Source organism: Aplidium turbinatum, chromosome 8 (assembly GCF_918807975.1).
Source record: "Aplidium turbinatum chromosome 8, kaAplTurb1.1, whole genome shotgun sequence".
Taxonomy (NCBI): domain Eukaryota; kingdom Metazoa; phylum Chordata; class Ascidiacea; order Aplousobranchia; family Polyclinidae; genus Aplidium; species Aplidium turbinatum.
The window spans coordinates 30,538,876-30,610,964 of NC_137479.1; the positions used below are offsets into that span (position 1 = coordinate 30,538,876).

The 72,089-nt window shown below is 37.9% G+C and overlaps 3 protein-coding genes and 2 long non-coding RNA genes across 7 annotated transcripts; 4 read left to right on the plus strand and 1 right to left on the minus strand.

Moving 5' to 3' along the window:
* Positions 1-226: 226 nt before the first annotated feature.
* Positions 227-3,779, plus strand: LOC145775536 (uncharacterized). The gene is made up of 2 exons (XM_082586832.1): positions 227-3,326; positions 3,515-3,779. The coding sequence occupies exons 1-2, from the start codon at positions 410-412 to the stop codon at positions 3,637-3,639; spliced, it is 3,042 nt and encodes a 1,013-aa protein (XP_082442958.1). The 5' UTR covers positions 227-409; the 3' UTR covers positions 3,640-3,779.
* On the plus strand, positions 3,662-6,008 carry LOC145776267 (uncharacterized). Its single transcript, XM_082587669.1, has 2 exons — positions 3,662-3,810; positions 4,232-6,008. The coding sequence occupies exons 1-2, from the start codon at positions 3,662-3,664 to the stop codon at positions 6,006-6,008; spliced, it is 1,926 nt and encodes a 641-aa protein (XP_082443795.1).
* A 13,320-nt stretch (positions 6,009-19,328) lies between these two features.
* LOC145775951 (uncharacterized) lies at positions 19,329-25,249 on the plus strand. 2 transcript variants are annotated; one of them, XR_014290184.1, is made up of 3 exons: positions 19,329-19,463; positions 23,703-23,785; positions 24,707-25,249. It is a non-coding gene; the product is annotated as an uncharacterized LOC145775951 (long non-coding RNA). The 2 variants fall into 2 exon arrangements; XR_014290185.1 differs by lacking the exon at positions 19,329-19,463 and adding an exon at positions 21,599-21,765.
* A 3,869-nt stretch (positions 25,250-29,118) lies between these two features.
* LOC145775985 (uncharacterized) lies at positions 29,119-37,156 on the plus strand. Of its 2 annotated transcripts, none has more exons than XR_014290189.1 (3): positions 29,119-29,205; positions 34,983-35,065; positions 36,293-37,156. It is a non-coding gene; the product is annotated as an uncharacterized LOC145775985 (long non-coding RNA). The 2 variants fall into 2 exon arrangements; XR_014290190.1 differs by lacking the exon at positions 29,119-29,205 and adding an exon at positions 31,583-31,721.
* Positions 37,157-54,010: 16,854 nt separating this feature from the next.
* LOC145775974 (CD209 antigen-like protein C) lies at positions 54,011-58,965 on the minus strand. The gene is made up of 6 exons (XM_082587383.1): positions 58,797-58,965; positions 57,681-57,798; positions 56,097-56,200; positions 55,562-55,639; positions 55,254-55,410; positions 54,011-54,364 (listed from the first exon to the last, which is right to left on the minus strand). The coding sequence occupies exons 1-6, from the start codon at positions 58,882-58,884 to the stop codon at positions 54,121-54,123; spliced, it is 789 nt and encodes a 262-aa protein (XP_082443509.1). The 5' UTR covers positions 58,885-58,965; the 3' UTR covers positions 54,011-54,120.
* Between the last annotated feature and the right edge of the window lie 13,124 nt (positions 58,966-72,089).

Consider the following 72,089-nt stretch of genomic DNA (forward strand, 5'->3'; position numbering starts at 1 on the left):
AGGATTCATTTTTTGGTTTGTGCCTTTGAGCCTGCCATGCTGTAAAGTTTCTTTGAACTTTGTAACTAGTTGTTTGTTATCCTAGGGTAGTCTTTTCAGGTCTGCCAAGGATTCATTTTTTGGTTTGTGCCTTTGAGCCCGCCACGTTGTAAACTTGGTTTAAATTTTGTAAATAGATCTTCACTTTGGGCAGTCTTGTCAGGTCTGCCAAAGATTGAAGCTTCTAAGCCTGTACTCTGTCAGGCCATTGTTCTAGTCAGGTAGAACTGGTTACCGTTAAACCCTGTAATTTTAGTAGGTTGCTTACTGACATTCTCCGTAACATCGTGAAGGTCAATTGTCACCTCACCAAAGGTAAGTACCATACAGATTTTGTTTTTTGTAGCTTGTATATTGCTGTGTGTTAATTATGGCTCGTAAAAAGCCCAAGCAAACTCCAAGACGGAGTAAGCCAAATGGTTATGCTAGTGGCTCAACAGAGCAGCATGAGGCCGCCTCTAATATTAGTGGTCAACATGACAGTAGCGAAGAGCTGCCAGGTCTTGTTGTGTTAGAACAAGAGCTGGTTGAAATCGAGCTTGGCATAACTTCCATCGACATGGAGCTATGCTCAAGTGATGATTTCCTGAGCTCTTCTGAAGTTTTGGAGGTAAAGAAAAGATGCCTTGAACTTCAAAGGAAGCTCTCCCTTAAACGTTTAGATTTACTCAAATGCAAACCACAGCAATCAGGCTCAATAGAATCTAGGATGAACCGTATGGGGGAAAGCATTTATGGTTTGCTTGAAGCATGCTCTACCCTCATTCGAAGCTGTCGAGAGCAATCCAAGCGAGTGTCACATCAAACATCATCGGTAGTTATGGATGCAGGCAGTGACACAGGCAAAGCTGCTGAGTCTAGCAGTCACGTGACACCCCGTGAGAGTGGTGTAAAGATACCACCTGTAAAAGCAGAACAGGGTATCCTTCAGGGCAGCAGTAGTGCTAGTAATATTCTTAATCCTTACACATCTCCCTTTCGCACTGAAGCTAATAATAGTAGTGAATTTCCCATCGTCGTGCCTCAACCCCAGCTCAGTGCAGGGTTTCAAAATGTTCATGGTCCTCGGTTATCGCTTGAGAAGTTTGACGGCAATGTGTTAAAGTTCTTTAACTTTAAAAGGCGTTTTGAGCGATACATTGAGTCAAATTATCTAAGTTTTGAAGATCGCATCGCCTTTTTGGAGGACAATTGTGTAGGCCAGGCCTTGGAAGTAATATCTGGCCTGAGTTGCTTGCAAAATAGTGAAAGAGCATATGGAATGGCATGGGATAGATTGAGAAAAAGGTTTGGCAACCCTGGAAAACTCATGGCCAAAGTGAAGGAAGATTTGCTGCAAGGACCCCCTATTTCAGAGTGGGATGCGCCAGGCCTCACAAAGCTCTGCGACAAGATGTATAAGTGTGAAGTCAGTTTCGATGGCTGGGGTAAGTCTCACCTTTTAAACAGTGACGAGGTGCTTCAACGGCTGTTCCTGCGACTTCCTTATAAGTTAAAGGAGCAGTTTGTTCATGTTAATCACTTAGGATCGGACTGTGCCACGTTTGGTGATTTAAGAGTCTTGGTCGAGGATGCAGCCTCTCGAGCCGACAGCCAATATGGCCATCTTATGCAACCAGGCAAAGATGTTAAGAGAGCTCCACAACCATCGCTGGCTCGATCTAATCCGCAAGGTGGCTACAAGCGTGCTTCGGTTTGCACAACCCAAGAGCAGATTTCCCAATCTGCTAACCATAAGCAAGAGTCCTGTTGTTTGTGTGCAGAGTCGCATGCCCTATGGAAGTGTGAGATGTTTAAACAAAAGCCTGTTGCAGAAAGAAGAACCCTGGTGCAAAAGCATAGACTGTGTTTTTGTTGCTTGAGAGCAGGCCACAGAGTGGTTGATTGCAGATTTAAGAAATCTTGTGCAACGTGTGGATCGAGGCATAATTCACTTCTGCATGTAAACCGTGTGGAAGAGGAAAGCCCCTCTGCTCTGAAGAAGGGCATCTCAGCAACAACGTCCGCAACTGTGCCAGCAACATCTGGGACAACAATTTTTAAGGTTTTGCCAGTTAAGGTATGGGCTGGGGACCCCTCCAACTATACTTATGCTTTTATCGATGAAGGTTCTAGCGTCAGTCTATGCTCCTCAAGCCTCGTATCTCGCTTAGGGGTTGCTGCGACAAAAAGCAATGTGGAGTTGCTGACCACCAATGCTGTCTCCTTTCATGACAAGAAAATTGATTTTTTGGCTGTGCAGGGAATGGAAGAGCAGGCTGTGTTTTCCGTTGCAGATGCTCTGGTGATGGACCAGATTGTGGATGTCAGCCACAGTATTCCCACCGAAGCACTTAGTAGTGCATATAGTCATTTGGAGGACTTAAAGTTCCCTGAACTAAAAGATAGGAAGGTTGAGTTGTTATTGGGCAGCGATCTTCACCAGGCTTATCTTTTGCAGGAAGTTCGTACTGGCGCACCAGGAGAACCATGTGGACTGCACACTCTTCTGGGTTGGACCATTTATGGGAAAGATGGTGGCGATAGGCAACTCAACTCACCAGTAATGGTAAACTTTCTTAGCGTAAAGGAGTCTTGCGATAGAATGTTAAATGTATTGTTGCAGGATTTTAATGACATCGATGAGCCACAGGCCCCCTGTCCTTCAATTGAGGATAAACGTGCGCTGCAGATCATGCAGGACACGGTGAAGAAGGTGGATGGACACTATTCTGTAGGGCTGTTGTGGAAGGATGAAGACCCGGACTTGTGCAATAATCGCTCTATGGCACTCAAGCGCCTAGAGGGAATGAAGCGCCGATTTATTACTGACCCGGTGTTATTCAATAAGTATCGTGATAAAATGCAGGAATATGTTAAATGTGGCTATGCTGTGCCACTTGAAACTGGTGTGGTAGACACACCAGGGAAGACGTGCTATGTGCCCCATCACTGCACGACCAATGCGGCCAAGTTTAGAGTCGTTTTCGACTGCAGCGCGAAGTTTAAAGGCGTGTCATTAAATGACAAGCTGCTTCATGGCCCAGATCTCACCAATAACCTTGTAGGAACATTGTTTCGCTTCAGGCAACATCCGATCGCTGTTGTGGGCGATATTAAGGCCATGTTTTCCCAAGTACGCGTAGACGAAGGGGACAGGGATGCCTTTCGATTCTTATGGTATCCGGACGACGATCTCAAGCGGGAACCTATCGACTACCGCATGCAAACACATGTGTTTGGAGCAAAGTCGTCGCCATGCTGTGCTGCCTTCGCGCTTCGGATGACTGCCAAAGACAATGAAACAGGTGCCGATCAAAACACTGTTAACTCAGTTTTAAAAAATGTTTATGTTGACGATATTTGTCATTCATGTGAATCGCCGGACCAGGCTATCGAACTAATACAACAACTGCGTGAACTATTACAAAGTGGCGGCTTCCATTTAACTAAATTCCTGTCTAACAGTGCAGAGGTCTTGAGTTCTGTGTTGCAGGAAGACTTGGCGTCGAAGGTCGATTTGCCTCAGTGCCAGCTTCCAACGCAGAAAACCCTTGGTGTTGTGTGGAATGCTGCGAGCGATTGCATGGAGGTGAGGGTGAGTATCCAACAAAAGCCTAACACCCGGAGAGGCGTTCTCTCCATGATTTCGCAAACATACGACCCACTAGGTCTAATACAACCCTTCATTTTACCTGCTAGGCAACTCCTGCAGCAGGCATGTGACGCTCAACTTGATTGGGATGAACCCCTTAATGGCCTTGGGCCAGTAAACATTAATTGGGAAGCTTGGTTAAAGGCCCTTCCAGAGCTTGAATGTGTTTCCATCGCTAGAAGCCTGACTCTTTTTGGTAAATGTGCTATCCGCTTTGAATTGCATGGTTTTTGTGATGCCAGTACCAGTGGCTATGGGGTCGTGTTTTATGTTAAAGTGTTTTATGATGATTCTGTAGTAATTTGTAATTTTCTATTTGGCAAGTCTCGAGTGGCTCCATTAAAGCCTGTTAGCGTACCTCGCCTGGAGCTCACTGCTGCTGTGCTCGCTGCCAAAGTCTGCAATTTTATCCTGACGGAGTGTGATTTTAAATTCAATTGTGTTGTCTTATGGACAGACTCAACTGTTGTGCTGCGTTACATTAATAATACTTCGACTCGTTTCCACACCTTTGTGGCTAATAGGCTGAGCACTATTCACATGCTTATTGCTTACCAGTGTCAATCAATGGCATTATGTACCGACTACCTTAAACCCCGCTGACCTCGCGTCTCGGGGAGTTTGGCCTGATAAAGTTAATACCGCTAAGCTTTGGTTTAATGGTCCTAAGTTTTTGCATGATGTCACGAGCAATTGGCCAAACCAGCCCGACTTTGTTGGCGGAATTTCGTCAGACGATCCAGAGGTTAAAAGCATTGAACATTGCTCAGCTCAGCAACACGCGATTACGGACTCAGACTCTCTCTGTCGGTTGTTTACCCGCTACTCGCATTTTCACGATCTGCAAAGAACGGTTGCATGGTTGCTTCGCTTCAAATTGTACCTGAAAAGGAAATGCCGGGATGACTCCTTGACTGTTAAGACAGATTCGCTCAGTGTCGAGGAGATGGACGAAGCTGAACTTGCCATTGTCACAGCCGCCCAGCATCAAGCATACCCGACGGTGTTCGCAGTTCTCCATAACCACCCAGGATTTGACGCCCCGGTGGAACTCGTGTCCGACCTGCAGTTGAAGAAGCATGTGGCTTTGAAGGAGCTACAGTCCCTAAACCCCTATGTTGTTAACGAAACGTTAAGAGTTGGTGGGCGATTGCAACAATCTTCTCTGTCAAGCGGAAGAAGGCATCCGATCATTCTCCCATATCAGCACCCAATCACCGATCTAGTGATCATGAGGTATCACGAACGAGAAGGACACATGGGATGCTCACAAGTCCTTACCGCCATTGCTTCCCGTTATTGGATTGTCAAAGGGCGATCAGCTGTCAAAAGGGTCTTGCATTCCTGTATGAACTGTCGTTTTTGGAAAGCTACTCCCGGAAAACAGCAGATGGGCAACCTACCTGCTCCACGCGTAAACAAATCCATTCCTTTTCAAGCTGCTGGCACCGACCTTCTTGGTCCACTGATGGTAAAGAGCGGACGCAGCAGTGTTAAGCGATATGTTTGTATTTTTAATTGTTTGGCGACCCGTGCTGTGCACTTTGAGGTCGTGCAATCCCTGGAGGCAAGTGCATTCATTCAAGCCTACCGAAGATTCTGCAGCCGTAGAAACGTTTGTCCTACTGATCTGTACAGTGACAACGGAGGAAACTTTGTTGCTGCAGACCGCGAACTTCGGCAAGGACTCAACAACCTCCATCAAAAGAAAGTCACCGATGCCTTACTTCGGCATGAAACGAACTGGCACTTCAACCCTCCGCGTGCTTCACATCAAGGCGGCTTCTACGAAACATTTTTTCGTTTATTAAGAAAATTGATGCGGTCGCTGGTAGGAAACGCTACGTTGGATGAGTTCGACCTTCTAACGCTGGTAGCAGAGATTGAAAGAATTTTAAACGATCGTCCCATCACTTCGCTCCCATCGTCGCCAGATGATCTGCAAGCCCTGACTCCAAGTATGATACTCACCGGATCAGCTTGTGACACCCTACCGCCAGATGTTTTTATGAAGGCTGACGGTTATCGACGCTCTTGGAGAAAGACCCAATACCTCACAAACAAGTTTTGGGAACAATGGCTGTTGCAATATCTCCCTCTGTTGCAGCCCCGACAAAAGTGGTTTGGCACATCTCCAAGCTTGAAACCAGGCGATTTGGTACTGGTAACGGACGAGGCAACTAAACGTGGGCACTGGCCCAAGGCTATTGTAAAGGAAGTTATGCCGGACACTAATAAACTTGTCAGACGCGTGCGAGTAAAGGTTGCTGACGGTACAGAGTTTGTTCGCGACATCAGAAAGATCTGCCTGCTAGAGGGCAGTATGGACTTTTAAAATGACAATTTTGTTTTCTAGGCTGGCTGGTTGGCACGATTGCACAACTGACATTGCTCATGCTGCTTAGGTTTCATATTTGAATTGTATTGCGTGTTTGTGTTTATTTTACTATTATTATTCTTGTGCTCCTCACTACCGCAGCTAACGCGGTGTCGTCGATGCATTTGCATCCAGCAGTTCTGCCATAACTGTGTTATTGACTCCCATTAATAGTGTTGTTTCTATTTGCATCCTGCAGTTATTTACACTGTAGCAGTCTAGCTCTGTTTTTGGTCTGACTATTTCACACACCTGTCTCACTACTAATGCTTTTGCTATGTGCGATATTATTTTTTGTGTTTTGTCAATTCATTGTTTAATTATCACGACTCGACTTAACAGTCGCGTGTTTTTTCTGGTAGCCTACTTTTTCTCTGACGTTAATGTCACTTGCGCTGGTCATAGCATTGTGCAGTATTAGGTTGTATGTGTGCTTTTGTTTATGCCATATCCCCACTTCTGCCACTGGTACCATGTATGCTATCATTTGTTTTTCGTGTATCCGTTTATGCTGACTTCCAGTTGTCGGTAGACTTATGTTTTTGTGCTTAATTTTAGCAATCGCTAAGCATGTTGGTCAAAAGGGTTTTTTAACTCCTCTTGGGCGTGTCTTCGATGTCCTTCTGTAGGCTACTGTTATGCATGTTCTATTAAGTTTGTGTGTAATGCAAGCCAGCCTTTGTGTTGCAATTGTGATCCTTGCTAACCGCGAATATTTTTGATTCTGGTCGATATTTGCATAATTCATGTTCATTGTCGTTTATTTGGCCACCTTGTGGCAATTAGTTGGTTTGTATTTTGCTTCGTTGTAATCGTTTTACAGTGGTAAAACCCTCATTTGTTAAACTCTGGTTTTGGGGGTGGGTATGTTAGAAACGATTCCCCGCCCATTTAATATTATTGTTGTATCTCTGCTCCATTCTATTTTCATGCTTGAGTGACCCGGCCATGCATTAACAATTTTTGCTAGTTGATCTTTCTTTTTACGTTTTGGCATGGACTGGAGTGGTCATTGTTTTATAAATCTGGAGAACTGGAGATTTGGAGTGACTAGGGAATATGTAAGAATTCGGTAAGCAACTGTTTGTTTCGTTTTATTATTGTCGTTTTCAATACACCATTTCTTCTAATAAGTAAGGCCTGCACTTTATCCAGTCTAGGCAAAAAACGTTTTAGACAATAACTCCTCACCATGTACTTTAGCCTACTAGCTTTCATAGTCATGCCTTTGCCCTTTTCACAGCGTTGATATAACGTTACTTCGCCAATAAACGTTCAGGTGCGGATGCAATATTTAATTCGTTAAGCTTCTATACGCAGGAGGCAAACTTATCCAGCTTTTTGTACAAATTGCTTGCAGTTGTAATATTTAGGCCTAAGTGTTCGTTTTTGTAGTGTAGGCCTAACTGAATATTTGAGAATGAACATTCATGACGAATTAAACATTTAGACAACTATTATTCCATGTCTAACACAGGATTTTGGTCCTGCAACGTTAAAATTAAGATTGTTCATGACTTCTAAACATTAATGGATGTATGATCACGACATAGGCGAAGCACAATTTGACAGATTTTTATTTTTGATTTGTTTTGGAAATGCTCTCAGAGCGCACCAACTTGGAAGTGCTTTTCAAACATTTTTGGGAGAGGCCCCCAGACCCCCCCCCCCGCTGGAAGTGTTGCCTTCGGCAACACGCCTTCGGGCTTCGCCCGACGGTTACGCCCTTCGTGCCTACTACCTTGCTGCAGCATATTTCCAAGTTGCTTTCCCAACGGTTTAAGCCACCGAACGTCACTGAACGTTGAAGAGACGAAAAACTACATAGCCTATATGTGATTGAAACTGCCGGTTGCAAGAATGCTTTAGCTTATTGGCATGCGATTTCTTGAGAGGCACGCAAGTTCCTAATCACGCCTCAGAATCCTTAAGCACAACTGCAAAATTACTTGAATTCCTGGGTAGCGTTACATATATGCAAAAGAACGACAATTTCACGACGGTAACAAACGTTGAAAAGACCTAAGCAGAAACGCAGGGCGCTGCACTTGACACTTCATTAATTCTGCCTATTAGGTAGTAACCTAAAGGAGGGATGAAAAGTTCCAGAATCAGCTGAGAAGTGCGTCATAAAAGATTGGGAGTAGTTGAGTTCATCATCATGTGCCCTCGAGACGAAAGTTGACTTGTCAATTGCTTCCACATGTCACGTTCTTCGGCTGCTTTATGGTTGGGTTGTTAAATGTTTTCAATACCTTTTTGGGCGATGTTGATAAGACGCACGTTTCAGATAAACTTTGCGGAAACTGATTCTTGATTATCTAACCAGACGATTAGCTTAATCCGCCACTTAAAAATCCGCAGTTGGTGCACACCGCTCTTTGTTTTGCTGTGACAGTAGCAACAAACAGCTTCTCTAATCTATTCCTTACACCAAATTCCCACAGTTCGCACGCCTGCCGACACATCTTCCCTATCAAAATATGTCTTTCCTTCATTGACAGTGCAAAAGGAACTGGTTTTTGTTAGCTGTGATATTTGCTTACGGAAACTCTTAAACCATCATTCATAAGGTTGCCAGGTTTGGCCTTTTTAAGGCCAAATTCTTGGAATTTGGCTTTTTTAGAGTCTGTTGGCCTTATTGTTTTGGCTTTAAGATCTTTTCATAGTCTGGCAACCCTGATCATTCATAAATTTGAGCTGAGCGACATGGGACGTAGACAAGTGTGATATCACAGCATGGGCGTCGATCGCTCTTTAACCCTTTGCTTTTCAACCTTTTTTTGGAAGTTAACTGCTCAAGGGGGGGCCGTTTTTGGATCAAATTCAATCAGTTGTTACGTGTTATCCGCTGGTGCTATTTCAACAGAAGTTGCACTGGTATGAAAAAAAATCATTTGTCTATAGGGGAAGGTGTAGTTAGTTAAGCCAGAAATCGATTTTTCTGCAATAAAAATTTAACGACAAACTTTACCAAAAATCCGAATCCATCATGATAAATTTCAGTCTTATGCGGTTCTTGTGAACATGTTTGTGTTTGCGACTGACCCCGATTTATATCATTTATCGGCATTTTAAAATTGAAATTTAGCCGGCTCAAATGATACCCTAAATTTCACGGTTGAGCCACCCGTTGTTCACGGTTGATCCACCATTATTTCACTTCCAAAAGATATCCCAAAACAGAGCTCAATCTGCATCAAACACAATAAACTCTTCTCTTGAACATCTTGCAAATAAACAATCAAAAAAACTTTACACTGTGTATTGTGTCTAGTGTCTTAAAATGAAAGAACAGTGAACACTGAACGAACAGAAATTTATATTTCTGAAAACACTGAGAATCATTGAATAGGAAACTTTGCACGAAGGTGTTTTTACCTTTCTGAAACGATTTCGCGAGGTTTGTGAAGAAAACGAACATTAGCAACCAGTGGCGTTGCAATCGAGAAAAATATAAGGGAGGTAGTGCTAAAAAAAATACCCTCAAACTGGCGCATTACAAAAAAAACTACTCTTATGGAAGTTTAAGGGGGGCAGTGGACCGCCCCCGGCTAGGACACCAGTTTTACGCATCAATTACAGTACGGTAGCCTACAACAAAATTAGGGCAGTACGTAAGGACCATCGGCTCATAAACTACATTCCTTATGATAAAGGCACGGCTCAACCGTGAACATTGCAAGTGGCTCAACTGTTAACATCGCCGCCATTTTCAAAATTCATGAAAAATTGCCAAGAACCAACTGGCTAATCAAGCAACGAGAACTACTAAAACAAAGAGTAAGTTACCCTCACCTATCCCAGTATTTCCATTAAGACAACGATGAAACATCGTAGGAAAAAATAACACATTTCTTATTTTCTTCAAAACTACTTTTACCTACCATTTTACATTTAACTGCTTCACAATTTTTCTGCTTGTAGAAAATCCCTAAAACTACATGTGCTGATGGACTTCAAGTTTTTCCATATTTTTGGTATGAAACGGTTGACTAATCATGCACGACGTTGCGATAAAACCGGATGGATCAACCGTTACCCGGCTCAACTAACCAAACCTTCCCCTAAGTTTGAAAAATTTTATTTCAAAATTTTATATGTTAAACTTGATATTTCAATTTTTGCAAAGGTACCCAAAAACGACAATTTTGATTTATCTTGCCGCTGCTTAATTACCATGCTAATCCGATTTCATGCAAAGTTCTGAATAACAAAGAGCTCGATCAACCGCACGAAGTGTGTGTGCGGTGTGCCGAATCATTGCATTGATAAAGATTTACGCCTTGCAAGCAAATCTTATTGTAGGTTACTCATTGATTCTAAAATAGTTACAATCAGAGTAATATTGTTACACGAATTTGAAAAAAAAAACTGCGTTTGTTCTTTTACATTTTTGTCCTAAACTAATGCTTTCCAAAACTCATGGCTAGCTTCTAGTTTTAGGGAACAAAACTTCTCATAAGTAACACCTTAGCCTGCTTGAATAGCTGTTTACATCTTCGTTTGTGTATTTTAGGTCTACAATTGAGTTTGTGGTATAAATATTTTTAGTAGAGTGAAGACAATTGAACAAGTTGTTGAAATTATCTGAAATTTCTAAGTTCCAATTAGGTGCTTTTGAAATTGTGGATTTGTGTCAAGTCGCATCACAAATATCATGAGGCTGCATCATAAGTCATTTCGCTTACGGTTGTTTATAAACATGACTCATAAATTACATCCACAAAAAATACAGCATTTACATCAACAAAGCTAAGTTCGAAGCTCACTTTTTATTGAAGATTCTGTCAATCAATTTGAAAATACATTTTTAGTCCGCCAGCGTCGAAACAATGCAACAGCGAATTGAGGATCATGCATAAACAAAAGAAAAGTGAAATAACCCACAGTCAGCAAATCTACATAAATTTAACGTTTACAAATGTTGAATCAATGTAAAAGGACTGGATTGCTGAGTGACTGGGTCCTTATTGTTTGAAGCACAAAAAATACGCATAAAGCCGACAACATCAGCAAGGCAGCGAATATGTTTCTGGCCAAAAAAAAATTAACTTTTGACTTCAAAGATAAAAATGATTATAACGAAGCTTCAAAGTTTGTCGTAAAAAATATTGCAGAGATACAATAAACATAATCATTTTGTGCCAGATTGTGAGAAGACTTCCTAAATTCTTTCCAAACATTTGCATGATTGCAAATTATTTTCTATAACTTTATATTTCCAAAAAATGGCTTCTTTGTTGAAACAACGTGGCTACAATTCTATAAAAAATTCATAGGCCTACTCATGGCCACCTAAAGATACGGCCTGATTTGTCACATTTTGCAGAAATTTCCAGGTTTTTCTAACTTTGGGCGAACGTTTAAATAAATTTTTGTAAAAATTAGATTTTTACGCTTTCTTTATTCTTTTCCCCAGATGACACAATAGGTTTTAACATCCTCACATGTTGAAAAACAAAGAAAATTTGATTTTGAAGATTTTAGTCAGACTGTTAATTTTCAATAACAGTCTGATTTTGCGTTTTTCAACTTACTTTTTCTCATTTGCTACTGCTTCCCCAAGGCAACAAAAAAGTTTTATGTCATTAGAAAACCGCAAAAAGTAAAAACATCTCAAAAAATGTCAGTTAAGCACTAGCAGTAGCTGTAATCAAAATCTGCAAAATGTGACAAATCAGGCCGCATCTCCAGGAGGCCATGGCCTACTACATTGAAGTAATGAAATGTTTCATAGTGATTTTGCTGATGACGTTTTACAACATCCGAGAAGTAAAAATAATAATAATGAATTATTTTACAAAACCGTGGTTTGCAAGCGCTTCACAAAAATTGTTGGGGAAAACTTACTATTAGACGTAAAACGTTTGTAAAACAAAATTGTCGGTCTATGTGTTTATAATGTTTATTACGCTGTTATCGAATTATAAACTGCCTGTATTGTCTACCTTTGTAGTTACCGGCCAGCTTAGAGCAGCATGCCAACTACGCGTTTATGGTATTTGCATCGTGTTATGATTCTCGACAATTTCCCACAAGGTCTTTATTTTTATCGTGATATTTTTGTGCTTTTTCTGTCCTAAACTTGAAGTCATTGTGCAGCACAATCCACATTTGTTTTTAGACTCAGTCTTCATTGAAAATCTTTTGTGTGGTGCATCATTTCAAGTAGTGTCTTCCCCTAAACTGTTACACAAACCGCCCAGAACCAGGTTGATTATGTATCTTACAGCCGTTGAGAGCCCGTTATTGTATGTGTGGAATTATTAGATGTCTGACTAAATTCATGCCAAAGTCGAGCAAATTCTGCTTTCGGGTCCTTGCCGTTATTTACTGTATTTTTTGTTGATAAGTTTAGGCAGCATTTTTCCAAGATAAATGAAGACATCGGTATTGTTCGTCACTTAGATTTAGTTTTCTCAGCATTATTTATTCATTCTTTGATCCACTAGTTTGTCTCACTTTTGGTATAATCGGATCGTTTATAAATGGCGGGTCTTCACAATAGCCGGCCTCTTATACATTGGCGTAACGTATTCAGATGTTGAATCAATGATCAAGAAAGCTGATTCGTTGTTTGTCTTATGTGACGCCTAGCTTTATGCCTCGTCTACATTACAAAATATTTTGTAATGTACATTATGTACATTGTACATTTTGTTTGTACATTACAAAATATTTTGTAATGTAGACAAGGCATTATCATCTTTATTTTGCGCTCTTTGGAACAACACACAGTGCACTGTGAAACAAAAATGCAAGACATAACTACAAGTAGGCAACATAAAGCAGGGAAGGGACATGTAGCCATCGAGTTAGCTGCTACGTGTAGCCTAAATGGAGCCTATCTCATAATTTTGAGTGTATCTCACAATTACTGTTTGCGAAAACGCTATTTCTCCGGCTTCTCCCAAAAGCATTTACAGTGATACATTTCCTCAATTGCAAGTTTTGCCAATGAGAGCATTTCCATAGAACGTTTATTTCGAAACCAGGTTTTTCGTGTCTTTACCAAAGGGAAGATTTCTTATTGTAACGTTTTTTATTCGTCAATGAATATTATCTGCTTGAAACAACTCTTTTGAATAGTTTGTGGCCTACATAGCCTACTATTTTGATCATGGATTGCTATTGTTCGTAGAGCTGATAACGCAAAAAAACGTTTGCTATTATTGTTTCTAATTAACAGCTTTGTGATCACTGGCTTTTCTTTTGTGGCATAAGAAATAACGCGTTTTGTATTATTGAGGTCAAACCAAACAAAGGAAAACAAGAGGATGTTTCTCTCTGCTCGCGCATATCGATGCACGAAGCAATTATGAGCTTATGGCTTGTCATCGCAATGTAATCCATTTCATGCTTTGCTGGAAGTTAGCTAGAAATAGCAAAAATTCACCAAAATCTTGAATTTACAAGAAAACTACACAACTTTTAGCATCAAATTTAATATCATCAGATCCGCCTGGCAATTTTAGGAAAAGTCAAGAAAAACCAAGTGCATGGCGTTACTGTGCTTCAAGCAATCAAAGGAAATATGAGGAGGGGGCCAAATCTGGCCTCCCTTTGAGGAGCAAAGTGTTAAGATTGGTGGGGACATTTACTAGGAAAAGTAGGAAAGAAAGGGGAGACGAGCGAAGCGAGCTGAAAGATCATGGTCTATTCAACAAACAAACAAATACAGTAGATACAAGTCCAATGCGATGTATTTTAATTGTCAGTGTCAGCCTTGGACAGCAGATGTCCAAACTCGGCAACGAGTCTCCGGCGAATTAAAAACGAAGTCCTTGGAGAGGTAATGGAGGTTGATCGAATTCGAAACTTTGTTGTGCACATGGCAGACCATTGCATGATTTGGCCGTTTCTTTGTCATGGTAGATCGTAACCAAGTTTAGACACGTTGCAAAGTTGAAAATTACCATTCAGCTGAACACGAGCTGGCTGGTGAAATGAGTAAAAGTTCCACAGAAAACATTTTCCGAACAGCGGATGGCATCTTCTTGAATATCATTCAAAAATCTTGTGCAAGGGACTGTGTGTCAAAGAACTCAGGATAATCGTCTACCACATTTGATTGTAGCTTTCCACTAAAGAGTGTTCTTGTAGCATTTTGTAGTGCTCAAGATCGGACTTGAAATAGTCAGTAAGATTTTGCTGCGCGCTGTCAATGACTACAAAATACTCTTACCGATCGATCGTCTATGGTGTTTGAACTTTAGGAGGTGGACCATGGCCATGTCCATACTGAAGACGATTTGGAACGTGACATGTATTTTAAAAATTGGGCAGGGTAAGAGTTTTTTCAATTGAAAAAAAACTGCCTGCCAGCCTTCCAACTGCTGATTTGGCTTATATACGATGTTTTGCCAAACCGGCAAAGACGTTTCAGCAGCTCTTAACCTCAATGTAATAATAACTGAAAAAATAGCTTTTTTCTTATAAGAAACATACAAAAGTAACACAAGCTAAACCTACTGTACTACATGCATGTACGACTCAGAAGTAATTTTAAAACTCTGCACTGTCTGGCCCTGGCGTAACCAAAACAAATACAATTTGCGAGTTGCACCAGGGTTTCTCTGCCTAACAAAACATTTCTATCAAGGTTGGGGCTTCCTCGCATAAAACAAAAATGTTGTCCCTTCCTTTCAATATATTTTAAACGTCTGACTGATAAAATTGTGACATTCGGTTAATATTTTCCCTTTTACGTTACAAAAATAATGTAAAAAGATGGTGGGTACATGTCCCCGCTGTCCAATAGGGATCGGCGCCCTTGTATCATAGTAGTCTACATCTCCGGCGCTATTCATGACTAATTTTTGAAAAGAATAATGTGGTTTCAACATTGTGCTCACGACATCTCTTGAGTCAATGAAACAAAAACAGGAAAACCACGTCAGCTTTTTATAAAATTATTTTCTTTTGTAAAAACAATAAGTTTTCTTTTCCTCTGCAGTTTGCTTTTTGGTTCCGTATACGTAAGAAAAAGTCTCTGAAACTTTACAATAAAATAGATGTGAGTTTTCACAAATGCACGGTCAAGTGGAAAATCGCGACACCCGTGTGAAGATGATAGAACACACGCACACCTTCCTCGTCAGACTGGAGATGGGTCAGAGATGAAGAAACGAAACCAAGTTTCCTTTCTACTTTGCGTTCATGGTCCGCCCAACTAGCTTCGGTGATGTTTCGTTTGTCACTTTAATGTTATTGAAATTTAAGCGATCAGCACGAAGGAGTGTTGCGTTTTCAGTCAAAGAGAGTGCTCGTATGGAAGTGCATAGGCTAAACTTTAGAGTGGAGAGTAAGATTTTGCCCTAGTACACTGCCGAAGTAGCCTAAATACTGACATGTCATAGGTTCCGTTTGTCTATGTGATAGGCTACTTACAGTAAGTTTGTTTCCAGTAAAGACAAATTTAAATAGAACAAGAAAGATATCACAAAATTACTTCTTTTGCTTTGTGTTACACATATTTCAATGACTTGTCAACAAAGAAACTATTTATATTCAATGATTTCAAAGGGTTTAAATGGCCTGAACCATCCCTGTCGAGACTCGAACTCGGAACCTCTGGATTAGAAGTCCATTGCGCCACAGAGACACACAACAAACGAATTTTGAATAGTTTAAATGTGTTGTATAAATATTTTCATATTTTTTTCTTATTTTGTGCACAGATTCAGGTTTTCTGGACTCCTGCTTCACTCAGACACCGATGTTGGCGAATCCAAATCCACTCCTACTCCAAATGTTTCAGGAATATTGACTCCAATCCGACTCCGAATGCAAAACATAAACTAAAATCCAGATATTTTATAGCCTTCTATCAATAATACCTATAATCTTATGCCTGTCATGAAAAGAAAGGCATATTCTTCAATGAAAAACTAGTGCTTGAAAAATAAAACCATAGAAGTAGTCTATACACAAAAATAATAACTACGCCAAGTACACAGATAAATATTTGCGTGTTAAAATTATCAATTGGTAAAAAAATTAGACTTCGGCTACTATCCGGCTCCTGTTTAGCAAAGAACTTCAGACTCCGCCGAAAACCGAGACTTTGGCTCCTCTACACCTGTAAGGAAAATGAAATGCCAGTTAGAATATGCGTTATTCCAGCATATTAGTGAATAGAAAATTGATAAAACCTGTTTAAAACTTGTACAAAAGTTTGTTATTTCAATAGAAGATTGCAAGCGGTTTTTGAGCAGGTTTCTGTGTTTGGGATAAATATGTGTTCTGGCGCTACTTTTTATTTAACAACCGAGATAAAATGCATCTGTCTGGGATTAATTAACTTTGAAAGGTTATTAAGGAACAAAGAAGATTGAAAAGGCATCTCTATCATAAGACATGTTCTAGTCTAGGCTACAAGCTGGAGTGTACGGTCTCGGCTAAACCGTTCCAAAAATCCACTCGGCTGAAACAGATAGAAATAAAATATTATTTTTCTAAAAGCAATAACTTCGTTTAATAAATACAATGTTAATAATTCAAAAGACCATTGCGCAATGTTAATCAGAAAAAGTTGTAGAGGAAAAGGTGTTTTTAGTGCGGATATAGGCTAAACGTTAATAATGGCGAAAGGCAAAATTGATCAATGCAAGAAATAATTGCAATTTGTGTCAACCAAAAGTTTTACCTTCATCGGGATTCGAACCCGGAACTTTTTCATTAAAAAACAATTTTGAAAAGTCAACAACACAGATCTAAGAAATGTTCACTATGTAACTTTTTGAAGTAACATATTGTGGTGTCGAGATCCCGCATGCGATATCGGTCGATTGGTTGAGTCAGCGAAACAAAAACAGGAAAGCTACTTCAGCTTTTTATAAAACGATTTCCGTTTGTTACTGAAACTTTTCCTGTGTGGCTCAGGTTTAGTTCCTTGCGCTCAACCAAGTCATTCAAAAGTGTTGAAGGTTGATAAAGTAAGTTCATTGTATTTCGTGGCTTTTCTCCACGACGAAAGAACAGCCAGGTTTGGGTTATTCTACAATGGCTTCCACAATGGGCGAAGAATAGTTTTGTTTCTGGGTCAAGAAAAGTGTTTTGATAGATTAACTTCCATCAAAAGAAGTAAAAAAGGTGTCATGCCCGAGTCCGGAAAAAATGTGTGGATTAAATTTAAAAGCAAAAGCTAAAGTGTGTTTACCGAAAAACTACAAAATGAACGGAAAGAAAAAATAAAATTTATTACCTTTGCAACTTAGGCCTCTGCTGAAAATTGTCGTGGCTGTTTCAGATTCTTGGTCTGAGGATCTATTTTTTACTTTCCTTATTTTAGCAATATTTTCCAAATTACATTGAAATTCTATTAGAAAACAGCCACGTTTTGAATTCGTCAGCATTCGGCTCCATTTCATGGATAGAAGATGTTGCCGCGAATGTTGATAACATGGTCTGTGGCGTGTTTCTTGGTGCCGCACTCGAGGAACAAGGAACCTGAAAAAACGTGTAATGAAGCTGTGTTTATTTATTTTAAATACAAACAAGTAAATAAATAAACTCTAAGAAGTGGAAGCTGGCTTCAAACCTAATAGGCCAAGACAAAGACAATTTTGAAACTCTGGGACTAGAATACGCAGATTTCTTGCGCAGTAGCCTTTGCAAAACCTGCGTAAAATTGTAAATATCCACAAAGGTTATTTACATCTTGCATTTTCATAATAATTAACAAAGTACAGAAATGAAAATACTGTACATCATCTCTCGAGTGCTGCCCTAAGCGGAAGCAGAGCAGAATATACCACGGAATGGAGTATGAGATTATCTCGAAATGTGGAATTTGCAACACACTTTAGTAGGGAGATCCGGGAGAGTTGAGCCGCAAGGAGGGTTGATCCACCCCCAAAAAATGCAATTTATAGTATTTAAATCTAATATTTGGGTTCCTCTGCGTGACATATGCAACATTACTGCCATTTTGACTCAATCAATTTTGTAGTTATATCTAGTATAACTTGTTGAAGTAGTACAATGTGAAAATCAAATCTAAAAGTGGATTGCTGAGTTACAAGTCTTTCATCTTATAGCCACAAAGTAGTGGCAGATAGTTTCCTTGTAAGATGTGTAATATATTGCCAATGTGATGCCTTTTTATCAGGATAAGTATTATCAAGTTTGCAGCGCTGTTTTAATAAAACTCTCGAGTTTTACCGAACAAGGTGACATAAGGAGAGTTGAGCCATTGGTGTCTAGGAGAGTTGAGCCATGACTTTTACATAGTTTAGGTAGGCAATGGCTCAACTCTCCTCAATACTATTGGTTTACTTATTATCAAAATCAGTTTTTTGTTATTAGATTTATTGAAAGCTTGCAAATGACCAGAATAACGTGAGTGATCAAAAGACTTGCTCACAGCAGGGGACCAGAGGGCAATTGTGAACTCAAAATTTCCTTTTTGAAACGTGTGTGACGTCATGATAATTGGATATTAATAATAACAGTATTTATTATTATAATTGATTCAATTATTTTGCTGTCAAACAATTTCCAATGGGGCACTTCCTCTTCTACACTAGCCTATCGCTTGAAGTGACCGCAAACGACTGGAAAAGCACATGGGTTGCAATTTGAATGGGTTAAACTACTTTTTAGACCAAAAAACTATTGGGGCCCGTCATTGATCGCGGATAATGTTACCGCAACACCACCATTTTGAATAAAATAGTGAAAAAAATAAATCTAACAAGTGACATTGCAACACTGTGTACTGAATAATATTGGATAATTTATTGTGTATTAGATCTTTTGTGTTTATACGGTTTTGGTAGGCAATGGCTCAACTCACCTTGAGACTATGATCAACTCTCCTCCATCGGCGGGAGAGTTGAGCCAACTGACTTTTTTATTTCATCGACAAAATACACATATATGCAATGATGTTAGATTAATTTCCTTTTTTGTGTATGAAGGTGAATGATTACCTTTCAGTTTACCAAACTAATTATTTGTGTAACCTAAAAATTTCGATAGATATTTTCCAAAGTAGAAAAATCGGCTCAACTCTCCTGGGTCTCCCCCATCCATATACTACAGCGGTGCAGCAGCCTACCTTCAAGTCGCCTTACAGTTGTTGGAGTGACAGTTAATAGAAATGCAATGTCGTTAGATTTTGAAGATTAAGATTTAAATCTCCCACGACAGTGTTTGGGCTTAAGTGGAGACATTGGTTTGTGTTTATGACGTAACGTTCTAGCAACACTTTACACTTAAAAGTTACTACATTTTATCAGTTTGTACGATTAAGTTGTCAAATTTTAAATCAGGTAATCACTTTAACGTGTGACGTTTAAATTCTTTGCGTAGAAGTAACATGAAGTTTATGTTGTTAGTTATTGCGCTTTGTGTTGTAACAATGTCAACCAAAATACACCTCGGCTGTTCAATGACCACCAATAAGTAAGTAGCCTCCCAGACAGCATAATCTGTCATTTTTACATTGATTCAACGTCTGTAGACGTGTATATTGATTCAATTGTGCTGTATGTGCTAGTCCTACAAGATGCTTTAAAAAACAAAGATTTTGTAAAAACAATGTGAGAAGATTTTAGTCATTTATTGTTCAGTTTCAACATTGAAGCTGGACTCTGGCCATCTATTTTGAGATCATATATAATCTCCGAATTTGAAGTTTATTTGAACGCAAAGATAAAGTCATAGGCTAGGCTACTTTAGTAGGCTACTTACCAACTACATCAAATTTGTAAAATCGATCAAATTATTATTAATTTAAAATATTATTATTAATTTATTATTATTATTATTATCATTAATTATTAAATTATTATTATTAATTTATCAAATTAAGTAAAATTTATTATTATTATTAGTATTTATTTGCGTCAGACAAGCTGTCCATATCCAAAACAGAACAATTTTTATATGCTTATACAAAACAATTTTGAACAGAGATCGTGATTTGTCAATCTTAAAATCCTCTGCGACCAAACTCAACAATTATTTTGCTAAGAAGCGCAAATTATAAGACAATAAATTTGCTAACGACGAGGCTGCTAGGAAAGTTTTCCCTTACTTTATTTCATAATTAGCGACTTCCTTTAATATGAAGTTACACATTTCCATTAGTCACGACTTATGCCTGAGGAAGTATCCGTTAAAATTACAAGCATTAGTTTATACCTGAGTGAGAAATTGCGTGTTGACACAGATTTGGGATTTGCAGTTTAAATAAAAATTGTGTCATTCGACGCTTTGATGAATTTTCTACTTGTATTTGAAAAAAAAGGGAATCTTGTATGAGCCTTATTTGAGCAGTTTATACAGCTACCCGTTCCAAAGATTTGTTTTAAATCAAAAAGTTTTTAACTGACTAATTATTTTAAACATAAATTTAACTAAAATTTAAATTGACTAAGGTCGGATGTTTGATAAAATGGCTGAAGAAAATTAGGCTTACCATGGTTACTTGAAGATGTGGCCTGATTTGCAGATTTTGATTACCGCTACAGCTACTGGGTGACTGAAATTTTCTAAGATTTTTATACTTTTCCTGACTCGTAATGATATAAAAGTTTTTTGGCTACCTTGGGAAGCAGTAGAAAATGAAAAAAAAGCAAGATAAAAACGTTCAATCAGACTGTTAACACGTTGACTGTCTGATTGAGATTTGCTGAATCAAATTGCATTTGTTTTTGAAAGTCAGGCTAAGTAAAAACTCAGTTTGTCACCTGGGAAAAACAATAAAAAACACGTAAAAATATTATTTTTAAATAATTTCATTCAGACAGTTAGGCCCAGTGGCGTACGCAGTAGACAAAATCTGGAAAACTCTGCAAACTGTAGGCTAACAAATCAGACCGAATCTCTTGGTAGCTTACGAAAGAAAAGTAAGGACATCTGACAGGAACAAAGAGAAAGGTGAAAATAAAGACGTGAATGTGAAAACATGGAAAGGAGAAGATTTTTTTGAGATAGAATGCAAAGAAGAAATACAATTATCACCTGCAGTTGAAAAAACCGAAATTTGTGATCCCAAATAAAAAGTTCTCTTATTTTAAATAAATAATTATGGATTTATCAAGAGGCGCGGCTGCGGTATTTTTATCCTCGGACTGAGAAAGCCCTTGATAGATTATTCCTGGCAGTTTTGCATACTTGTAGTGGTTTCGAACGACTGATGCAGTGCGGGTTACCGAGATTGATAGAGTGAAGTTTTCGCTTGTTGTCTGTGAATACCTTTTTAGTCCCCCCGCTATGTTTGGTATTTATTGTTTTATCGTTGTGATGATCAGAAATAAAAACCAACTGAACTGAATAATTATTTATTATTATTATTACAAATCATCATTATTCCATTCACTGGGTGCCGCTAAACGGAGAGCAGTCCTGAAATGTGTTGCTCAATCATACACCCCCAGAGCCGAATCAGTGTCCCTTGGTTTTGAGGTTTCGTCAAGTACTAAGTGGGACGCTTAACCGATGAGCTAACAGGACTGTAATTAAATGTTTTCAGCTTTTATTTTTGCTGGATTCAGTTCAAAAAGGTTAAAAAATCTTTGCAAATTTTAGGTTGTGTAGTTGTATACTGAAAACTTGCATTTTAAATCAGGCCAAGACGCTGATTTGATACATTTAAGATTCACTTACGTTAAAATAATATGAAATATATTTTAATTATTGCACTTTGTGCTGTAATACTGTCAAGTCAATTCCAACTCGGCCTGTTAAAAAGCTCTAACAAGTAAGCGCCTTAACCTAACAGTGGTACAGTTATTTTAAAACTGTTTGTTGTCCTGTTCGAGGCTGTGTTCGTTGTTAAATATTTTCAAGCAAACAGGAATACAAAGAAATCAAACTCAGAATCAACGTCGAAACAAGTCATTAACTGCCTTGCCAATTCCAAGAGATCAACTGGTTGCGATGGTTGTCAAGTTATTGTACTTTGTAATAACAACCAGCAGTAGTGCAGACAAGGGAGTGCAGGGGGTACTTTTAGACTCGGGCCCAGGATAATTTTAGAGGCTCGTAACCTCTTCATGGGACCCGGGAACTTGAAGAAACAAATGCGCATTGTTTGGATATAGCGCGTTCTTCTTAGAGGTGTCTTGATTTGGGGCCCAAGGATCTCATTGGTATCGGACACAAATTACCCTCAACGGGCTTTACAACCAGGGATGAACTACGGACACAAAAAAACTTTAAGTTGAACCATAGACAGATAAAACCAAGCAACCACACGGCATTTAACATCATACATCAGAGTGAACATAAAACTATAAACTACGAATGTTTTCGGCCATACTCAAGTTAGCCCTTCTCAGTTAACGAAAATAACTAATTTTACAATAACATCTACATTGAAAATAACTGATCTACACAATGAATTGAAAAACGAAATGCATAAGAATGAAACTGCAAACGAGGCTTTGCTCATAAAATCCTGCAATCTTCGCCTCAATACGCAGCTGCTTGCCGCACGTCCTATCTTCCTATCTCCTAAACGTTTTTTCATAATTTGTTGTATGATGCGCATTTTGCCTCGCGTAATTAACCGCCATGTGATGTGCCTTTCTCCTCTGCTTTGCAGTTAGAACCAAAATTGTACTTTAAGTTGAACGTTATCAAAATTTTATAAAAGTTTGGCATGAGATATTCGAAACACTATCACAATTATCTATAAACATTTTTACACTTTCATTGAAGCGTTTATTTGTGGTCTATCGCAAGAATTTAGGCGACATGATCAAAGACTTGTTAAAATTTTTGTACAATATCCTTTTCTCAAACAAACACACTCTCATAAAGAAAACCTCATGGCAACCGTGCTTTTGCATCTTGCTAAAATGTGATGGATTGTTACTAGGGATTTCAAAATAAGGGAATCCGAAACCACATCCCATTTCGGCTTATCCACACACTGGAAGGATTACTTTTTAGCAAATTGACAGAATATTGTACTTTGTAAAGGTTACAGTGTATAGGAAAGATGAAGTTGATTTTAAAACTTTTTTGTCGAAGAGACGTAAAAATATCAACTTGAAAATGGACCCTTGTGGATGGTCGAAATGCGGAGCTTCGCGTCCTGTTTTATGACGTCCCTAGTTGCTAGGTCTACTCAAGACGATCTTAAACTATAAGCAAAAATTAAATAATAATCAATACCAGTGTGTTGTATTTTTGTTGGTGATAGTTAACAAGATCGCTTCTTTATAGCTTCTTTATATTGATCGCTACCTTTCTTTTTGTTTTCGTGAATTTTGACCATTTGACTGAATGGATGAAGGAAATAAATCTAAGTCTTGTCTTTTCTATTATTATCATTATTATTATGGTTATTATCATTACTTTTATTGTAGTTGTTTCTTAGCAAGACATGGCACGCCACGAATGGAACAGCCAGTTTAATATGAATGTCTATAACCAGGGCCGTTGAGACGATGATTGGGCCCGGTACCAATGAGATCTTCAGGACCAAAATCAAGAAACACTTTAGAAAAAGTGTATTCAAAGAATAAGCGGCAGTTTCTTTGAGTTTTGGGACCCCATAAAAAGGCTACCTGCCCTAAAATCGTCTTGGCTCGGATTCAAAAGCATCTTCCCTGTCACCACTACAGCCTGAGTGTAAATAAGCACAGTATGTTGTCACAATGAAATCAATTGTTGTTGTTATCTTATCAGTGTCACCATCCGGGGAGTTGCATCCGAGACAAACGTGTGGGATCTTTTTGACGAAATTAGTGACGCGGGTCTTGAGAAAATTGGTAAGTGAATCGATACTCTCAGTACAATATAGTTCACCATGCTTATGTTTGGGACTTAACGCGACATAGCCTACTACATGAGTTTGATAACTATTCGATTAATCAGTTAACAAAGGGCAGGGACGGATCCAACAAGTATCCTTAGGGAAGAACACAATGATTAGTGCAAAAGGTGAAGATGGTTTCATGATTGATTCAACTGTAGGGTATAAGAAGATAAGGTTTTCATTGTACTAAGCCTTCCGCACTAACAAGAGTAGGGTTGCCAGTTTTTTCCTCTCGGCCTCCTTTCCTTCAGCAATTGTGGCCACTCAATTTATTACACCCTTGGGAAAAGGTGAGCGGTGTTTTTCAACATCCAGCTGAAGCCAGGAGCCGAAACAGGTTTGTATAATTGGAAAGCCAATACATTATCTGTTGCGCCACCCCACTGCCGCAGTGTAGGTCTACATTGACCCCACTTTACAAATACACCGTGAATAAAGTTACGTTTCTGTGGGTTAAGAGGAGAGATCACTCTAACAGCTTTCCTTCCCTAGATTCGCCCCTGACAAAAGACCTATTGAAATTTATTGAGAGATAGCCTTTTATTCTAGGTTTAAGCTTATCACGCAAAGCGTAACAAAAACAAACAACTTTTTGAGTTAATTTCCAATTGTATGCGTATGAAAATAATAACTTATTAGAAATTTGTGTCTAAAATTATTGGAAAGCCTGAAAAGTTTGAAAACAAGATTTATTCAATTTGATAAAAGATAAACCTGTTAACTTTAGACGACGGCATCGGCTTTATTGTGATGTCATCATGGCTGTACTTGGTTTGTTTTGCATTTTTTTTATGACAATTTTCATGAAAATGTGATAAAAGAAATTAAGTTTATTGAGCAAGTTTATTGAGCATTTTTGTTTTATTTTTTGCAGAAGACGCAGAACTTGATATTGAAGAGTGGCTAAATATGAACGAATGATCGCAATTTCTCTATAATCCACCATCTCTACTGTTGTAATGACCAAAGATTTTTTTTATTTATAGCTGTTTTGAATCTTTCTAAACGGAAGTAGTAGTAACTAGTAACAACGGAAGTAGTAATAACAAATTTTAACATAAAAGATCTAAAAAGTGTCTCAATTAAAATTTTTGACCGTTTTGTAGTGTAAATGATTACGTAGCAAAAGTTATTAAAAAAAACTACAAAGAATACACTGCGCTTGAGTGTTAATCGTGAGCTTTGGTATTTTCAATTCAATAATTTAATGTCACCCAAAATTTCTATTTGTTGAGCCTCTATACTTTTTATGTTCTTTATGCTCAAAATGATCGATTTCCGACCACCATTGAAGTTACGATGGGAAACATTTTGTTATAGTTGCCCACGTAACGACGTAACGTGTTTTTGCTATCTGCGATTGTGATGTTTTTTTGTAAAACGAAACTGCTTGTGAATAAAACCATATTCACTATGACGTAATAGTTATTAGCAGAAGACAGTGATATTTCCTTGTGAGAGTTCGTGCACGCAACTAATGGAACTGATGTGCGCAGGAATGGGATTTGGTTTACGGAAGGAGATCTGAGTCAGCTGAGAGTTCAGCCGTTCCGAAAGCCCACTCAACTGAAACAGAATGAAATAAAATATTATTTTTCTAAAAGCAAGTACTTCGAATAAATACAATTTATAACAAATAAATACAATGTTAACAATACAAAAAATTGTGAGAGGACGAAGGTAACTTTTTACTGCGGATGTAGGCTAAATGTTAATAATGGTCAAATACAAAATTGTCCAATGCAAAAAATAATTACAATTTGTATCAACCTAAAACTTTATCTTCACAGGATTCGAACCCGAAACTTTTTTCATTAAAAAAAATTCGATAGTAAGCAACACAGATCTAAAAAAATGTGTTCACTGTGTAACTTTTTGAAGCAACATATTGTGGTGTCGAGATCTCGCATACGATATATTGGTTGAGTCAGCGAAACAAAAACAGGAAAGCAACTTCAGCTTTTTATGAAACGATTTCCGTTTGTTACCGAAACTTTTCCTGTGTAGCTCAGGTTTAGTTCCTTGTGCGCAACCAAGTCATTCAAAAGTGTTGAAAGTTGAAAAAGTAAGTTCATTGTATTTCGTGGCTTTTCTGACATTTCTCACTACGAAAGAACAGCCAGGCATGGGTTATTCTACAATGGCTTCCAGGGCCTCTGAGAGAAATTTTCACTAGGGGTACGAAGATTCATCCGTGCCCCCTTCTCACTCCGGGCCTCTTTTGTCATGGGTAAAACGCGAGATGTTTGCTTATGTGTATTCAGGCCCGGATTTAGGGGGGAGCAGAGGGGGCAGGTGCTCCGGGCCCCTCAACTTTTGAAGGGCCCCCCTACGTGGAAAAAATGTGATTTTGTGTTATTTTTTCTCCCTTTCAGCCTTTGAAGTTTCTTTAAAATGCTGTGCAGTGCTGGACGCAGAGGTGGTTTTTGCGCCTTGGGCGCGAAAACTTTTTTGCAGGGGGCTCCCCGATCTAAAAGTGCCCGAGCTCCCCAACAGCTAAATCCGGCCCTGGGTGTATTGCACACCACACAACATTTTGGCTTTTTCTCAAACCGGCTTTTTCTACACTATGCCCCTTCCCCCCCGGACAGGAGAATAATTAACTTTTATGATTTAATTTAGGGTGCTTTTAACAGAACATTTTTGCACATAAAAGCATTAAATTACCACTTTGGGGTCCTCATTTGCTTGCAAAGCACTCGATTACCTTTCTGGGCCCTTTTGCTAGATTACGGGCCCCCAAGACTAAAGTATAACAACTTTTATGCTTGAAATCAGTCGTTTAGGATGGTTTTAACCAAACAATTTTGCGCGTAAACTATAAAACCACAATTTCGGGCCCCCAACAAACACAGGCCTGAGCCCTCAAGGGTACGCCGTAACCCCCGTAACCTCCTCTCATAGGCCTTGATGGCTTCCACAATGGGTGAGGAACAGTTTTGTTTCTAGGTCAAGAAAAATGCTTTGATAGAATAACTTCCATCAAAATAAGTACAAAAGGTGTCATGCACTAGTACGTAAAAAGGATGTTTGGGTGAAGTTTAAAGCAAAAGCGTGTTTACCGAAAAACTATAAAATAAAAAGAAGGAAAAGATAAAATTTATTACTTTTGCAACTTAGGTCTCTGCTGAAAAATATCGTGGCCGTTTCAGATTCTTGGTCTGAGGATCTATTTTTTACCATAAGGCTTATATTACCATAAAGCAATATTTTCCAAATTATATTGAAATTCTATTAGAAAACAGCCACGTTTTGAATTCGTCATCCAAGCCACTCAGACCTACTTCTTCATTTTATGGGTAGAAGAAGTTGTCACAAATGTTGATAATATGGTTAGCTCAGTGGTTACGCGCCTGGCTCAAGATCACGCGCGCTGGTTCGACTCTCAGGGTTTGCGCTTGAGCAATGCATTTCAGGACTGCTTTCCATTCAGCGGCACCTAGTGAATGGAATAATTCCCTTGCAACAAGACTTCAACAATCGGAAAACTTCACTCTGTCAATCTTGGTAACCGGCACTGTGTCAAGAGCCTCTACAAGTATGCGAATCTACCAGGAATATCCAATCAAGGCTTTGTCAGTCCAGTGCCGGTCTTAGGGTTTTTCGGGCCCTGTGCGGAATATGCTTTTGCGGGCCCCAATGACAATAATCCAATTCAGTGGCGTAGCTAGGTACTTTGAAAGGGGAGGGGCGGCGGTGGCGGCGTAATCGCTAAAGACGACAACCAGCGGCGGGGGGTCTCCCCCAGAAAATTTTGAAAAATTACTTTGAATTTGGGACATTCTGAGAGCATGTTCAACAAAAATTTAGGTATGAATATTACTGTGAAATGGTGCTGTCCGGTGGCATAGCAAAACGATAAGATCATGCTTTCTTTGGCATTTTTCGGAAATAAAGCTATGTCTCTACAGTATGTGAAGAAAGGCGTTCTTCCCGGCTATCAGCACAAGGCTGATTACTCACTAGCACAGCGAGCAGCAGTAACGCTTCGCTAACCAGAACGGTGTAGCTTCCACGCTAGCCATAAAGACCTCCAATTACTCAAGTGTCGATTACTCAAGTGGCAAGAATACGGTGCGATACTGATGAGCCCAGCCTCATGGGCGAAACACGTGTCTATCGCTGTCTATTCGATGCTACAATCGGCTGCCAAAATAACTCTACAGTATGTTGAGTCTGGATGCAACCTATTTCGTCCCCTGAAATCGTGTAGCAAAATTAAATTTCGACTTTTTTCGTTCCCTGAAAAGATCGAGAAATTTTGAAATGTTTGCGGCAACTCCGATCAGCGATTTCGGCTATGTCGTTTTTTTTCTCGATCTTTTCAGGGTACGAAATATTCAGGCGACGAAATAGGTTGAATTCGTTGAGTCTCTATGTTTTCTTGTTGCGAATTCCTTTGCTGAATTCACTTGTTGAATTTTTCCTTTGAAAATGACAAAATTACTGCATTTTCTGAGTAAATTGCGGGCCCCCTAATTTGCGGGCCCTGTGCGATCGCACGGTTTGCACATCCCAAAGACCGGCACTGGTCAGTCCGAGGATGAAGATTCAAAACGAACCCAACCATGGTCTGTGGTATGTTACTTAAATGCCTTGCTTGAGGACCAAAAACCTGAAAAAACGTGTACTGAAGCTGTGTTTATCTATTTTAAAATCCAAAGAACTAAATAAATAAACTCTAACAAGTGAAATCTAGCATCAAACTTAATAGGCCAAGACAAAAACAATTTTGAAACTCTGGGACTAGAATTTCCAGATTATAAATATTTACAAAGCTTTTTTACATCTTGCTTTTTCGAAATAATTAATAAAGTACGGTAATGAAACTATATCATTTCTTGAGTGCTACCCTCAGCAGACGCAGAGCAGAACGTACTTCGGAATGGAGTATGAGATTATCTTGAAATATGGAATTTGCAACACACTTTAGTAGGCCTACATCCATATAGGCTACTGCAGCGGTGCAGCCTACATTCAAGTCACCTTACAATTGTTGGAATGACAGTTCATGGATCTGCAATTTATCGTTAGATTTTGAAGATTAAGAATTAAATCTCCCACGACAGTGTTTAGATTAAGCCTGCGTGGAGACATCGGTTTGTGTTTATGACGTAATATGTTATACGTAATACGTGATATTTGCTTTGTTATAGACGTAACATTCTAGCAACACTTTACACTTAAAAGTTACTACATTTTATCAATTTGTACGATTAAGTTGTCAAATTTTAAATCAGGTAATCATTTTAACGTGTGACGTTTAAATTTTTTGCGTTAAAGTAACATGAAGTTTATGTTGTTAGTTATTGCGCTTTGTGTTGTAACAATGTCAACCAAAATACACCTCGGCTGTTCAATGACCACCAATAAGTAAGTGGCCTCACAGACAGCATAATCTGTCATTTTTACATTGATTCAACGTCTGTAGACGTGTATATTGATTCAATTGCGCTGTATGTGCTAGTCCTACAAGATGCTTTAAACGACGAAGATTTTGTAAAAACAATGTGAGAAGATTTTAGTCATTTACTGTTTAGTTTCAACATTGGAACTGGACTCTGGCCATATATTTTGGAATCATATATAATCCTCGAATTTGAAATTTATTTGAACGCAAAGATAAAGTAAAAAGTTATAGGCTAGGCTAATTTAGTAGGCCTACTTACTAACTACATCAAATTTGTAAAATCAATCAAATTTATGTTTATACAAAACAATTGTGAACAGAGACTGTGATTTTTCAATCTTAAAATTCTATGCGATCAAAACCAACAATTTTTTGCTAAGAAGCGCAAATTATTGGACAATAAATTTAGCTAACAACGAGGTTGCTAGGAAAGCTTTATCTTACTTTATTTCATAATTAGCCACTTCCTTTGATATGAAGTTACACATTTCCATTAGTCACGACTTATGCCTCAGGAAGTATCCGTTAAAATTACAAGCTTTAATTTATACCTGAGTGAGGAATTGCGTGTTGACACAGATTTGGGATTTGCAGTTTAAATAAAAATTGTGTCATTCGACGCTTTGATGCATTTAAAAAAGAAAGGGAATCTTGTATAAGTCTTATTTGAGCAGTTTATGGAGCAATTCGTTCCAAAAGTTTTGTTTGAAATAAAAAGTTTTTAACTCACTAATTATTATAAATATAAATCACGTGATATAAATTTACTAAAATTTACAGTATATTGACTAAGTTCGGATGTTTGATAAAAAGTTTGAAGAAGATTAAGTCTACCATGGCTACTTGAAGATTTGATCTAATTCTGCACATCTTGATTACCGCTACAGCTTCTGGCTGACTGAAATTTTCTTTATACTTTTGCTGACTCGTAATGATATAAAAATATTTTGTTAGGCTACCTTAAGGAATCAGTATGAAATGAACATAAATAAGCTAAAATCGTTCAATCAAACTGTTAACAAGTTGTTAACAAATTGAGATTTGCTGAGTCAAATTGTGTTTGTTTTTAAAAGTCAGGCTAAGTAAAAACTCAGTTCGTCATCTGGGAAAACAATAAAAAAGACATAAAAATATCAATTTCATTCAGACAGTTAAGCCCAGTGGCGTACGCAAGGGGTATTGGGCCATGATCTCAAATAAAAACCAACTGAATTGAATAATTAATTTTTATTATTACAAATAATAATTATTCCATTCACTGGGTGCCTCTAAATCAGTGGTTCCTAACCTGGGGGTCGCAGAGCATTTTATAGGGGGTCGCAAAGCTGTTGCTCATGCAACAACAAAAGTGAATGTAAGTAGGACGAGATGCCGGTCCGCTAGTAGTATGTGTCTTAGGCTACGTTTACATGACGTTTCATTGCGCCCGAAAGGAACATTTTCCGTTTCGGTTAGTCTGCCAGACTCGTAGTCTGTTTACAGATTAAAAAAAAAATGATTGTGGCACACCTGCAGACCATGGAATCCGAGTTCCAACGTTACTTTACAGAACTCGAAGAGCAAGAAGCTGTACTTGTTCAAAATCCTTTTCCGTTTCTCTGGATGCAAGTGGCATTTCTGATGAAATACAAGATCAATATTTTGATCTTAAGAATGACTCATCTGCTCGCATTCTCTACCATGAAAAGTCACTCTCTCAATTTTGGTGTGAAATGTATGATTTATACCCACAGATTTCTAAGCTGGCTTTTCAAGTATTACTGCCCTTCGCTACGCCGTATCTAAATGAGAAAGGTTTTTCAGGTCTTCTGCATATGAAAACGAAGGAAAGAAATAGAATGGATGTGGCAGACGACATGGGACTGGCTCTGTCTAGCACGCAACCTCGAATTTCACGGTTAGCTGCAGACCTACAAGGTCAACCATCGCATTGATTTGTCAATAAATGCAAGAAAAATATTTTTAGTGGTGCCTTTTGTTGTATTATTTGTTAATAGTATACTTGCATTTAGGAAAGAATATAAGTGGGGGTCGCGGTATCTACGAAAATTTCTAGAGGGGTCACAAATACAAAAAGGTTGGGAACCACTGCTCTAAATGGAGAGCAGTCCTGAAATGTGTTGCTCAATCATACACCCCAGAGTCGAACCAATGTCCCTTGATCTTGAGGTTGCGTCAAGTAATAAGTCAGACGGTTAAACAATGAGCTAACGGGACTGTAATTAAATTTATCCAGCTTTTATTTTTGCCGGATTCAGATCAAAAAGTTAAAAAAAATCTTTGCAAATGTTAGGTTGTGTAGTTGTGTACTAAAAACTTGCATTTTAAATCAGGCCAACACGCTGATTTGAGATTTAACATTCACTTACGTTAAAATAATAAAAAATAACGTTAATATGAAGTATATTTTAATTATAGCACTTTGTGCTGTAATACTGTCAAGTCAATTCCAGCTCGGTCTGTTAGAAAGCTCTAACAAGTAAGCACCTTAACTTAACAGTAGTACAATAATTTTAAAACTACTTGTTGTCCTGTTCAAGGCTGTGTTAGTTGCCAAATATTTTCAAGCGAACAGGAATACAACAACATCAAACTCAGAATCAACGTCGAAACATGTCATTAACTGCCTTGCCAATGCCAGGAGATCAACTGGTTGCGATAGTTGTCAAGTTATTATACTTTGTAATAACAACTAGCAGTAATGTTGACAGGGGTGTGTAAGGGGTACTTTTAGAATCGGGCCCAGGGATAATTTTAGAGGCTCGTAACCTCTTCATGGGACCAGGGAACTTGAAGAAACCATTGCATATTTTTTGGAGACAATGCGTTCTTCTTAGGAGTGTCTTGATTTAAGGCCCAAGGATCGCGTTAGTAACGGGCCCAAATTATCCTCTCAACAGGCATTACAATCAGGGGTGAACTACTGACACAAAAAAAACACTTTTAAGTTGAACGCTACCGAAATCTTATAAAAGTTTGGCATCACATATTCGAAACACTATCACAATTATTTATCTGTAAACATTTTTACACTTTTAATGAAGCGCCTACTTTTGGTCCATCGCAAGAATTTAGGCGACGCGATTAAAGACTTGTGAGACTTTTTGTACAATATCCTCTTCTCAAACAAACACACTCTCAAAAGAAAAGCTCATGACAACAGTGTCTTTTGCATCTTGCTAGAATGGATTGTTACTAGGGACTTCAGAATAAAGGAGATCCGAAACTACATCCGCTTTCGACTTATCCACACACTGGAAGGATTACTTTTTATCAAATTGACAGAATATTGTACTGTGTAAAGGTTACAGTGTATATGAAGGATGAAGTTGGTTTTAAATCTTTTTTGTCGAAAAGACGTAAAAAATGTCAACTTGAAAAATGACCCTTGTAGATGGTCGAAAAAGCGAAGCTTCGCGTCCTGTTTTGTAACGCCCCTAGTTGCTAGGTCTACCCAAGACGATCTTAAACTATAAGCAAAAATTATATAATCAATAACACTATGTTGTACTTTTGTTGGTCAGGTTAACAAGATCGCTTCTTTATAGTTTTATTTTTGTTTTCGTAAATTTTGACCATTTGACTGAATGTATGAAAGGAATAATTCCAAGTCTTGTCTTTTCTATTATTATTATCATCATTATTATTATGGTTACTATTAGGGCAACCAATTTTTTGACCTAAAAACTTTGAAATTTTGACTTTATAATTTACAAATTTTGACCTAATTTTGACCAATAACTTTCTGCGTTTGCAACCCAAATGCGAAATAGAAAGCATATTAGAAACCAAACCGATAGGTAAGGATATCTTCGTTTTCTAATGAAATAAAAGAAAAATGTGGAAGACTCAACGACACCACAGCTAACGAACAGGCAATGAAAGTCACTCGAAAAAGTGCAGAAGATAAATACGGAGTGTCTTGAAATATCCCGGAATTACTGAGAGTGTTCTGTAGTATTATACTTCAACATCAAGTTATGTTTCATTGTTTCACATTGTCGCCTTAGAATTTAAAGTTTCTGTCTCTCGATAAAAATTGTCCTAAAATAAAGAAGCTTCTATCTACTGATACAGAAGTTCCTTGGGAGCTCCTCAGCAGGCTATATCATGTGGTGCAATATCATCTCGTTCCATTTTCACGATGCACTTGACGTCATTCCTTGAGATTCTTGCTTGAATATATTTTCCAATTTGGCAGTCATTAACACCAAACTCAAGGGACATCATTTTCTGGTATGGTGTAGTGTACTGGCTTCTTGAATCGAGTGACGACTGTCTTCCATCTTCTGAATTATATCAAACAGTACACTGGAGGCTGCTGCTCCAGTGCTCCTCTATTTCTACAAGCACTGTCTAAGTATCAAAGGATCAGTCAACAGTCTCAATATCCGATTATACCAATATACCGATCCTTTGATACTTAGACAGTGCAGATAGATCAACTAGTAATGGACAAAGGATCGTCGCAGCATACCAGCGGCTCAGGTAGTCAGGCAGATCTCCTCCCTCAGTTTAAAACTAGAGACCTTCAAACACTATTTCTACAAGGTGAGTAGGCTACTACTCACTTAGTAGCTAAATTGGGAGCTTTTACAGCATCTTGAGCAGGCCGCAGCAAGACACCATCATGGAAGCCTTCCACAATATTTTTTACTTCTGGTAGACTTCTTGAATAATAGAAAGCAATTGAACGTTACCTGCCTTCCACGCCTAGCCTGCTTAAATATTCAATTGTCAGTAGTGGTAGTGGGAGAAACAAGATTATTACCTCAGAAATTGCAACAAATGTATTATTACGTCAGAATAGCAACAGAAATTGCAACAAAAACTCAGTATCTGTGTGAATTCAATAAAATATCAATAGAGAGAAGAAAAGCTATGTTGTTTGTTATCTTTATCCTGCATTGCGGGAAAACGGACTTGAGCGCTATGCATCGGTATACGCCTTCTGACGTACACCTGGGTAGAGGCAATTACCTGACCCACGCTGCAGCCGACGGCAATGTCTGTTTCCGGTTGTCTACTTTACTTATGACTTAAATTTGGTACTAGCCATTACTCGAAATCGACCACTGGGTAGAGGCAATTATCGTAAAGTTTCTTGCCCAGAGAAACAGCAAGTGCGAGTGGCTGGAGTCGAACATGTAGGCTCTCGACTGCGAGCCCAACGCGCTAACCACTCGGCCACTGCTAACCACTCGGCCACTGCTGCGGACTATGTTAAAAGAAAATTTTGGCCTAACCATAAAATTTGACTTTTTTCACGTAATAACTTCGAAACTTCTCTTAGTGTCAGCCTGAAATTTAGTTTATGGACGTTTTATAAACTTTGAACAAGTCTGAAAAATTTTGACTTGATTGACTTTTGGTTACCCTTGTTATTATCATTCCTTTTATTCCAGTTGTGTATTAGCAAGGTACTTAAAGGCATGCCACGAATGGAACAGCCAATTTAATATAAATGTCTATACCCAGGGCCGTTGAGAAAGTGATTGAGCCCGGTACCAATGAGATCTTAAAGCCTAAAATTAAGAAACATTTTAGAAAAACTGTATTCAAAGAATAAGCGGCAGTTTCTTTGAGTTTTGGGACCCCTTAAAAAGGCTACCTGCCCTAAAATCGTCTTGGCTCAAACTCGAAAGTACCTCCCTGTCAACGCTACTGTCTGTAAATAAGTAGCCTACAATAATAGTGAATGTTATCACTATGAAATCAATTGTTGTTGTTATCTTATTAGTAACGTCTTCCGGGGAGTTGGCAACGAGACAAACGTGTGGGATCTTTTTGACGAAATTACTGACGCGGGTCTTGAGAAAATTGGTAAGTCAATCGATACTCTCATTACAATATAATTGGCCATGCTTATGTTTGGGATCGCGACATACTACATGAGTTTGATAACTATTTGATTAATTGGTTAACAAGGGGCAGGGACAGATCCAGCAAGTAGTCCTCCCCGCTAGCTCAGTGGTTACGTGCCAGGCTCAAGATCATGCGGCGCTGGTTCGACTCTCGGGGTGTGCGCTTGAGCAAGGCATTTCAGGATGCTCTCCATTCAGCGGCACTAATAAATGGAATAATTCCCCGGCAACAACACTTCTACAATAGGAAAATTTCACTCTGCCAATCTCGGTAACCGGCCCTGTGTCAAGAGCCTCTACAAGCATGTGAAACTACAAGGAATAACTTATCAAGGCTTTGTCAGTCTGAGGATAAAGATTTAAAACCAAACCAACTAACCAACCAAGTAGCCTTAGGGAGGACAATTGCAACAAAGCACTCTGATTAGTGCAAAAGGTAATGGTGGTTCCATGATTGATTCAACTGTCGGGTATGAAATGATGGGTTCTCACTTCTCATTATACTAAGCCTTTCGCACTAAGGAGAGTATGGTGGCCAGCTCTTTTCTCTCAGCCACCTTTCCTTCAGCAACTACGCTCACCCAATTTATTACACTCTGGGTAGAGGTGAGCGGTGTTTTTCAACAACCAGCCTAAGCCGGGAATCGAACTAGGTTTGCATAATTGGAAAACCAACGCATTATCCCTTGCGCCACCCCACCGCCGCAGTGCAGGTCTATATTAACCTCACTCTGCAAACACACCATGAATAAAGTTACTTTTCTGTGGGTTAAGGCTAAGGGGAGATATCAGTCTAATTGCTTCCCTTCCATGGATCTGCCACTTATAAAAGGCCTCTTGAAATTTATCGAGAGATAGCTTTTTATTCTAGGTTTGAGTTTGTCACGTAAAGCGCAACAAAAATAAACCACTTTTTGAATTTATTGCCAATTGTATGCGTATGAAAATATTAACTTATTAGAAATTTGTGTCGAAAATTATTGGGAAGCCTGAAAAGTTTACAAACAAGTTTTATTCAGTTTATTATAAGGTAAACCTGTTGGCTAACTTTAGACGAAGGCGTCGGCTTTATTGTGATGTCATCATGGCTGTACTTGGTTTGTTTTGCATTTTTGATGACAATTTTCATGAAAATGTGATAAAGGAAATTTAGTTTATTGAGCAATTTTTGTTTTACTTTTTGCAGAGGACGCCGAACTTGATATTGAAGAATGGCTAAATATGAACGAATGATCGCAATTTCTCTACAAACCACCATCTCTACTGTTGTAATGACCAAAGATTTTTTTCTTTATAACTGTTTTGAATCTTTCTAAACGGAAGTAGTAATAACCAGGGCAAACAAATTTTAACATAAAAGATCTAAAAAATGTCTCATTTAAAATTTTTGACCGTTTTGTAGTGTAAATGATTACGTAGCAAAAAAAAATATATATATACACTGCGCTTGAGTGTTAATCGTGAGCTTCATTCTCAACTCAATAATTTAATGTTACCCAAATTGTCTATATTTATTGATCCTTTATATTTTTTATGTTCTTTATGCCCAAAATGATCAATTTCCAACGACCATTGAAGTTATGAAGGGGTTATGCTTCAAGTAAAGGCACCGCTTTCTTGTATCACGTTGCAAAATTGCGAAGATCATAATATTTCTTCTCTGAAATGAAGACGTACGTTCTACTTCCACAGATGTTGCTTAGGCGTTAGACTGTGCAACTGTAACGTAATGTTATTCTATTTCGCCTCTTCACAACGATGGTGTTGTCATTCTTTGATGTTTGTTTTGAATATATTTTATATCCCGGCAACGGGAAAAACCGAAGTTGCTTGCACGTTCTTTGTGACGTAATAGGCGAATTGACGTTATAAACGAAGCCGTTATAGGCGAATTCTACTGTAATAACTTTAAAACCTCTCATACCATCAGCCTAAAATGGAGTTGTAAAAAATGTTGACATAGTTGCCCGAGTAATGTGTTTTGCTATCTGCGATTGTGATGTATTTTGTAAGACGAAACTGCTTGTGAATAAAATCATATTCACTATGACGTAACAGATATTAGCAGAAAGACAGAGATATTTCCTTGTGAGACTTCGTGCACGCAACTAATGGATCTGACGTGCGCAGGAATCGGATTTAGTTTACGGAAGGAGATCTGAGTCAGCTGAGAATTCAGCAAAGGCACGATTTTTCTAGCGTTTTCGAGCATATACCAAAACGCACGGTGCTTCGCCAGGGATTTCCCGAAGCAAATGATATCAAATTACCTGTTGAAGAGAAGAATGCTTTCAATAAATTTGTTGAGAGATAGAGATATAAATAAAATAAAGTGTTAATAAATAAGTATATCAATACTCTTGAACAATACTTCTCTGTACTACAATAATTTACTTTTCCACAACACTAACCCGCTGGATATTGCAAAACGGCACCAAATTAATCAAATGCAACTTTTGAAACAAAAGTAATCAGTTTGTTGTTATTTTTGTGCATTCTGTGTAGAGGTGAACGGTGTTTTTCAACAACTAGGTTAATTCCGGAGTGGAACTGGCATGGGCATGGCATGATTTAAAAGCGAGCCCCTTGTCTGCTCCACCATTAGCACCAGTCCGCCTCGTTAGCTCAGTGGTTACGCGCCCGGCTCAAGATCACGCGGCGCTGGTTCGACTCTCGGGGTGTGCGCTTGAGCAACGCACTTTCAGAACTGCTCTCCATTCAACGACACCTAGTGAATATAATAATTCCCCGGCAACAACACTTCAACAATTGGAAAAACTTCACGCTGCCAATCTCGGTAACCTGCTCTGCGTCAAGAGCCTCTACACTACAAGTATGCGAAACTACCAGGAATAACCTATCAAGGCTTTGTCAGTCCGAGGATAAAGATTCAAAATCCAAACCAAGCCATCCCACCACTTACTAAAACATGAGCTCAAAAACTTGGGTCTATGAGATGCGAAACATATTTATAAGAGATAAAATGTATGGGTATGAAAAATCCAAAACAACAGGCATGGGAAATTCAATGCATAGACATAAAAGATAAAAAGTAGGACGTAAGAGATCCCAAACTTGGGCATAAGAGATATAAAGCATTGGGCATAAGAAATCTATCATTACTATGGGAGATCCAAGCTTCGGCATAGATAATAATAAAATTTGTGCTGCTTTGGAAATCCCCAATATGGGCATGGGAGTTCTAAAACATGGGCATAAGAAATCCAAAAATTGAGTTTATGAGATCCAAAACATAATCATAGGAGATGCAATGTATAAGCATGAAAGATTTAAAACATAAGCATAACGATACATAGAATGGGCCTAGGATATCCAAACCATGGGCATAAAAGATCCAAAACCTAATTATAGGAGAAAATTGTATAGGCATGAAAGATTCAAAACATGGGCATAAGAGATCCAAAAATACTTGTTCTCATTATACCACATCATAGCCACCATGGGTGGTGATGAGCGAAGTGTTTTAACCAGGTCAAGTCGGGAGTCGAACCAGCACTGTATGGTTCAACAGCAAGCACGCTGCACAATCTCACCGCTTGGATAAAACTTGTGCATAGAAGATCTAAAACTTAATCATAGGAGATGAAATGTATGGGCATAGGAGATTCAAACCAAAAGCTTAAGACATCCAAAACATGGGCAAAAGAGATCCAAAACTTTGGCTTATAAGATTCAAAACATAATCGAATGAGATGCAATGTATGGGAATAAGACATCCAAAACATGAGTATAGGAGATATGCAGTTTGGGTCTTCTTCTTCTTCTTCATCCGTTCAGTCGTTTACGACTCTCGGTCACTCTATACGTCATCTTTCGCCACATCTTTCGATCCTACGCTGCCTCCTTCAATTCATGCACTGCCATACCATGTCCTTTACAATTGTGTCAAGCCATCTTGCTTTTGGGCGCCCCCCTTCCTCTTCCTCCGCTGACCAAACCAAGCATGATGTCTTTTTCCATTGATTTGCGTCTCATTATGTGGCCAAAATATGAAAGTTTCTGCCTGACGATTCTAGCTTCTAGGGATATGTCCGGTTTAATTTGTTCGAGAATTAGTTTGGGTCTAGCAGATCTAAAACATGGTCAAAAAAGATCAAAAACATGACACAAGAGATCTAAAACATAAGCATAGGAGATCCAATACATAAACTAAGTCATCGGCTCTCTGGGTTGAGGTGAGCGTTGTTTTTTAACAACCAGGTCAAGTTTGGAGTCGAACTAGCATTGCATAATAATTTGAATTCAAGCGCCTTATCCGCTGCGCCACCCAACAGCGCGGACATTTGTGCATAGAAGATTCAAAGCAAGTTAATAAGAAACATCGGCAAATTTGATAATAGACTATGGGCCGAGGCAATCCAATGCAAGGTTATTACACATCCAAAATCATCATCATCATCATCAGCCGGTCATGCCACTGCTGGCAGATGGCCTCCACATATGTTTCCACACCATTCTGTCTTTTGCTGTTCTCATGCAGGTGATGCCAATCGTTTCTTCTATGTCATCTCGCCATCTTCTAATACATCCAAAATATGGGAATAAAAGATTCAATACATAGAAAAAGAGATCTAAAGTATGGGTATAAAAAATAGAACAGTCCTGAAATATGTTGCTCAAGCGCACACACCGAGAGCCGAACCAGCGCTACGTGGTCTTGAGTCGGACACGTAACCACTGATCTAACGGGGTGGACTGTTTGTATTAAAGCCTTTTCAGAAAAGTAGGTGTAAAACAAGTATACGGTTAGTTGAATTTACAAGCAACTATGAACAATGAACATACAGTGAATATCCAGGTCTAATGCTGATAGCGCAATGCAGGTTATCATATCAAAGTTTATTAAGTTATTATTCTCCCAATTATCATTTCATGATGAACAGAAATTATTTATAAGCAGAAGCCCTTCTATTGTCAGACGTAATAAGAGCCTTCGTATCTTCCTCTTTAGAAATCCCTTTTTCTAATATGTCAACTACTTCCCACTCACTGTTTGAAATAAAACGCATCACTTTCTTGCATTTCTTCTATGGGTCATTCTGCTGTAGCCTGTAGGTGAGTGACTTACTAATTGAAACAATGACAAATGGTCATTGATTGACAATCTGAGCTGTGGGTGACCAAATACGTGATCTCAATGCATAATATGTTCTGAATAGGTTGGTTGGTTTTGAATCTCTATCCTCGGACTGACAAAGCCTTGATAAGTTATTCCTGGTAGTTTCGCATACTTGTAGAGGCTCTTGACGCAGGGCCGGTTACCGAGATTGGCAGAGTGAAGTTTTCTGATTGTTGAAGTTTTTTTGTTTCCGGGGAATTATTCCATTCACTAGGTGCCGCTGAATGGAGAGCATCCTGAAATGCGTTGCTCAAGCGCAGACCCCGTGAGTCGAACCAGCGCCGCGTGATCTTGAGTCGAACGCGTAACCACCGAGCTAACGGGGCGGACGATAGGCACCCTATCTAGAGACGTGCGCGGAGATTTTGCCGAAAGACATTTTGCCGAAAGACATTTTGCCGAAAGGACATTTTGCCGAAATACATTTTGCCGAAAGGACAAATTGCCGAAAGGACTAAGGTTGTGAACGATAGACTAAAACACATTGTGGAGAATATCGATACATATAACACAAAAATGAGTTTCGGCAAAATTTCCATTCAGCAAAATGTCTTTCGGCAAAATGTCCTTTCGGCAAAATGTCTTTCGGCAAAATGCCTTTCGGCAAAATGTCTTTCGCCAAAATGTCCTTTCGGCAAAATGTCCGAGTACCATCTATTCTAGAGAGTAGCCTACATACTGAAGAGCAAAGATAAGATAGTCCAATACTTGATTTTAAACGTCGGCGATGAAAAAGTTAAGAGATTCTCATCATGAACCTGCTACGCATCGGCACAAACGGTGGAAGGTGGCCTTTCCTTCGCCAACTCTACCCTTCTAGTTTATTACACTTCCTGTTTTTTCTACAACTAGTTAAAGCCACAAATCGAACCGGAGTCGCATTTTTAGAAAGAAAACGCCGCAATCGTTGTACGATGCCAGAAAGCCTGAAATGTTTGGATAATAGCAATAATGTTGTCGTTTATCTATTGTCGCTCTAGAACTGAGGGATTTTAACCGCAGGGCTTATTTTCTAATTTCGAATCATATTTGTGATGTCACTAAATTATTACTTAACATGCTCACTACGTTGTGCAAGAAAGAAGATAATAATCGATATGGGCAGTTGGGCATGTCCGGACCTGGAATCGCACCCAGTCATACCTTTATTAGATCCCAAAGCAATCGCCCCTCTGTCACTGAGAGTGGATGTCGCGCACTGAGCTGATGAAAGAATAATAATAATGTGATGGTTTTATTTACTGTTGCTTTACAGAGGCAAATGTCTTTTACCGACAGAGCACCTTTTTAATTTTTATATTATGTTTGTGACGTAATCACATTATTATTCGACCTCTCCTTACTTCGTTATGCAAGAAAGAACACAATCGGTTCCTTTTTAAAGTCTTTGCTTTGACCCAACCTAGAATCGATCTAAGATCTACCAGCATCAGAGCCGAAGGCGGAACCATTCGGCCACTGAGCTGGTGAAATGATAGGAGCTCTGCCTTTGCACGTTCTTGCCTTGAGCAACAGTTTGCCATCACGCCTTGGGAAAGCAATTTCATTACACGTTGCAGCTTTCACAATTTGAATTTTGAGTTGTGTTGCTGATGGGATACGAAGCTGTGGACTTTGAGTAACAACTTTTAGTTTTGAAGTTGTCAGTTTTATACCAACTTGATCTGATTGAAGAAAATGAAAACGCTGTTGAGACGTTTGAAGATTTTTGTTCTATTTTACAGAGAAGCTTTTGATAGTGGCAGGAAAAAATACATACGTTTTCTATCAATGCTATTGCAGAACAGTAGCCTACAAGGTTGCCTAAAACTGAGTGCTAAATTTACTTGTTCATGGTTCGTTTTGCAGTCCAGTGTGTTTTGAGGTAGGCTGTGAATTCAGGTTGTTTTATGGAAGTGACTAAAACTAATTGACTAGGTTTGTATCGATCGTAATGGATACAACAGAACTCTGAATCTTTGATAACCATATTAGGCAAGCGATTTTGTAATGATATTGATAACATACGCGTCGACTTCCAGGAGGGCGGGGAGCAGCGCCCCCCGTAAATTTATGTTTAAGGGGCAACAAAAATGGCTATTACAAGTGGTGTTTCAAAGATGAAATACTTCGCGAAAGAGAATTAGATTCATTTAAACGGACCTAAAAAATAACGATAGCGAAAAACAGCCAACGTTGCTCTTGCCCGCAAAACAGTAGCTGATCGCGTGGCTTTCTCTGGAACGTGAATTACTGCTGAAATGCGCACGGCACGCACGCTCAGTCACACACTGCTTATCTTCCCGCGCGTGAGGAGCAACTTCAAAGTCAAAACGCGTGGTAGCGAAAAAGCGAATGCAAGGTTGAATGTTTATTCTCATTTCACGAGTTATCCAAACGTCCGTTAGATTTTCTGTGACTAATCGAGTATAGGTCGATTTCTTGTATAAGTCGAACCCCTACTTTTTAGCTGAATATCGATGATATTTCCTTCTCCCGTGTATAAGTCGAATAGCTTAATTCCCGACACTAGGCTACCATTCGATGGTGCATCTAAGACCTAAGTATTGGCATTGACATACGGTGAGGAAATTTCAAAGTAGAGCCTAGCAAGAGTAACTTACGCTGCCGGAATAGTGACGTAGCTATTCACGGCAATAAAATGTAAGCCAGCTAAATTAGACACGCTATATTCAACGAGGTCTTCCCCTGTGAGATCAATTATGATTCAACAGAACGCATTGTTTTGTTCACAATGTGTGAGAATTAAATCGAAAATCGATAAAAGAAAAGGTGTTTAATGGTCTTAGTAGCAGATATTGCCTGCATTAACGACGTCTCCTACCGCTATGGGATGGCGCAGCGGGTAAGGCGCTCGCTTTCCAATCACGCAATCCTGGTTCGATTCCCGGCTTATGCTGGTTGTTGACAAACACCGCTCACCTCTACCCAGGGTGTAATAAATTGGGTGGGCGTAATTGCTGAAGTAAAGGCGGCCGAGAGAAAGGAACTGGCCACCCTACTCTCGTTAGTGCCGATGGCTTAGTATAATGAGAACCTTATCTTCTCATCCCCCAATGCTTGGATTCAAGTATGGGACTCACCTTTACCTTTTACCTACCGCTATTATCACCTAGCTAGCCAACCTGCATCATTGTTTTATGCGACCGCTAAGGTTTGACATCGACTTCAACGATCATGGAATGTTACGTAATAAGAACAATTATATCCTGCACGCAAAAATAGGGAAAATTGATCTCTTAAAACAGCTCTTTCTGTTTTGTCTCGTGAGCTTTGCATATTGCTCAACAAGTGCATAAAGTTTAGAATTGACAAGAAATCATTAAATTTGGGAATTAAGTTTGAATCACTGCAAATAAACGTTTTCAAAACTTTTACTTCGGCCGCGTCATTTCGCATTGCGTAATCTACGTCGGCAATGATTTTGCCACAGCAAAAATGCGTTCATTTTGAAAACTGCCGAGTGGGAGACAACAGCTTGTCCCGAGTGTAAGTCGAAGCTGTCTTTTTGAGGTGAAAATCACTTGCAAACATCTCGACCTATACTCGAGTATATACAGTACTCGATAAAAGACAATAAAGATTTTCGATAAAAAACAGAAGAGAAAACACTTCGCCGTTGTTAACGTTTTGAAGGTAATTAATTAGCAAAACGAGCGAAACGAGGTAAAACTGATAGCGGGTTTCCACTCTGCTTGAGATCATGATTTTTTTGCGTTTTATTTCGATAACTTCACTGTCTTGATCGTTGTTATTCACTTGCACGAAAAGGTAATGAATATAGGCATGTTTTCCAACTGTTCCAATTATGAGCTAACAATATCAAAATTTTTACGTCTAGGCGTTCCGCATGCGTAAAACTAATCGTTTCAAGCAGCGGTTCTAATAAATTCGGTAAGCTTAATCAAAGACTATTACAATTCACCTTTCTCGCCTCCCAAGGTTTTTTGAAAAGTCTGCGCCTATGAGTGATTACATCATAATAATTTGATTTCTATATACGGTAATCATAAGTTCTTAAATCGGACTTTACATATAAACTTACAGTAAAGTAGGGGAGAGTGGGGCTAGTCGGAAAGTTTTTTTTTTAAGTGAAATTTAAAACAATTGGTGCATAACATGACAACTTGAAGCGGCTTAAATTATCATCTATGGTGTCTTCTATCATACAACCAAAAATAAGTTCTGAGTCAATTAGGCTTTTAATAAAAATTTAAAATAAACAAACATACAATTGATTTTTCAACTAACCCCTTGCCTGGAGTTAGTTGAAAAACGTCAGTTTAATGCCCACTAATGAACTGCATACTCTTTTTTCAACCACAAAACATTTACATGGGGTTGTAAGCAAATATGATTACTTGTTTTAAGATCAAAATACAATGAATTTTACACCTGATCATCGTAAAAACATTTTTTAATAAACCCATTGATAAAACTTGTGATGCCACATACAGGCCCGGATTTAGGGGGGGGCAGAGGGGGCAGTTGCCCCGGGCCCCCCGACTTTTGAAGGGCCCCCCTATGTGGAAAAAATGTGATTTTGTGTTATTTTTTTCCTTTTGGCCTTTAAAGTTTCTTCAAAATGCTGTGCAGTACTGGACTGATGCTACTGTAGACGTAGAGATGGTTTTTCGCGAAAAAATTTTTTGCACGGGGGCCCCCCGATCTAAAAGTGCCCCGGGCCCCCCATCAGCTAAATCCGGCCCTGGCCACATATATAGCACTTTCCAAGTTATTCAAATTAAAATTTTAGAATGTATGTCTGCTTAAAACAAGTACATTGGAGCTTATACTAATTATCATACCACGACAATATACTCGTATCATACTACATAGTCATACCGTTATCAAAACATTTTCCAACTAACCCCACAAACAATTTTCCAACTAGCCCCATTAGCATATGACAAACTATTTTCCTAAAATATTCAAGCATGGTGCATTGGACTAAAATTTGTTTATGTCTTAGTGTTGTTGAACACCTACAGCTGACACACACCAAAAAACTTCTGCCTGTCTTTAACGATATCGACGCATAAGATGTTTTTAATACGCCAAAAATTTTACTTTGAAAGTAAAAAAAATACAAAATTGTCAGCCAAACAGGTATATTTTGACTTAACAATTCGAAACTAACATGGATTATGTGTTTTTATAAACTACTTCACATGTTGGCAGTAAATATTTAAAAAAGTTATCGAGAGTTAAAAAAATGATCATTTTTTAACTAACCCCGCCTTCCAACTAACCCCACTCTCCCCTACTTTTGACCTGCATTTGTATATTTATCATGTAGCCGCATCCTTGATTGGTGGAATTTTTCTCCAGAGTGTATCGAATGCAAGTCCACTAAGGGTATTTTGGGTTTAGTTATTTAGCAACTGTTTGTCTAATTATAGCCACGTGCTGCATTTAGCTATTTGCAAGTCTTGGCGAGCCGCATTAAAATTTAAACTAATTTTTGTCTTTTAAATTCTGATTAAGCTTTAAGATTGTAGGCCTATATTGTAAAGCCTAGGCGGGGTCATAAATATTGTTCCGGCTTGCCGCACTTTGGGGACCGCTGGCATTTATTGGGTCACCATACCATTACACCATGACTAAATCAACATTTACTTAATGTTTTCAGCATTTATCAACAACTTTTCATTTCTTTTCTTTTTCTTTTTGCAATGGATAGTGACAAAACCGCAGTCGATTCTACAAAACCTGTGTCTAAAAAAGCAATCGGAAAGGACAGTGACGTGATATCAGAAAACGTTTCAACAAAGTGCTACAACCAAAATGAAGATGAAATTTCAGTCGAAAAGCAAGTATTTGATGTTGTAAAAGGCTGTGTAGAGGAACAAAATAGATCACAAGTAAGTCGAGCACAAGATAAAAAAACACATAAAAGTAGGGTGCAAGGAAAACAGGGATTGGATGCATTAACACCAACTGATGCGAGAAATAAAGACATGATAGCAGCAGACGCAATGGGAAAGAGCGCTGTAACAGCAAAAGATTCGACAGAAGACGCTGCAACAGAAGACGCTGCAACAGAGAACGCTGCAACAGAGGACGCTGCAACAGAGGACGCTGCAACAGAGGACGCTGCAACAGAGGACGCTGCAACAGAGGACGCTGCAACAGAGGACGCTGCAACAGAAGACGCTGCAACAGAGGACGCTGCAACAGTGGACGCTGCAACAGAAGACGCTGCAACAGAGGACGCTGCAACAGTGGACGCTGCAACAGTGGACGCTGCAACAGTGGACGCTGCAACAGTGGACGCTGCAACAGTGGACGCTGCAACAGTGGACGCTGCAACAGTGGACGCTGCAACAGTGGACGCTGCAACAGTGGACGCTGCAACAAAGGACGCTGCAACAGAGGACGCTGCAACAGAGGACGATGCGGCATTGGACGCTGCAATAGTGGATGCTGCGATAGTGGACGCTGCGATAGTGGACGCTGCGATAGTGGACGCTGCGATAGTGGACGCTGCGATAGTGGACGCTGCGATAGTGGACGCTGCGATAGTGGACGCTGCGATAGTGGACGCTGCGATAGTGGACGCTGCAATAGTGGACGCTGCAAAAGAAAATAGAACTGAAACGTACTCCACAACAGTAAACGTGGCAAAAGCAAAAGAAGCAATGGATATGATTTTGCTTAAACTTCAAGAAAGTGGTGATGTAAGAACAACTGTGCTTGCAGTTGAGACAACTGTGCTTGCGGATGAGACTATCTCTTCTACTTCGAAATCAGGTAACAATTTTTTTCATATATTTTAATTTTAGATATTCTCTATTTTTGAACATTATTGTATGTTAATTGTTACACCAACAGCGGATCTCGTAAGAAATTTAAGAACTGACAATATAAAAGTTGCGTTCGTGATCTGGGGTTTTATCATTTACAAGCCACAAAAGTTTGGAAAATTTAATATTGTTTCAATTTATTTTTTGTGCAATTCGAGATCCATCTAACAATCTTGTTTGATCAAGACTCACACTTTGAACTTGGCGATATTGGTCAAAACTGTCTACCGTAGAACTTCTATATGTTCTTGTTAGTGGAATTTCCATGACAAACGCAAAAGTAAATCAAGGATTCCGAGATGACAAAAAGTCGTTGAACGCTGATCTATCGGAATGTTGATTGTTTTGTCCTAGTCTAGTGATAAAATTCTAGCCTTTACTATTTTTTTTATTTTTAGCGTTTTCCAATCATTTGATTTTTTTTCAAAAATTGGTCATTTTTTGCCATAATTTCATTCGACATTTGGAGCTGGTTTACAACAGAAGCTTTACCCTCTCACCACCGGAAGTGCTAAACCAAGCAGGTTACGACGTCTTAGAAATGGCGTCCCTCAAGGATCTGTCTTATACCCCCTCTTTATGTTTATTTTTTCAAGACCACAGAAAAATTTCCCAAAATTAGCTTATTGAATGTTTGTGGAGTCACTAGAGTGTTGTGTAATCCTTGAGTAAAATTGAGAAAATTCGCTGAGTTAGGCCCATCTTCCTCTATAGTGCATACTGCATAAGGCACATTTTACTTCACAACTCATGTAGGCCTACTGATATAAGTCCATGGTCAATTGAATTGTATATTTGAGTAAGCAAAGTGCTTACATCGGCATATTGCATTATTTTGTTTAGTTTTTGAAAGACACAAAAATGTCTACCTCAATGTGTGTTGTATACAATATAAATTGAGATTAAACAAACGAAACTATTTTGCAAATGTAGATACAAACGAACTGGTGCAGCACAATGCTGCGAGTTCGTTGTGGTAGTAGCCTAACGGTTTGCACTAGTTTTCAGAACACAGTTTCCGTGCCATGTGCATTGTGCAATGAGCCAGTGAAGACTTTGTATCTACAGTACACTTATGAAATAAACAACGTTGATGTTGCTAAAAGAGAAACTCAATCTATTATCAATTTATCAATTAAAAATTTCATTTTACAGATGGATCAACCTCTGCAGAGCCTGAGGAAACAAAAACCGTTTTAGACCGACTAAAAACTATTGTACGGAAGGAAGGAGACAATAAAATGGAGAAAATCTTGAACATCTTGGATTACGCAAGGGACTTTGCAAAGACAACCACAAGCATTATGTCTTTACTGCAAATTATTGAGAGTGCAAGCCGCTTTGCTTTAGAATTTTTGGACTCTAATGACGCTTTGGCCATCTTTCAACAATGCGGTGATTTTCTATACGATTTTTTTGGCGACATGCGCTTCCGTCTAAAAATCGATCTTAAAATCAATCAAGATGAAATTGACAAAATTGAAGAGCTTAGAAGTATGACTGACAAGATTAATAAAGTCAAGAAGCAAAAAGTGATCCCAGTTTACATCATATACCACCTGGTTCTCTGCTCTATCCAGTACTGCTTGGGAATTGTGGAAAATTGTGAGAAACACATCAACAAAGCAATGGCACTTTTTGACAAGTACGGCTCTCACAAGCAGTACAAGCATCTCTCCGTGTACGGTAAAGCCACGTTTGAAAACTCGGTTTACTACAAAGTATTGGGCCAAATGGAGAAATGTAAAATATTCATAAAACACAGTTTTGATGCTTGTTACGAAGCCAATTGTTCCAACACAAGCCCTTCTTCAATCAGAATGCTGTATCACATTGTATTTTGTAAGTACTAGAATGTGTGTGATTGTATACATAGGTGATTGTATATTGTGATTGTATTCATAGGTCTTTGACTACATTTATTAACTGCCTAAATCAGCAGTCCCCAACCTTCTTTCTCTCACGAACCGGTTTTGAAGTGAAAATAGCTTCGCGAACCGGCGATAGAAAAACGAAGTTTGACATTGACGATATTTTTTGATCTATTTTTTTTTTTAAAGCGACGTAAACACCCTTTACGCAAGATTTGGAAAATAAAATAGGCAATGTAAAAGTCGAGGGAAAATAGAAGTAAAAAGTTTAGCAGTGTGTATGAGAGGATTGCTTGGCAGAAAATTTTGACCAATTTAACGTTGGTTTGATCGCCTTTTGAGCACTTTTAGGCCCGATAATGATTTTTTAATCAAAACTCACACCTTGTTTGTATGTATGACCACTCTTATCAAATTAAAACTAGAATTGTTTAGAAGTCTGAGTGACAAGTTATAATTCAAAGTTTAAGTCAGCCTACGTTTTTAAATACATGTTTTCATTCACGACTGCTGAATAATTTCTATAATTTATTTACTAAGGTTCGTAGCCTATAGAGTGTATAGACAGTATAATAGGCTATTGTGTGAGCTTAAAGTAAAACATTAATATCGAAAACCCATCTTAGGTGCCCCCATCTTTCGTATATAGCTTATATTAAGGCGCATTTCACTTCATACCTGAAATAGGTCAATTTAACTGCTAGGTAGTTGGTGAGCAAGGTCGTCGTCGTCGTCGTGTGAGCCTCTGGGGCCGAGGGTATATTCTTTTTACCACCCCAGATTCACAATATGAGCAAGGTGTTAAGTTGGAAATATTTCATTGGTATCATAGTATTTAAAGGGCCAATAAAACTTAACCGGTACTATTCTTTAAATTCACTGCTGAAACCATGCGTTCCGAATTCCACCAGTTAAGTTCATGACATCGAATTGACCGAGCAAAACGAGCAAGAAATTATTCCAAAATGTGGACAATTTTTGTGTTTTTTGATTTTGAAAGAGGTACGTGACCACTGACCAAGTGTCCCTCCTTCGATCCGTTACTGCTTTGATATATATACAACAGATTGTGGGTAATATTATTTTGTACGGATTTTGTGCATGGCTGCTATTGCTTTTACTGTAATCAATTTATTTTAGAGCTAAAGACATACTTTCTACCACTTTGCACTCTTGACCGCTAATTGAGACGTGTGTTCTCGCGACCCGGTAGTTGGGGACCTTTGCCCTAAATGGATCATTACCCTTTTTAATTTAATACAACACCATCTGAAGGTTAATTGTGTAATGCATATAACATATTTATCTATAAACCATTTAGAGACACCCTACTAAAGCAAGGAGATCTCGTACGGTACCATTTTCCTAACTTACTTCACACTTCTCACATTCCGCCCAACATTACATTTTTGGCAATCTACAAAAAGCAATGCAGCAGTTTTGACGTCCTCTGACGTTGATGTTACCATTACCAGAAAACATTACGAGTTATAGTTTAACACAGTGCTCTTCAACCTGGGGTAACTACAAATGTAACTTCATAAAGTCTCAAAAACGGAGCTAAGCAACTTAATTGGGTGTCTGAACAACAAACCAATTAAATCACAATTGTAGATACAAACGACATGTTTTAGGCTGATGCTGCGAGTTTGCTGTGGTAGTAACAGTTTGCACTAGCTTTAGGAACACAGTTCCCTAGTCATCACTAAGTTAGCTACCGACTTTTAAGTAACAACTTTTGTAAGTTTCAGTTCCCCAATCATGTGCTATGACGCATGGTGTTGGAGTCGGTGCGTCGTTGTTTTGTGCGGTTCTTTTGTTTGGCTTGAGGCTGCTGTCTTGATTGCTGTCGAGTTTATGTGTTGCCAAGCGTTATCACTCCCGAATTGGTCGAATCAGCTGATTGATTGTTATGGTTTGTTTTTTGTCGCTTTACAACAGCTATAGAATCGAATCAGCTGATTAATAGATCAGGCGACGTAATTCTTCCCTTTCGGTTTTTGGCTAAGAAGCTGTGTTCCGAAAACTAGTGCAAACCGCTATTTCCACAGCGAACCCGCTGCATCAGACTAAAACAGGTCGTTTGTATTTACAATTGTGGAGTTAGCAACAACCATGCTGCTAAAAGCGAAACTCAATCTATTGTAAAACCATTTAAAAGAGAATTTAATTTACTCTCTCTTAATAAGCACACGAAGCCGAGTAACTAATAGGTTAGTTTAAGAGTACTTTCTTTACTCTGGATGACATCTTGAGAAAGCTCTTGTTCAAATTTCCTTTTAATTAATTCACTTTGCCAATCTCGGTAACCGGCCCTGCGTCAGTGGTTCAAAGCCTCCAGACGTATGCGAAAGTGCCAAAAATAGCCTATCTGAGGCTTTGTCAGTGCGAGGATAAAATAAACCAACCAATAAAATCAACCAATCAATAACTATTGCAAAATTGCATTGAGCAACTATTAGAAAAATTAGAAAAATACCAACTATACCTGCTTTACATTACATTACTCTACTTAGCATTTTGCTGGAAAGGTTTTGTAACGTTTATAAAACTGGTATAAATTTTATTACATTCAACGATTGCTCACTTGCAACTTATGCTACACACTAATTTGCATTGGTTTTATGTTTTAGTTGTCGGAAACAGCTTTTATGGAAAATTTGACTACCAAGTTACAAAGAGAGTTTTTGATAAGCTTTTGCCAAGATGCCAACATGAAAATTTCCACGAAGATGAAGAAATTCTGAATCTAATTACCTTGGTTTGGTTTTCAAAGTTGCTGTCCAAAAAAGATTTCCACAAACGAAAAATACAGGTCTTGATGACTACCGATTGGGCTGAACCAGGTCCTCAAATTCGAGACAGCTTGATAAAGATGAGTATCTCTGTGTTGATACATGGAATACTTCCAAATAACGTAGGCTTCAGAAGGAAGCTTTCTAATCACACGAAAGCCGCCATTATGAAGACCACACCGCAGTTAAAGAAGTTATTTAACTTGTTATGTTTGGCTCAAACCACCATCAGAAGCGTACAGCAGAGTGAAGAAGAGATGTCAAACCTTTCCATTCCACTCCTGCTCACTATCAGAGACGATATAGTGGTCATGCCTGACATTGATGAAAGCACCAGGCTTTTAAAGTTACATAAAATCACCGAATGCCTATGCTGGTTTTATTCAAAACGGGAGGATTATGTTTTGTGCTTGGATACAGTAATTAACTTCATAAAGGCCTTAGCCGCTTATGAAGAAAAAGATGACGAGTTATTACACGCTCTTTCTTCCTCTTTTTACATTTGTTCGTACGGTTTTTATAAACTCGGAGACCTTGCTTCAAGCCACGAATACATATTGGAAGAAATAAACACCTTAAACGGCTGTAACCTTGACACAGGGCTTTTAGAAAAAGCACTCTGGCATTTAACCTTTGTTAAATTGTTGATGCAGGGTGGTGAGCCTTCTGAAGTGCCGCCATACTTTCAAGACTTATTTGGAAACGACATAATGGAGATGCTTTGAATTGAAAAGTACAGTAAAGTTAAGATTTAATGATGAACTAAAAAACATGTCATAGCAATCTGTTAAAAAAGATATTAGGAAATCTCTATTTTGTATTGGTTAGTGTCAAATTGGATGCAAGTAGTAACACAAAGATAAACCACTAATTTTTGAAAGAAGTAAACCTAGATTTAAAAATTTGGAATGATTTTATGCTCACACCTGATATATTTTGGCATCAGCTGGATATTGTTAATCTCTCAGATCTTTCAAAAAATTTGACTTTTTGTTTGTTGCTGCTTAACCAGCCACGTGTAGTGGATTTGTTTAGTAGTTAGCTCAGTAAATAACGTTTTCACACAACCAATGTATTTTATTTTTCTTGTGTGGTTGCTTTTTTGTTTTTGTCCAAATAAATGTTGTAAAATTTTGTATTTTGTTTGTTTTGTAGAAATAAATCAATCAATTTGAAGCTTATTTTACTTATGAAAAACATGCGTAGTCTGACGTACTTTGACAGTCAAACGACGAAAAACATTTTCTTTGCATATCAATTTTCTGTGCTTTGTAACTTAACTTTTATCCATCCTGAAAATGAAAACTCCTTTATATCAATTCTTGGTATCTCTGATCTGTTACTTGGTTGCCTCGGCTGATATTAAACTCGTGTCGCAGCGTGTCTTGTGAAATGTATGAACGATTCTCTCTATTTCGAAAATGTTTTTTAATGTTACTGTGTCGCTGTTTGCGACTTGTCATTTTATGGCCTTTCCAGCTCTGTACAATGTTTGATTTTCTCATCTTGGGGTCTAATTTTGTGTATTTATGTTTAAGCGTTTATTACAATAAAAGCATCATTTTATTGGATTGTTGACACATAAAACAAAAATAAAAATGTCTTCCATCTCTGTTGGTAGTTGAAATGATCCCAAACAAACTTAATTGTTGTATATTTTCAACATCTCCGGTCCCGAAAGTATTCAACCTTTGCAGGTATTTGAAAGTAAAAAGCTAAACAAAATAGTTGCCAATACATGAAATTTCATTAAATCTGGGCCCAAAATTGTTGGCTTGTGTACTTTTAAAAGTTCCTTTAAATTTAGTTTTAAATCTATCCTCGGACTGACAAGGTCTCTGATAGGTTATTCCTGGTGGTTTCGCATACTTGTATAAGCTTTTGACGCAAGGCCGGAGGAAGAAGTATTTCCAATGTTATTTTTTCTTTTTCAAGGAAAATTGTTTAGTTAGTGGTATTTGGTCAAGTTTTCAGCTTTTGATTTGTTTTTGGCAAGATTTTGGATTTTTTCGACTGCTGCTACCCCAAAATACTCAAATTAGGCTATGTGTTAAAAATTTAGTCGTCTAAAAAAATTGTGAAGAAGGGGGCATGGCCTAATGCCCCACTGTGTACGCCACTGCCCAGTTGTATAGTCAGAAAACTTCGCAACATGGTATGTGACATTTAATATGTTACATTTTAATCGTATCATGTATTTTTTTAAAGCAACAAATAATTTCAACCAATTGCTCAACGTCATAATTGACAGACATTGACCTTACGATGAAAAAATGATAAAACAAATTAGACTATTGTTGTGGCGCTGTTTAATCGCGCAATATGAATAAGCACAACTGGGAAATAGAATTATTATTATTAAGAATTGTTAAAGTATTTTGTGTAGAAACAATCCTGATACCTCACAGCATTTTCTCACATAATCCATAACGTTTGTCTGTGCACCTTCTGTCATTTGTTCTGTAAGTTTTTCTGAATATTTCCGCACAATCTTCAATGCTTCCAAATCTACTTGGCTCGTTTTTCTTCCAATGAGTATTTGACGGAGTAGAAGCGACCCCATCAAGCCACACAAACCTTCCTTCCATCTCGATATCATTCAATCCAATCCATGCAAAACCATTCGAGATTGTTCGGGCAATGATACTGCAATCGTTGTCACGTCATAATGTGTTGCAAAGTAATGTGATAATAGGTTGAAAGTGACGCCACAGTATGTTGCAAAGCGACGTCATAAAATTATGCGACAACACAAGTTTATAAGAGAGGTGGTACAAAATCGTATAAAATTATTTCAACCTCTAGGATACTTATAAAGAGAAAAAGAAATGCGTATTTTTTTCAATTGAACTGACGAATGTAATATCTGCAGCATCACTGGTAGTTTTACTGCGGCGAAATAAAATTTGAATTTTATCATTTAAAAGTACAGTAGAATTCTCCTATAGTGACTTTGGCTATAGTGACACTTCGCCTATAGTGACACCTGTTGCAAAGTCCCGTTTGCATACGCAACAGTTGAGTAGAATTCGGCTATAATAGTGACACTTCGGTTATGGTGACACTTTTTCCGCGGTCCCTTCGGGTGTCACTATAAGCGAATTCTACTGTATAGTTTGAAACAAAATGTTTTATTAACAACTTCAATTCAAAATAAAAGAAATGCCCCGAAACGATTTTTACTAGATTTTGTTTTCAACTCTCCTGATATTGCAACCTACAACAACGAATTTACCTGATTTACAACGCTGGAAGGAAAGTTTCTCACAATAATCAACTCTGCTTCCAGCAAACAGAAAAAGCAGTTTGATAAGTTTAAAATAGAAATATTCTTGCTGGAGAGAAATTAACAGATTTTTGTTGAGTGTTTGAGTTGAAGAAGTAAGAAGAATGGAGAACTTTTTCTTCTTAAAATTTCTGATTTTGTGGCAGAAAGAACGTTTGTGAATTGAATAGATTCATTCGTCAAGAAACATCTGATGAAACAGCTCAGTCCAAATAGGATTAAACTTTTGCAAGAGATGACTTTACTTACGAGCGCATTGTAAAGTTTCTCATTCCTTTTGTGGCCAAATCTCCACCAGCTGATCGACAAATTCTTCGGCTCATCCACCAGTTTTGCCTGGTTTCTGTCAGCTGGTACTGGTAACCATTTAGAGGAGTGAACCATCCAGGCTCAGGAATGGACAATCCTTCAACAGAAAATTGGTTTAAAACTTAAAAAAAGTCTTACCACACCAATCCAGTTTAAATAGGCTAAATTTAACGCAAGACAAGTTTTTTCATCCAACGCTATTCGACTTAAGAAACGATTTTTTATGAGAAATAGGCTGAGCTACCTACTTTTAAGTCTTCTTATCTCCTTTCGCAAAGCAGTGATTTCCTCAACATTACAAGCGCATTCTCCTGATGTGGTGATACCTCATGCAATTCAAATACCGTCATAAAATCAAAGCCGGAGTTTTGAATTAATCTAGTAGGCAACGCTATGTAAACTGAACGTTGATCAAGTATCCGCCCCGTTAGCTCAGAGGTTACGCGCCTGGCTCAAGTTCAAGCGGCGCTGGTTCAACTCTCGGGTGTGCACTTGAGCAACGAATTTCAGAACTGCTTTCCATTCAGCGGCACCTAGTGAATGAAATAATTCCCCGGCAACAACACTTCAATAATACGAGACAGTCAACCGCTCAAGTGGACAGTTTGCTGGGTTGGTTCACAAAAACAGAAAAGTTTTATTTGTCGATGATCAAGGAGGTGGAAACTAAATATACTAAAATATCAATTTCACATGAACATGTTTGAAAGCTAACTTTTTAAGTTAAAACAACCTTGCTGATGCTGATATTTCAAAATAAAAACAATAGATTATAAATTTTACATGGCAGCGTTGAGGGATCTGGTATTAGCATTTCGCATTCCCGGATAAAATCAATGGTTTTGTTGTTGCAGTTGTCTGAATTGCAGCATACTGAGTCACAATAGCTGAAGAAATAGAAGATTGTAAGTTCACACGAAGGTGTTTTTGACAAACTATTGAAAGTGTGATGGTTTCATTCAAAATGAAACTGAAACAAGACACATTCACCATTATTTCTATTTAATAAAGGCTATATATTCAATGCATATATTCAGTGACATGACTAGGGTTTTCAGTATCCAAGCACAATAACATTTTTTGCATTCTTTAAAGACAATGCCCGAGCTATTATTCTGCGTATAGTCGTCGGCTGCATAACTGAGTGATGAGAGACCATGGTTCAACGTTCGAAAAAGCGCCGGTTCGACACCCCACAAGAACACGTGGTTGTGTTTGGCAAGACACTTGAAGGCACGTCGTCGATTGCGGAGTGGCGCCCATTCAACTATAGCGCTTGATTTCTTTCATGTAAGAACAGTAACCTGCTCTTGAAATGCCTACGGCCCTCTTTAGCTAGGGCTATGGCCTACTGAACTGAACTGAGCTATTAAGTTTATTGTTATCCTTTGATTCCTTGTACATTTTCCCGAAGGAGGTATTCCATTTGGTGACCCTTAATATTGCACCCGCAATAGATCTGCCTTCTTGCGCCGTAGCTTCAACCCTCATATGACCGATGGTGAAATGAAGGAAAGTTTGATAAAAAAAAAGATGTTGAAGATTCAGTTCCACTTGGTGAGGTTCCTGAGAGCGAAGTCCCGGACATCGAAATTGACAGTGTGGATTTCCTACTTGTTGGTGTATCGTTGTCAGTAAATTATTCCATTTACTTGATGCTGCTGAATGGAGAGCTAAACCGAAGTTGAACGGTCGTCGCGTGACCTTCAGATTTCTTCGTTCACAATCGGCGCTTAACCGACAGGGCTATCCGAGCTGATTTATTGTTATCCCATGTCTCATCAACTATTCGACAAACGCAGCTAAAATAACTTAAAATATGACTCAAAAAACTACAGAGTAGCCTATGTACTAGGTTATGTTATTTTTATACTATTTATACTATTCAATGGTAGTTTTTAGCATTATACAGTAGAGTCTCGTTTGATGAAATCAACAGGGAAAGCAATGAAACTAGTTGATGAAAAACAAACGCCGAAGCTAATATATGAATAGTCGAAACAATGAATGATTTATCTTTAAAGGTTTTTAAAACATGAAAATTCTAAATATGAAATTCTCAAGGAATTAAGGTAGAAAAGTTTGATTTATCGAATTCATATAATTTTTCATCAAAACTACAACTACAGTAGGGTATCATCAATTGCTCAAAGTTTCAAAGACAATTGAAGATTTATTTGATTGTAGGATCCAGCAAGAATCTCACACGAGAACCTCGAACTACAATCCATAAGCACAAAATCAAGCTTCCACTTTAAATGGTTGGATTTCAGTCTTGGTGTTTTTTACTGGAGCGTTTATGCTAAATTTCCGCTGCTGCTGATAAAAATAATAATTATTTATTTAGTGCAATTGTTAAGATCTTACCGCACTTCAAAGGACTGTAAGATTGAAGAAAGTTCTGGCGTTAATACTTGACTGACAAAATTTCCGCAAGGTTGGTTGCACTCGGATTCGTTGTCACAAGATCCTTGGACTAAGTGAACTGCAATTAACAACACAAGCATGCAGTAGGCTATATCGAAACAATATTACTAGATGTGTGCTTCTCTCTGTTTTTGTTTTATTTTTTGCTATTTGTTTTTTGGGTTTTGTGGCGTGCTAACTACTGATATATAGCCTACTACATGATTTTCCATTCAGGCACGTTTTAAACCTTTCAAGGTTTTGTCACCATTTCCCGTTCATTAACGTGCTGATAGGTCTATATCGATTTTTATAGTTAATATCTTTTTCGTCCCGGACGCGTTAATGACAAAAAATAAAATGATTGATGATTGATTGACATATCATTCAAATAACATATTTGGAAAACTACCACCTAACCAAACCAGCCATCAAAATTCCTTCTTTTTGGATTGATTCAACATCTGTAGACGTTAAAAACAAACATATCTGAGTAGATATCCAGTAAGACATACAATTTGCGCGTAAATACATGTCATGTGCCGGTACATGTAAAAAAAAATAGAGGCCTAGGCTACACATAATGCAAAGCAGCAAGCTTGTTAGATAAGTAGAATATCATCTAGGGAGATTTGAGAATAGTTCCTGAGGCGTTTTATACGAGATAAAGCTTAAAGTCATACCAATACAAAAGCAGATATTTATGAGCAAAGTAAGACCACAAGCTTTGCTATCATTTACCAAACCCTGACTGAATCGTTCTGACTACTTTGCAATAAACTTGCATTTAAAATGCTGCTCTGGTAGAAGGTTAGGTATTATAGAAGTTATTTCATCATATTATTCGGTGTAATTTACAGCCAACCACACTTTTCACTTTAAAACGTTTAGTACATTTTTTAAATTTGTTTAAGTTTATTGAAACTATAAGAAAATTTTGAGTTTTGTACATAGTTTTTTGATATTAGGCTATTGGGTTTTTGTTGCTTTTTCAGGCAGCCTATGAATAACTTGCGTGTATCTCGACAATATAAAATGTACAGTTAAATAATTTATAATTAAGAACACATTTCTTACTTTCAATGCTTCCAACTACCAGCAACAAAATTTCTTTTCTTGCACAACGAAAGCCTTTGTCAAAGTCACAAGACACATCGTTCCACATGCTATTGGAAAAGCCTGGAGAAGTCACTTCAAAACCATCCCTGCACAACTGGGTAGATGCTAAACCCCAGACCGAGCAAGATAACAAAACGTAGACAATCAAGCTTTTCATGACGCTACAAAACTGCTGCAAGCAACTGTAACTTAACTAAATATTAGTCTGCCTCCGTCTTGACATTGCCTTTTTTGCAAAGCGTCACGATTTTACAGCGTTTTACAGAGTTTTCAACCGCTTGATCGCCAATTTAAATAAATCAACGCATCATATAAATATCTACGATGTTGTGAACTATGTAGACTACCTGGCAGTGTTGTCTTCTAACAATTGAATGTCAAGATAATTTTGATTCATGTTAATAGGGGTTTCTAGCACTAGTTGCTACGTTCATCTGATGAAATTGAAAGTAAAATTAACAACAAACAAGATGGTTTATTGCTTCACCGACGTTTCGCGCACCATGACAATGCACATCCTCAGAGCGAATAACATACAAAATAAAATTTCACCAGGTTATATACTGCAGTGCGATTGAAGGCAAGAAATAATAAAATAAAACAAGGATGCGCATTGTCATGGTGCGCGAAACGTCAGTGAAGCAATAAACCATCTTGTTTGTTGTTAATTTTACTTTCAATTTCATTTCACTATGCTGCATTTCATTTATTCATTTTATTCATTTAGCCAGCATTTTCATTTCACTTTCAATTTTATTTTGTATGTTATTCGCTCTGAGGATGCGCATTGTCAGGTGCGCGAAACATCTTGTTTGTTGTTAATTTTACTTTCAGTTTCATCAGATGAACGTAGCAACTATTGCTAGAAACGATAATTGTCCTGATGAACACCCAAACTTTTCAGTATTCAGTTAATAGGGGTTTCGATGTTTGATGTGATTCTGTGTGAAAGGCTAACAACTAACTGGTCGGCTAACAACTTTTGAAATGCATCTATTGAATTGTAGCTTGTAACAAAGGATTTTGCTATTTATTTAAATGTTGTTTCTTTTTTGTTAAGACTTTAAATCGTAAGGAAAATAAAGCACAATAATTCCGTTGCTTTTATATTTTACCACTCATACCAAAAGCAACACGAAAAAGCAAGTACCGGTTATAACAATCATAAGGATAATTTTTAATAATCAACCCAGAGCAAACTCGCAGTATCAGGCTAAAACAGGTCGTTAATATCTATATTGTAAAGTAAGCAACGATCATGTTGCTAAAAACGAAACTCAATCTATTGCATATTGAAAATAATTTGCTAGTAGCTACATAACGCTGTATCCATCGCATATATGTATTGCTCTCAGCGCTTTACAAAGCAGACAGTATCAGTGCAGCCGTATAGAGGCGCAAGTAAGTGCATTATACGTGAAGATCAGTCAAAGAGAAATGAGCCAATGTCTTGTGCAGCTTGATTTGTTGCAATACAAACAGAATATTCACATCGAAAAAAGCATTGAAATATTGAGAATCAATGCAGTGTCAATGTAATCTTTCTTTTCCTCAACAGCAATTGTCCATCGATAAATATGATCACATGTGCTAGCCTCGTAAAAGTGACCAGGCAGAGCTTTCAATTAGGTTTTTACAGGTATCTTAAAACCATCAGAGAACTGTTGGTTCTCAAAGATGATAGTCAAATGTTGCCAGATGAGAGGGTAAGTATGGTGTATGGAAAGTGATTCTTTATTAGTATAGTAATAAGCAATTAATATATGTTATGCCCTTCATTTGCTTTAGACTTTTGATCCTTTATGACATTAAGTGAAGGAGGATATTAGAGCACATCTTCCTTAGCTCTTCACCATTATACAAAATGCTTAATATGGATTCAATTAGCTAAGTTTTTGTGAGACAGTTGTATGTTTTAACAGCTTCTACTTCGTATTTCCAAAGATTCAAATAGATAGATGTTTATTGGTTGCTGCGAAAAAAATGTAGGATAAATCAAAACACAATGTACAGTAAAACTGTTGAAAATCACAATTAAAAAGAAAACAAAGCAAATAATAATAGCATCACAGCAACGGGAGGCTGCGAAGTGACCATTCGAGGTTTTCAAGTCAAGCAGCCACCCTCAAACTCATCAATGATAATTATAATTGACTAATTGAAAAAAAATAAATAAACAATAGTAAAGCTGTCCAAGATGATAAAAAATTAAAAACTCAGGTAGGCTAGGCCTACGTAGTCAATATTACAATTATAAGTTTGATTAGTGATTTAGCATTTGCCTAATATGTGTCAATAATTTCCTTCAAGTAGGCTACATTTTTTAAAAGTTGTGAAGGTGGATTGCCGATTTTAACTAGTCGGCTATATTATTCCAAATTTTTGCGCCAGAGTATTTTATAGACCGTTGCAGATTAGTGATTCTGTATCGACAATAATAATAATCTGGGTTGGTCGAGTTTCGAATAGTCTGGTTGTGAATTTCGTTGCATTGTTAAAGTAGTTTTAGAAAGTTCTGGGTAATAAATTAAAACTAAGCTGGTGCATAATTTCAGCAATTCCAAAGTTGTACAGACCTTTTAACTTTAGAGTATCGAGTTGTTTATAAAAGGGTGTGAAATGGTTAGCCCATTTGACTTTCGCAACAGCATTGACTGCCTGATTTTGCAAAACACCAAGCTTTCAAATATGTGTTTTGTATGACGATCCCCAAATTTTCAGTTTGTATATTAGGTAAGGATACACGAGAGAATAGTACAGCTGACTCATAATTTTAGTTGATAAACAATGTTTCAATTTAAAGAGTATACCAACAGATTTGGAGAATTTTGAAGATTAAGCATCAATATGAGGAAGAAAAGAAGATTCTTGTCAATGAAGATACCATGGTATTTAGCAGTATCAATGTTTTTTAGTTGGGGGTAGTTGTAAAACACTTCAACATTAATTAATATTTGGTTGGTCTTGGGTACAATTATTAAAAAGTTAGACTTAGAAGCATTTATCATGAGTGAATTGGCAGTGACCCAACGTTTGATTCCTCTCAATTCAAGATTAATTAAACTTTGAAGACTCAATACATTATCGGCTTTAATGATAAGACAGGTGTCATCAGCAAATAATCTAGAAACACAACAAACACAGTTTAAGATATAATTTATGTATAGTAAAAGAGAAGCGGTCCTAATATGGACCCTAGAGGGACACCAAATTTTATTTCTTTTAATGTAGAATTTCTTGTCCTATAGACACAATTTGTTTATGGTTTTTCAAGTCGGAAGTAAGTAGATCATTGGCAACTCTTCGATTGCCATACTCATTGAGTTTATGCAAGAGTTTTTCATAATGAACAATGTCAAAGGCTTTTTTAACATTTAGTAGAACAAGTCCAGTCAATTCATTGTTCTGCATTTGCTCATAGGTGGAAGTAATAATGTCTAGAGCAGCATGACCCATTAAATGATTGGCACGAAAGCCATATTGAGTAGGCGCTAAGATTGAATGCTTATTGCTTATTTATAAACGATGTCAATCGTTTGAACATTAAATTTTCTAAAATCTTTGAAAAGCATGACAGTAGAGAAAGTGGTCTGTAATTATTTGTTTCAAGTTTGCTTCCAGATTTATAAATTGGAATCACTTTAGAAATTTTAAGAACATCTGGAAATATGCAATTCGAAAATGAGTGGCCGAAAAGGATGAATAAAGGTAAGGCTATGATACTCGAAGAAATTCGAAGGCAACAAGGAGAGGTACCATCCCTCCCTAGTGATTTATTTTATTTTAGAGGGTGTATTTCTTCTATTATTTCGTACACGTCTGGTGGTTCAAGAAAAATAGAAGAGGAAAACTTAAAAAGTCTTTAAAAATATTTTTTTTATCGGTTTCGTCTCGTTCCACGAGGTGGCTTCCGATATTGGCAAAAAGATATTAAAACTCTCAGTTATTATTTTTGAATCGTTTCCAGTTTATCATCGACGCGAACACAATTAACGTTTTGGGTTGTTTTCTTTTTATTGCTCAAAAGAAAATTTATAATACTCCAAACTTTTATTGTTAATCTTCATTTGGTTTTGAAAATACTGTTCTTTTGTTATACTTTTAATTTTAGTTAGTTTATTTGAGTATGTTTTATAGATATATTTGTCTGTTTAGAAAGTGAGTTTTATACATTATTTGTTTGTTTCGTATGGAGACAAGCAACATTCGAGTCAGCCAGGGTTTTCAATTTAGCTTGTTTTCTAGAGAGTTGTTGTTGCACGAGAGAGTTAGATTTGCAATAGGGGCTGATCTCGAAATTCTTCTTGGCCAATCTATCAAAGTTCCTGCCATTTTCATTGAAGTGTGGCAAGGTGTGAGATTCTCCTGAAAACATTTTCCTTTCTGAGATCTTCTCTTAGAAAACACAGGATCAAATGTCTTTGTACTTACACGACTTCACCATCCATTCGATGAGAATCAATTTTCCAGATTCAGAGGTAGTAAAGAAGTCTCGGAACATCTTTTTCAAAATTCTTTAACTGAAGATGGCGATTCTCTGATTAGCCTTTCAACCTTTCTTCTAACCTTTTATCTACAGTATCTTCTAACTCACCATGATTGACAGTCCTGCACTTTAAAGTTACAATCATCAGACAATATTACTTTTTCTACTACTCTGTAGCCAAATTTTATATATTTTTTGCTCAATGAAATATTGACTGCTGCTATGCAGAAAAAAACTAACTGCTTTTGCTGGATTTCCTTGCAATTTTTCTTGCAGCAAGAAGCGTTTTGCAGCCAGTTGATACATTATAATCACTCCAGATGTTGTTGGATCGATTTCCAACTCCTTATTATTTTTTCGTGGGCTTTTTAACACTTTTCTTTAGAATAACCAAATTATTTTTGGTTTGGTTTGGTTGAATCTTTATCATTTGACTGAAAAAGCTTCTGATAGGTTATTCCTGGCAGTTTCGCATACTTGTGTAGGCTTTGAACCACTAACGCAGGCCCGGTTATCGAGATTGACCATTGGCCAACTTCTATGGGCCAAAGAAAAATGCTTTGCAGAGGACTTGGTCGAGTTCAATGATATAGTAGGCCAGAGCAAGAGCTTGGGTGATGCTCTGGGCTATTGCCGTGTAGCACACAATTTGACTATTGGTACGAGTTGAAACATTCCGTTTCTTTGCAAGTTCGTTCTGTTGTGAGAAGGATTGAACAGTATCTTCGTCTTTTTTAAAACTTCCTTTACAGGCGTTGCCTTTTTTTTAAGCATTTTTGAACGGATAACTGTAGACTAGTTCAAAATTTGGTATTACTCTGCTGTCCTCATATTTACACACAATGCTAAATCTTGTCATTTTTGTAACACTTAATTTTTTACTCCAAGCTTTTTTTGTGAAAGATGTTTATTACACGACGCATTTGTTACAGACGCAAAGTTTTTAGCTGTAGATTTTATTTGATATAACAGAAAGCGCGATAAAATGCATAGTTTAAAAGCGCTTCAATAACTAAAGCACCATCAGAATTGTGTAGATCAGTATGCTAAGTAAATGCTTAAAGATAATACAGAAATATAACTTGCAAGAAATGGAGGCAGTGTAGTTTCCATCACAAGTTTACCATTGTCGTTACAAGTCGTTCAAATTCTTGGATTCAAGTCGTCATTGAAACTATGAACCAGTAAATCCATAAGTACAGAAAATAGCAGGTAAGCCAAACGTGCAAAAAATAGTCTTCAAGTCAGGAGGAACATCCCTGGACGCTTTCGTTTCTGGATGAAGAGATATTTCTTCCATATAATCGAAAAGGCTTCGGGCTACTTGTAATTCTTTGTTATATCCTGGCACCAATTCGTCCAACACTTTAATTTGTCTGGCTAAATCTTCACTTGACTTGATGTATTTTTTCTTACGAAACAAGATAAATGCACGAATGTAATACGCGCGTGCGTGTAATGGTTGTAGCGAGCGGTCATAGTCGCGCCTGAAGGAAATGCATAATGCAATCACAATTTGTACTTCTGCATAAGATTTGTCAAAATTTTCAAACCGTGCGTACCAGAATGCCAAAATGAGGCGCATGCTGCAAAGAATCTGAAGCACCCACATTGACTGTTCAGTTTGTCTGACACTTTCAACTTCAGAAATTGCATCTTGTATAAGCGACAGTATAAAGCGTTTTGATTCCCGAGTGTATTCGTTTGTCGCCGCAATGTAGATTAACATGTGAAGAGAGTACAATCTTCGAAAGCGACAACGAAATTGAGAGCAAATATCGTGGCCGTAGTTCACGATTTTTACCTTAAATGAAGAAAAACTCGAAAGGGTTAGTGAGCCAAGAAGACCAAATATTAACCCAAAGAAAGTATTGTTAACAGTATATGGTGGCTTGACATATTCGATCACGGATAGTTTTTTCATCATTTTTGCTTCGGTTTCTTTGTCACCAATGATCCCGGCAATCCAAGCTAATGCAAAGGCATTTGCAAGATCCTCTACTGGGTTTTCCAAGACTGAACATCTTTCTAGCAATTTGTCCACAATTTTGCGTTGTAATTTCTTTGAGGGTTGATCTTTGAGACGAATAAACAAAACTGGAAAGAAAACATGAAATCAATGACTGGCTAGGTAACCTACTTGCTGTAAGGCATGGCAAAGGATTGTAAACGATTCTTCTGCAACTCCAACCTTTTTTCAATCAGTTAAGGCTGATTTTAAGTAACAATTAATATCTAGTACATAAAAGGTCTAGATAAATGCACTATACTAGTTTATTTCACGCACAAATGATAAAGCCTTACCGCTTGCTTTGAAGCAATGCGTTCATATGCAAAAATTTAAAATAGCGCCAACAAAATTACTTTTAGTCAAATAGAAATTAGTTTCTTTACCAAACAATGCGGAGATGCAAAATGGAATGAAATCCGAAATATTTATTTCTAAGTTGTGCACAATGCTTAAAAAGGCATGCAAGTCCTTGGCCATGACAATAGTGATACAGAAGGAAGCAGATTCCATTTGATATAAACGTTTAATGAAGAAAGAGACTGACAAATGTTATTAAACAGCTTTACCAGTTGTCGTTGTGAAACATTGTATGCAATTTGTGTGCAAGTGAATATTGAGGCATACTAGCATTTCAAATTTGTCGTCCATGCATACAATGTAGCCTACTTGAAATTGTATAGTTCCCTGTTCCCAGTGTTGAGCGCGATAACTCATTTTTCAGTTAAGCGATAACGATAATCGATAAACGAAAAATGCCTAAAGCGATAACGATAAACAATAAATCAAAAAAAAATTAAGCGATAACGATAAGCGATAAATTATCGCCGATAATGTCCGATAACGATAATTTTTTTTCTTGATTAGCGCTGCCCCATCCCATGCAGCACGAACTGTTTTCATCAACATGAGGAAAAATCGAACATAATATACTGTAAAGGGACAAAACTTTTTGTAAGTTATGCATAAATAGAATTGCAACAGCGGCAGTAGGTATCGAATATTCAACCTCTTGATCCAGAATCAAACCACTGAGGTAACCGCCGTACTTATAATTATACCTTCAGATACCAGTTGGATGCTTTTATCAATTGAGTTACACTGCCGCTAACGTGCAGTAGGAAAAATATTAAATCAAATGAAAATGCCATAAAAAATTCCAAACTTTGTATTTTGCTTTCTGCTTAAAGGGCTGTTTACAGCAAAGTCAGCAATAATTGAAAAAATTCCAAAAAACGCAAAATGCTTGAAAATTTATCAGTAATCTTAAGCGTTATCGGTAGTAAAAATGTGCATACTGTGAAATCCATCAAGCTTGTCAAATTAGTCGTGTTTGTTTAAGAACAGTAACATAATTATCGTAATTTACTGATAATTTCAGATAATTTTTTTGTTTTCTTTGTAAACACCATCATTAAAGCAATGGCAGAACGCTGAGTTGTTGAGATAAGAATTACAATATAGGCACTGTATTAGTGGGAATAAAAATATTTGATTGAGGTAGGCTAGGTCGCATAGGTAAATGAGAAAGGTTATACTGTATTTAGCGTAATTTTACCACGCAACTCGATGCGCCTATTGTCATGCAAAAACTACTACAAGATGCAAAAAGTGTGATGTCGGTCTGCATGTCAAATGCTTCAAGTAATATCATATTCCGCAATGACTTGTTTCAGTGATATTGTGTTACTTTGCTAATTTTCATCTTCATATTTTTTGAACTCTTATTTTAATAAAATGCTCGATGACAATAATGACATGACAAGACATGAACAAGACATTTCCGGTTTATCACTTTGAGCGATAAGTAAAATGTAGTAACGCTTAGGCTAAGCATTACGCACAAGAAACTTGTGAAATTTGATAACGGATTTGCCTAGCGTCTTGTATATAGGACGGTTTTTCTCAAAAAGTACAAACACAATTAGAAAAAAATAATTGTGATATGCAGTTCTTTAGGTCATAATTATGCAATATTTAAATTTTCCGAAATTTTTTTTAAGTACTTTCACTTTCGGTACAAATGGGTTAACTTTTTAAGTTAAATGGCACTTACGAATTTGATTATTATTTTTGGATTAAGTTATATCGCCAAGCTAGAAAAAAATCGATCGTATAGTCTATAACCGATCTTGTGTTGTTATTGTGTGTGAATTTTGTCTTTTAAACTGAGTTTGTGACGTAACCGCACGTCTCAAGGAAAGTTCTTGCAATTTTAGTTAATCTACTCATCTAAAGACTTAATGCGCTTAAAACAGTAAGTTTCATGTTTTGACGAGAGGGATTTTATTTTTTTACGACAATTACTAAAAACTAACACTTCCAACGAAAAAAGAAAACACAAGAATAAAATAGTTGATCGTGAGGTGGCGCGAAAGACCATGTTTCCGATGTAAAAGCGCCTCGTATTGCGACACTTTCACAAACCACTTGCCAATTTCTTTCGCTTCGCTTCAAAGGAATCTGTACTGTATGTGCGCTTACATTTTAATTGTAAAATTCACTCGCGATTGCCGATTGCAGCAAAACAACAAGAGACTTGTTGCATGCATTTCATTGCATTGCAATTTGCAACTCTAAAAATTATTGTGTTGTCAGGGCCGTCGCTGCAGGGGGGCGTGCCCCCTCCCTTGACAACGACCTGTGCACATACACTTCAGGTACTGAAGAACTGGTTTTAATTTTAGTTTCATTAACTAGGTGGCTAGTAAAAATATTACTTTTCATGGTCTTTCCACTTGTGTGTTGATCCGAAATAAAATTTATCGGCGATTAATTGTCGGCGATAATCAAGTATTGCCTTTGGCGATAACGATAAACGACAACTGAAAAAATAATTAAGCGATAACGATAAGCGATAAAAATTGATCGCCGATAGTTATCGCCGATAAATTATCGCCGATAATGCCTATCACTGCCTGTTCCATCGCTCAGCAAAAGTAGGTAAATTATTACCGTGATGGTTATACAGCAATTTGTTCAGAAAACTTAATTGTTACCTACTTTGAACAACGTCATAAAGATGAGCAATTGTTGTGTCATTTCCTGTTCGACTGTTGAAGTAAAAAGCGTCAAACACTTTTTCTCCCCACAAACAATAGTTCTGATGTTGATTTTCAATATATAAACATTCAGATTTAATAAGACAGATCCTTCCATACAGCAACATTTTGGTCTTGTGCAAAAAGTTTTTTTCTAAATCAGCAATGGCTTTGTCCAGGTAAGCCTTACATTTTTCCAACTTTTTTGATGTAAGATATATCATCGATGAACATAGATTATAATGAATGCAAACTTTAACGCATTGCAATTTCTTTACATTCTTGAGATTTTCCGCTTTGTTTTTCAATTTATTGATTTCCACTAAAGCTTTATCGTTGACTTCTGTCCAAGGTAAATAGTTTTTGGTACAAAATTGCAATAAAAATAAATACAAGATCTCACTGCATCTTTTCAACGTTTCCAGAGCTAGCTTTGAGATCAGAAATTCCAAAGCCAAGTTGGTCGCTTGCTGCAAAGTTTCAAGGATCATAATCAAATTGTTAGTATCAAATTTTATGTCGTCTGCGTGCTGAATTAAGTCTTCAACTTTCGCTAGAATTTCATCAGGTGTCGAAAACGTTAATTTCTTCATTTGGTCAATATTTAGTTCTTCGTTATTCTTGACATATGTAGAAGTGGAAGGTCGGCATTCATCCGGAAGTACGTGGGAATCTGCAACGAAACTTGCAAACATGTCAAAGTTGTAATTTTACTTCAGTGGTGGCTGCTGGTGTAGGTCTATGAAATTCTCTATCACTAATAATGGATTTGATTGAAACACCTCTCCACTGATGTCAAATTAATAGCTTTAGATTGTATTGTTCATACTTTGAAGTGCTGAGGATGTATTTGTTCCATATTTTTAACAAGTCAAATAAGCTCAACGGAACAACTACTATTTATAAGAGGTGTTTATATAAAAGTAAAATCACAATAAATTATGTTTTTCACATAAACAACGTTTTCCTGCGAGAGAAAAGGTGGTATCTCGTCAAAGTATCAAATAAAATCGTAGTCAATTCGAAGCTTAAAATTATCCATTTTTCTCGTGCAATCAAAATGGTATTCCTCGAACAATTGGAAATTGAATGTATTACCAAAGTAGTAGTAGCCCACGCTAAGTATGTTTTGTCTCATTCAAGATTGTTCTAGAAGATTGACGATGTATATTCAATAAAGAGAAAGGAAACGACGATGACGACGAAGGGGAAGGCAAGAAACCCCTTATTTATATCATCTTTAACTACAGAATTTAGCACCTTGCCAGTGTGCTTTTGTTGAGTGTCGAACCTACGACCTTCCTAACGCCGTGGAGACGTTCTACCACTTGGCAGCGCAGCTGACAACCAAATGGACATCGTCATTTTTGTTTCATTACCGCAAATGATATCATTGCACTTTCACCCAGACGTTGAATCAATGTAAAATGACGGATTTTACTGGTTGGTTACTTTGCAAAAAATACTTTTACTTTACAAAAAAAATTTAAAGAAAAATATGCTTTGTTATCTGCACAAGACTTCTGCAGATAACAAGGACAAGCAATAAAATCATTGGTAAGTGAGCAGGAAACAAGACTTCTATACTAACTAGGCTACAATGGCAATACCTTTAATAAAAATACATATAATAAAAATACATTTAAATCTAAACAATTTTATAGTGCACAAAATCTTGACATAGGTAATACAACAAAATGATTATAAAAGCGATTAATTTGTTGACATATGACGACATGGAGCTGTCTCAATCACAAGCATAAATATCTAAGTGAAAGCAACCTACTGTGGATAATAAAAGAGTCTAAGTCTAAACCAGGTTCAACACAATGGTGATATTCTTATTAAAACTTTGCCTGGCTTTGATTCAGTTTCCAGAACCATCAGTGGTTTCTCGGATGAATTTGGCGTGTACGCGACATCTTCATCTTTGTCTACGTCATGCTTCAAAGGTTGTTTTGTTGTCTTGGCATGTGTAGAAGTGGAAGGTTGACATTCATCTCCACATGTGTGAGAATCTGTAAAAAAAAAGGAAACATTTCAGAGTTGGAATTTTACTTCAGTAATGGTTGCTGGTTGGGCTGTTAAGATCATTTGGGCCCGGTACTAATGAGATTTTGGGGCCACAAATTATGATACGACCAAAAAAAACGCCCTATATTAGGGTGTTTTTAGCGTAATACGCAAAATTCTAACCATTGTTAATATTAATGTACAGGGTGGTGTTCATTTCCTTTTAGTAAAAAAATCCTTTTGGCAAATTTTTGTTGAAATCCGTCGACATTTACTACTTGCGCAAGGAAGCTAAAGTTTAGATTGTTTAGCCTATAATCTAGCAGCGGAATATAAGCAATTACCGGTACTTGTAGGCTACGTCATTTCACAGAACAAATAAAGCATTGTTACGTCACAATTGCAACACCTCGTAAAACTACAAAAATTACACTGTCAAGTCAAGTCTGTTGTGTTGTTGCATTTATTTCAGTTTGCTTTTGCCTATTTGGAGACGAGCACGAATTCCAACACGCCATCAAAACCATGTAATTAATCAGGTGAAAAAAATACACCAGAAATGGCAAAACTTGAAAAAATCTATCAATCGTAACTCGTAAGAGTGCGCTTGAGTTAATCAAACGGACAGACTTAAAGAAATCATTGGATCACAGATCAACATAGAAGAAGATCGCCAGTTCCTTCTTGCCCAGAGAGAAGAGGGGCGCCTAGGTTCCATGGTTGGCGTTGATATGGTTCTATGCAGGAGAGACGAGCGAGTGAGGAATAGAGCATTAAAGGAGAGAGAGCGAGTTGAGGCGGAAGCAGTTCGTGTTGCCGAATCTACTAATTTAACCATACTGGAATCCAATGATTCAGAAATGGATACTCAGCAAGAAGATAATCTCGACAAGTCTGGAGATGGGCGTCATCCATCAGCTGGTGGATCGACGTGCTCCGAACAGCCTGAGTCCAGTGCTGCAAGCTGTCTGCCGAAATTCCGACGAGGTAAAATTGCTGTAGTAACCCCCGAGATAGCAGCAGCTTTGGACAGGACCAATACTACCTCGAGGAAGGCCGTTCATATTTTAAATGCACTGGCGGTGTCCAAGCGATTGCTTCATCCAACCGGTGATCTGATGATTAGCCCAAGTTCAATTTACAAAGCTCGCCAGATCTATCGCCAAAAGCTGTCGGACGAAATTAGGGAGGCTTTTGACCCTTGCACCCCACTGACTATGCATTGGGATGGGAAGATCATGGGTGATTATGAGCAATACAATCACATCAAAGTAGACCGTTTGCCAATTTTAGTGTCTGGCAAAGACGTTACGAAACTTCTGGCAATCTGGCTGTACCAAAACTAGAATCGGGAAAATCAATCGTCGAAGCTGAAGCAGTGGTCTCCGAAATATATACAGTAGTTGGGGCATAGCGGATCTTGTACGTGCAATGTGTTTCGACACAACCAGTGTCAACACTGGCTGGCAGAACGGAGTCCGTGTTTTGATCGAAGCTTCTCTCAAGGAACAACTCTTGAATTTAGCCTGTCGACATCACATTATTATTAGATTCTGGACCGCTACACGGCTGACTGACACAATGTATTGCACTCCCCCCCCCTAATAAGCTTTCTAAATACGCCACTGCTTCTGATCATCTCGGTTATGGGTGAAACACGGCGTAAAGGTTGTTAGAGAAATAGTTGCTTTGTTGCTATATTT

Coding starts and splice junctions, on each gene's coding strand:
- LOC145776267 (XM_082587669.1), top strand. CDS start 3,662: ATGATTTCGCAAACATACGACCCACTAGGTCTAATACAACCCTTCATT. Junction 3,811..4,231: donor AACATTAATTGGGAAGCTTG/GTTAAAGGCCCT, acceptor ATTGCTTACCAG/TGTCAATCAATGGCATTATG.
- LOC145775536 (XM_082586832.1), top strand. CDS start 410: ATGGCTCGTAAAAAGCCCAAGCAAACTCCAAGACGGAGTAAGCCAAAT. Junction 3,327..3,514: donor TGCCAAAGACAATGAAACAG/GTGCCGATCAAA, acceptor TCTGTGTTGCAG/GAAGACTTGGCGTCGAAGGT.
- LOC145775974 (XM_082587383.1), bottom strand. CDS start 58,884: ATGTGGAACGATGTGTCTTGTGACTTTGACAAAGGCTTTCGTTGTGCA. Junction 57,799..58,796: donor GGTAGTTGGAAGCATTGAAA/GTAAGAAATGTG, acceptor TGTTAATTGCAG/TTCACTTAGTCCAAGGATCT. Junction 55,411..55,561: donor GGAGATAAGAAGACTTAAAA/GTAGGTAGCTCA, acceptor TTTCTGTTGAAG/GATTGTCCATTCCTGAGCCT.